This window comes from Trichosurus vulpecula, chromosome 7, assembly GCF_011100635.1.
Source record: "Trichosurus vulpecula isolate mTriVul1 chromosome 7, mTriVul1.pri, whole genome shotgun sequence".
Taxonomy (NCBI): Eukaryota; Metazoa; Chordata; class Mammalia; order Diprotodontia; family Phalangeridae; genus Trichosurus; species Trichosurus vulpecula.
In genome coordinates this window covers 44,127,696-44,199,784 of record NC_050579.1, presented here as the reverse complement: position 1 = coordinate 44,199,784, position 72,089 = coordinate 44,127,696, and the positions used below count along the sequence as shown (strand labels likewise).

Sequence of the window (72,089 nt, the reverse complement as noted above, 5' to 3'; positions counted from 1 at the left end):
TTCTTCTTCCTCTCGGAGCTGCTCTTCCTCCCGGGACTGTCTGTCTCTCTGCTCCCGGCGCCTCCTCTTCTCTAACTCCTCACGTCTCTTTTCTACCTCCTGTTCCAGGCGCTGGAGCTCTTCTTCCTCCCGGAGCTGCTCTTCCTCCCGGTACTGTCCGTCTCGCTGCTCCCGGCGCCTCCTCTTTTCTAACGCCTCACGTCTCTTTTCTACCTCCTGTTCCAGGCGCTGAAGCTCGTCTTCTTCCTCCCGGAGCTGCTCTTCCTCTCGGTACTTTCTGTCCCGCTGCTCCTGGCGCCTCCTCTTCTCTAACGCCTCACGTCTCTTTTCTACCTCCTGTTCCAGACGTTGGAGCTGTTCTTCCTCCTCCCGGAGCTGCTCTTCCTCCCGGTACTGTCCGTCTCGCTGCTCCCGGCGCCTCCTCTTCTCTAACTCCGCACGTTTCTTTTCCACCTCCCTCTCCAGGCGTTGCAGCTGCTCTTCCTCCTCCCGGAGCTGTTCTTCTCTCAGCTGCCTCTCTCTTTGCTCGCGACGTTCCCGCTCGCGTTCCTGCTCAGAGGGTTTGGAGTAGAGTCGGTTACGGCGTCTCTGGGCTTCTTCTTCTGGCAGCCACTGGACTTTGAGGTCGCGGCGTCGCTCCTCTTCTTGGAGCTGCCGGTCGCGTATCTGTCGCCGGCGAGCCTGCTCCTCTTCACGTCGCTGTCTTTCCTGCTCCTCCTGGAAGCGGTCGTCGACGTCCCTATCCCGCAGCTGACCGAACCTGTCCTGACGCTGCAACGCCTCTTCGTCGCGCAGCTGCCTCTCTCGCTCCTCAAGGCGCCTTCCATCCTCTCTCTCCTGGCGCCGTCGGAGCTGCTCTTCTTCCTGTTGAAGCTGCTCTTCCTCGCGATACAGCTGCTCCCTCTGCTCCTGGAGCCTCCTCCTCTCTTGCTGCTGAAGCTCGCGCTCCTCTTCCTCTCTCAGCTGCCTCTCTCGTTGGGCCCGACGTTCTTGTTCAGAGGGCCTGGAGTAGAGTCGGTTTCGGCGTCTCTCGGCTTCTTCTTCCGGCAGCCACTGGACTTTGAGGTCGCGGCGCCGCTCCTCCTCTTGGCGCTGCTGGTCGCGTATCTGTCGCCGGCGAGCCTGCTCCTCTTCACGTCGCTGTCTTTCCTGCTCCTCCTGGAAGCGGTAGTCAACGTCCCTATCCCGCAGCTGACCGAACCTGTCCTGACGCTGCAACGCCTCTTCCTCGAGCAACTGCCTCTCTCGCTCCTGGCGCCGCTGTCTCTCCTCTCTCTGTTGTCGGCGTCTCAGCTCTTCCTCCAGGAATTGGCCATCCTCCTGCCTGCGGGGCTTAGAGTAGAGTTTGTTCTGCCGACCTTGAACTTCTCTTTCCAGCTGCCACTGCAGTCGGAGGCCGCGGCTCTCACCTTGCTCGCGGGCCTGTCTTTCTTCTTGACGTCGTAGCTGCTGCGCTTCCTCCAAGCCCTGCTCTGCACGTTCCTGCAGCCTTTCTTCCTGGCGCTCTCTCTGTCGCTCCCTTTGCTGCCTCTCCTGCTCTTGCCTTCTGTACCCTTCTGCGCTCTCCTGTCTCTGTTCGCGGCGGCGACGCTCTTGCTCTCGCTCCAGTGTCAGTTTCTCCTCTTCTTCCCGGATCTGCCTCTCTCTCTGTCTTTCCCTCCCGGGTCTTTGCAGCTGCTCTTCCTCCAAGCGCTGCCTCTCGCGCTCCTGCAGCCGCCTCTCGCGCTCCTGGAGTCGCCTTTCTTGCTCTTGGCGCTGCAGCTGCTCTTCCTTAGAGGCGCTCGACCTCTCCAGCTTCTGGCGCCCTTCATTTCGCTGCAGTTCGCGTTCCTGTTCGGCTCTTTGCAGCTCTTCTTCCTCTTGGAGTTGCCTCTCCCGGGCGCCGCGCCTCCTCTGGTTTTCCTCTTGTGACCTTTCGCTCTTTTCCTCTAGTTTAACTCGTCTCTTCTCTTCGTTCCCGGTGGCCCGGCTAAGCGCATAATAACAAGCCTGAGCTATTTTGAACACTAGTAAGAGATACTCTTTGCAATCGACATGCCCGTTACGATCTCGATCGAGAAGTTGCAGGACCAGTTCCACGGTCTGGGGGTCGTGTGGTCTCTAGTAAAATAGAAGAAAAAGAAAATTTTGACCATCTAATGCAGATTGGATCCCAAGAATAGCATGGCAGCTTTTAGTGACTCCTGTATGTTTTGTGAGGCCTTACTGCCTAAGAGATTCTTTTTCAAGCAATATGAACATCACCTAGAAGACCTCAGTTCAAATCCCACCTCTGACGCTTACAACTCGTATGACCGTGGGCAAGTCATTTAGTCTCCTCCGTAAGATAAAGGAGTCGGACCAGATGGTTTTTGAGGTCATTTATAGATCATGACCTATGATCCTTTGCACTCCCCACTTCTGCTGTTTATTAACTATATGACCTTGGACAAGTCACTTAAATTTTGAGCCTAAGTTTCCTCAACTCTAAAATGATGCGGTTGGCCAGATGGTCTCTGAGATCCCTTCCAGCTCTCGTTCGAAAATTCAATTGTGTAAGCCTTGTTGCCCCTTTGTAAGGCAGGCATTTTATTTTAAAGGTCATAGACACTGGGAATTGTCATGTCTTCTACTTGTTCAGTCTTTTCAGACTCTTCATGTCCCCCTTTGGGGTTTTTTTTTTTGGCAAAGATACTGGCATGGCCCACTATTTCCTTCTCCAGCTCATTTCACAGAAGAGATAAACAAGATTAAGTGGCTTGCCCAAGCTCACACAGCTCGTAAGTGTCTGAAGCCAGATTTGAACTCAGGAAAATGAATCCTCCCAATACCGAAGCCCAGTGCTCTATCCACTGTGCCATCTAGCTGCCCTCAATTGTCATATCTAGCATCCATCCACCCATCCATCCACCCATCTATCTGTCTGTCTGTCTACCTATCTTTTATCTATCTGCCTACCTATTTTTGCAAATTCACTTCAGATTGATCTCAGACCCAAGAAAGTCCACTAATCACTGCTGTTGAGAATAAATTTGCATTCATCTTCATGGACAGATTGGGGACTGTTTGTGAAAACCAGAATTTGTGAAATAGTTGGCTGGTGCCACATATACCTGTTATGCTAAGATCCATCGTCTTACATGGACCAGGAAAAGATTGTTTTTCATAATTAAAATAAAATCACGTTCTGGTAGAACAAAACACTTGTTATGGCAGAATTATATTAGAGAACAAACACAAATTAGCTAAAATGTTAGGAAGTACATTTGAAAATCCCTTCCATAATCAACATTATTTTGGTATCTTTGGTAGTGATATTCTCAACTTCTTATAAAAGATATATTTGAATCATAGTCAAGAGAGGTAGTATAAGGTAATGGATATGAAACCTGCCACCAAGTTAGGAAGAACAAAGTTTAAGTCCTATCGCTGATACATATTGGCTATGTCGACCTGGATAAATCACTTAATTCTCAGTTTTCTAAGAAACTTGCAGTTGCAGAGACAGTGAAAATCTGCATTAGTGGAGAGAGTTAATTCATCTGGGAGTTCCTAATGTTAAGGGAATCACAGGTGCACTTTCTCAGTTTTCATACCTTTAAATACTGTCTTTTGAGAATCTTGACAACATTGCTGATCTGTACAGCTAAGAGTTAAGCCCAGAAAGAGATGCCTGAGCTAGTCTAGACCTATGCCAAAGTGAAGTTACTAGATATTCCCAAACTATCTCCTTGAACTATCCCAGAAGAAATCACATTTCTCAGAATCAAGGAAGAGTCCCTTCTTGCTTTCCTCTGTCAGTTCTTACCCGGAGGATATCTCCAAACTCCCTCTGCAGGAGATTCTTCAGGGCTTTTTTGCTCAGTGATGTTCCATCAGAATCAGTTTGTGCATATTCGTTGTAAACTTCGATGATATCAATGATGCTTTTCAGTAGCTGAGGCATTTTTCCCTGCAAATTTAAGTAAACCTGCAAGAATAAAATAGGGCAATCATGGAATCATTGGACTTGAGTTAAAGTCTGTTTCTCTACTCTTAATCAGGTTTCAACTCCACGGTTCTAGGCAGATAGTGTCCATTGTAGCAGTAATTATTTTCCTCTGAATAATTATATTTATATATACACCAGAACTAGTTTTCTACTATGGTCTTGCAAAAGCATTTCATATATGAATATTGTCTTCAGAAAAGAAAGCAGAAATATTGATAAAAACTATTATAAGAGGGAGTATGGCATAGTGGATAAAGTAGTGGACTTGAAGGCAAGAAGATTAGGTTCAAATCCTGCCTTAGATGCTTACTAGTTCTGTCTTGGTTTCTTCAACCTTTCCAGGTCTAAATCTATTACCCCTTTTTATTTACATAGCACTTTAAAAACTTATGAAGCACTATATATACATCCAGTGGGATAGAAAAGGAGTGACCAAAGAGCAGGGTGGTAGGAAAAACACTGGGTTTGGAGTCACAAGATGTGGGATTAAATCCTGTCTTTGCCACTAACTTTCTACTTGGCCTTGGACAAATCACTTCATCTCTCTGGGACTCAGTTTCCTTATCTGACAAATAAGAGGGTTGGACTACATAATCACTGAGATACCTTCAAGCTCTAAATCCTATGAACCTGTGAATCTGCTTCAAGTTAATCTGTAGTCAACTCTTGGTTGTCCACCTTTTGATAAATTTGCATAATATATCCTTCATTGGTACCATTTAAAAGAACAGACAAAGAAATAAGACTTAGCTTCTTTGGTTCTCAATTTTCTCATCTGTAAAATGAGGAGGTTGGATTCAATAAATCCTAAAATTCTTTTCACCTCCCAATCTGTGATTCTGTGAGAGGCATGTTAAATCAGCCTCTCTTGTTGCTCATAACCAGTTCTCTCTAAAAGTGAGCAAAGGAGGAAGGCAAAAGTGATGGGTGAAGAGGTTAGAAACTTTCACATAGTCACACTTTTAAGGAAACTGTATGCACACATATATACATAACATATGCACATGTGTTATATATATGACATATACATATGTATGCATATTAGCAATTAGAATGATGAAATGGGCATCTGACTTCCCCCAAGTTATACAAACAATCCATAGAGAAGCCAGAAGTCAAACCTGCAAATCACCAATTCCAGTCCCATTATACCACCATTAAATATTGTTGCTTCTGAATGCTAAAGTCAACACCTAATGACACAACTGCCAAGTAGACATTAAGCTCAAGATATCACATTTTCAAATGAAGAATGTTATAAAAGTTAACTCAGCTCCCCTGTGAAAAGCATCTGAGAGACCATCCCTGGGAGGGCAACATTATGAGGACAGACAAGATACTTTGAACAGAACTCACTTTTTCATTAACTTTTTTATTACAAGAGACGTAAGTCACTTAAATCTCACCAATGTAGCAGAATCACCCTCTCCCCCAAATGAATCTGTCAAGGCTCAGGCAGAAGCAGAGCTCTGTTAAAGCAATCCATCAAGCAACTCTATTGGCTATATATTTTGCCTTGGCTTACCTATTCTTTTTGTCATAAACAACCTCTGAAACCCATAACTTGATAGTCACTACAGTCATACTGAAGAAAACAAGGAAACACATAGAGGACAAAACAGCACAAGATGCAACTGTTATACAGTGTCCTAAAAATCTTAGAGCAGCTTTTAAGGTTAAAATTGCCCCAAGACTTTTGGGACAAAAGTCTTGAAATTGCCTTGAAGAAGACAGAGTTGAAACAGAGTGCTCTCTAGGACCTAGATCATAAATAACTTAACTTCCAAAGACAAAGATTAGGAGCCTCTGAAAAGGGTTCAATTTCCCAGACTCCCACAAAACCTTTCCCAATGCATAGGTCCCTACAAACATCTCCCCCAGCTCAAAGCAAAGCATCACTAGGAAGAACAAGATCCCACAGAATGGGACTTACCCACTTCACCAGAGGAAGAAGTCAAGTGTTCGTTGACAAGGCTGGCAAGGGTACTGAGCATATGAGAGCAGGGCCTTTTATAGGGGTTTTAATTGTGCCCTAGAGAGCCACTTAGGAAGGAGACACCCACTCTGTGGGATGGCCTGATTCATTCCCAACCAAGCCCAGCTCCACCTCTATTTCCATGCATGGTGTGTTTATCTCATCATATGCGCACGTAGCTGTTTAGCATGGGGCGCATAGCCCCTACTTGGCACTCTTGGTGCTGGCTCCACCTAACCTTAAGCGTGTGTGTGTGTGTGTGTGGGGGGGGGTTGGGTAGAGTGGGGGGCTTTGGAAGACACTTGGAAGGAATTCTGATTTTTTTTAGTTGTGAATGGTTTCTGTATCTCAGTTCAGTTGAAGGAGGAGATGCTTTACAAAGCAGTAAACTACAAACCATTGAACTTCATGTTAGCCAGATTGTTAGAAGAAATGATGAAAGTTAATCTTATACTTTGACATAATGCAGAATAACACAATTTAGTTTCTCCACCTAAGGATTCTCAAAGTTAGTGGGAATCTGCAGATGATTACTGCACTTCAAGCACCAGAGATGAGGAGTGGCTTTATTTGTACATATATAATATATACAGGCACACATCATACACGTAAATGCATATACATATGTACACACACACTCACATAAAACATACACAAATACGCTTTCCCAAAAGATGCTCATGGAAGAACCTTTACACTTTATATTTCTAAGTCATCTTTCTGAGAATCCTTTACCAAACCTCAAAGCACAGCTCAGGTGTGATCTCCTATAGGAATCCTTTCCTGAGTCCCCTAGTTATTAGCCTTCTCCCTCTTGAAATTACTTTGAATGTTGTTGGCATTTATTTACTTGTGTGCCTGTTCTATTCCTCCTAGGAGAATGTAGGTCCTTGAAAGCCAGGGACTCTTTATCTTTGTATCTTTAGCATCTAGCATCCTAGTGCCTTGTACTTAGTAGGTGCTTAAGAAATGCTTATTGAACTCAATCAAAATAGGATTTTATATAAGTGACTGGCTTCTTATAGCAGTAGCAAGCTATTTTGGAGGTGATATTATTTTTTTCTAAAACATTCATAAATAGAACTCAAAATTGGGGAATTCCAGTTTTGGAAAAACCACATAAAAAGAAGTTTAGTTTTTCTTTTCTCATTAGCATATGAATGCCTCTGGGGGAACAAACTTGGTGTAATGCATTACTGCAGAGATAGTCATCATACTGGACCCAAGTGGCTAATGGTTATGACACCTAAGCACTTTAGTCTGCTGCTCTCCTAAGAGACTCATTAAGGTAATAGGTCATTCTTTCCCATTACATCCATCAGGACTTTCTCAACATGGGCTGGGAATTGCAATTTGAAATACTGTTTTATTGTAAAGAAATGGATTTTATTTTTCTTCATCAGTCCTTCCTCCCCATTCATTTCAGAGCCTCTGAAGCACTGGGGCATGAGAACTTTATGAAGACCATTAAATGATTAAGCTGTGGTGTGACAGATCAGTTCCTCCTTTTGCCCTGTAGAAGACACTGACTTTATAAAGGTTTGATGATTTCAGTGGCACCTTGGAATGAGTGAGCTTTGGAGATGCAATATCTCAGGACTTGAAATGTAGTTTTTTTGTGTGTGTGTGAAAGTTGGTCAGAATGATACAGAATTTCATTTTGTTTGATGGCTTATTCAACATCAGTCCAATTAAATAATAAAGCCCCAAGTCGAATGGAAAATGAGAGGAGGCAGTAGGATTCTAGTGGGGTGGCTGGATAACGAACAAGGGCAGCAGTTGCTTCCTTCTGCCCTGAGCTCTGTGACCTTAGGGATTTCTTGGAGGATCTGGGATGACCAGCTATAGGTTCACCTTTGGAATACAGTGCATATTTAGTCTTGGGAACAGCAGCTATGCCGTCTGCTTTGGCACCCCTTGGCATCAACCCTGTAACAAGCAATGAATCCAATAGACATGGGGACTGTTCTTCAGGTTTTCTTAGAACATCAGCTTGAATCCTGACTTTTCTCAGGTAGGAGTAGTCTTCTGAGATTCATGTACTTCATTAAGACCTGTTTCATGTGCTGGTATTGGGTCTGCTTTTAGTTCTATCCATTTGTATTTGTTCCTGACCTGCTGGGGATGCCCAACTGAAGGCTTGGATACTTGGGTTTTGTTTCTGGTTCTATGACCAGAATGCTGTGAACTGGCTAGGTCTCTGTGTGATCCTGTGGTTAGTATACCCTCCAAAGACTTGGATAGTATATGGCTTCTCTGAATGGAATGATATCATTTGCTATATTTAAATAATTGTTGATAAAGCTAAACAAATATGGGGGCAAGTAAAAGCACAATCATGCTTTTGAACAACATATAGGAGAGTGCCTGAAGTAACATTGGTTTTACTATGGAGACCTCATGTTTGTTTTTTCAAAATAACCACAGATCTTATGCCTCATTGATGGGCATTTTTATGGTTATTTAAACTTAAGGAATCAAGTTCACTATGGGTCCAGCACCAAGGTTTCTACTGAAAACCTACATGAACAGCAAAATATTACCCTCCTCCCCTTTCTCCTGTGCTGCTTCAGTGGTGGTTTCAAATGCTTTGGAGTTTTATTTTCTAAGACAAGGTCAGATATTCTCCAACAAAGCAACCCTTACAGTTTCATAAATTAAATACTTACTTAACATGTAATTATTAAGGAAAGAGACATCCTTTTAAAAGGAAGACCTGTGGTGAGATTTGAAAATGCAGATAATTTTGGTTGTTTTCCAGCTCCCTGGGAGGTCTGCAGATTATGGAAAATTGTCAAGCAAGGACAAATTGGTTCAGTATATTCTTATGTAAGGGTGATTGGCAATCCTTAAAATCACTTAGTTTAGACTCATCTTGGTTTGTCAACAAAGAATGGAGATTTTTATCAACATATCTTCACATTGTTTATTAGCAAACACATCTCATTTGTCCTTGTTTTTATACAGTGGGAGATGAAGACATCAAGAGGTCAGAGAGTATACTGGATTTGGGACAAGGAATGAATCCCAAGCATCTTAGCCTCCAGGTGTACATGAGTTGCCTCTCAAACCAAGGGCCCAGAGGCTAGCATGTCCATAGCACAAAGGGATTGGGTTTTTATTATTGCAGAGATGTTAAGAAAAAGAAATGAATCTTGCATCACCTAAACTTCCCCCCCCATATTTCCTAGCCACCCAAGAATTTAATGTTTATAGAATCTTTAGATAAAGACAGTGGAAAAAGCACTGGGTTTTGTAATCAAAATCTTGGGGTTGACCTTGCCCTTACTGCCTGTATTACCTTAGGCAAGTTATAAACTTTATGGGACTCAGATTTCTTTTTATCTGTAAAATGAGGGGTTTGGGATGGATGACCTCTAAAGGTCCCTTCTAGTTCTATATCTGTGATTCTTGAGAGGGTAAGCAGGGATATGTTGGCTTTCTGTTTTTGCATTAAAATCAAATCACGAGCTAAATTGAATTCCTCTAATCTTTATTCCATTCCTCCATTTTCCCCTTCATATAGCCAACAAAAGAAGGCACCAGATCCAAGATTCTGTTGGATCCCATTAGATGTAGGTGCTAAATTTGCATTCCAAACTGAGAAACTAAATGGAGGCAAAGGGCACACTCCATTTAGTTTCTTTTGCGCACTGAACTTCTTTGGCTCCCAGGTTTGAAGATGAACTGTGAAGGGACCTTGCTCTTTGAAATACTGAAGGAAACATCAATCAGTGCAAAGTCAGGTGACTTAAAGGAAGTCATCATGGGAACACATTCTTTTTTTCTGAGCCACTCTAAGGCCTTGAGAGAAAAACAAAGGTAGCTATTTCTTTGAGCTCCTACACACTAAACTTTAGTTTTAGGTTTTCTTATTTCCTTCCTTATGTAGATAGCTCATTCTGACTTCCATACTTTTACTTGTGCTGTTTCTACCTTCCTGTTTCTCTTCCCCAACAATCCCAAACTTATATTCTCTGAGGACCAAGACCTAGCTCCCTTTACAGGGAACTTTCCCCTATCAGTTCATTATTGATAAGACACAGTTGAAGATTTGACCATGTGAGGTTTTGCATTCTCTGGTTGTTTCAATGTGTTTTTCTTGTATTCCACAAATAAATTGTAAGTTCATTAAAATCCAGGATTCTTCTGTCTTTTACTGCTTCTTCATCCCCTTCCATGACCTAGAATAGCTCTGGGCTCACAGAAGTTGTTTGATAAATAGTCATTGACTAGAAATAATTTTATTATCTTATAACAATTTAAATAGTCAGCAACTTTGAGCCAGGTGAACATTTTGTTCAGGAATGAAGTTGTTGTTTCATAGATGGCATTGTATGTGGGGGAATGAGTCAAAATGAGGAGCTGAGATTTCTGGGTTCTCTTTCCTAGTTGGCATCTGCCCAGAGAAGTGACTTTGGGGACCTGAGCATCAGGTTACCCCTATGTCAGATGAGCACTTGGAAAACAAGAATCCCTCCCTCAGAGGGGAGTTGGGATAATTATGACTTATAAAGCATTTTGTGATTCTTAGATATGAAAGAGCTAATTATTGTGATCATTAATAATTCTTAATTTTTATCTTCTGTTGAGGTAAATTATCTTCATGTTAATTGTACCCCCACCCTGGTGGTAATTACACCTCTGAGAGTCAGCAGATGCTTTAATCCTACGTCATGGAAGAAGAGAAGAAGCTTGTCATAAGGAGAAGTAGAGTTCCTGCTGACCAGATGCCCAGGCCTCCAGAGGGACCATTGTCAAGGTTCCTCTCCTGTGTTTCACCCAGGGTCCAGACTGGCTGAGGCTCCTACTTCCTTTTCACTCTTACCCTGGTCAAATGTTTTAAAAGATTTTCCCTGTCCTATAACACAAGTTTCTCCAAATCTAGCATCTTTTCAGGGTCACAGAATATTATTTCAAGGTGCACGTAATTGGATAAATGAATTCAATTGCTAGAGGATGACTAATACCCTAGTAAGGGAAAATCAAAGCAAAGGTCTCTGAAGTTCTCCTGGGTTGCCAAGATTTCCCAGAGGATTCTTCTTCTTAAAGATTGCCTTATGAAGGGAGTCATCTCTCTGAAGTACAACACATTTTTTTTCTTTGCATTTCTTGGCTCTTAGAAAGACAAAGCAGCATTCTCTTTGGGACAGAGAGGGTAGGCATCAGATCATTGGAAGCATTATCCCAATTGTATGCCTTAAAACCTACTCTGTACTGAAAGGATCTGGGAAGTTGACCGTTAATAAGTATTCAGGATTGGGGAAGGAAAGCTGCCACACATCTACTCTTAGGAAAGAACCCCATCAGCAGGCTATGTTGACATGGATCTGATTTAGGAACTTTTGATCCCAGATATTCTGGAGTCACCTTGGAGCTCAATAGTTTGTTGAATTCCACATCTCTTTAAATGCCAATGTCATTTTGGCTTTTTGAAATAAGCTCAGTGTTTGAAGTGGGACCAGGGGAGCTATATGGCAATCTTTGCTAGTCATAGGATTTTAGGATTTAGAGCTGGAAGCGAACTTAGCAATTAGCCAGGTCAAATCTCTAACTTTACAGATGAGGATAGCTTTTATTTTTCCCTACTTCTGAGGTAGTGAAATGATCCTGGATCATCATTTCCATATCTTCTCTTTTACCCTTCTGCTTGGATATGTGAGATGAGTCAGAGGGAGAAGTCCAGGATAATGCCAAAGTTATGAATTTTGGAGACTGGAAAAATGGCCACCTATTAAATATCATTTGGCTTTTGAACAAAATATGGAAATTTGAAAGAGGGAAAGGTTTGTGAAGAAAAATAATGAGCTCTATTTTAGACATGTTGAGTTTAAGATGCTTGGGGGACATCCAGTTTGAAATGTATAATAGGCAATGGTGATGTGGGTTTGAAGCTAAGAGGAAAGAATGAGATTTGAGTCATCTGCTTAGAGATGGTGATAAAACCTATGAGAGATGATGAGGTAAGAGAGAGAGAGAGAGAAAGAGAGAGAGAGAGAGAGAGAGAGAGAGAGAGAGAGAGAGAGAGAGAGAGAGAGAAGAGAAGAGAAGAATTGGGGGCCCAAGATAGAATTCTAGGGGAACATCTTTAGTTAGGGACTGTGATATTGATAATGAACCAGCAGAGCAGATTAAGCAGGAGCACTTAGACAGGTAGGAAGAGAACCTAGAGGGAGTAGTGTCTTGAAAACCCAGAGAGGAGAGAACATACAAGAAGAGAGATGATCAGCAGTGTCAAATGCAGCAGAAAGGTCAAGAAGGACAGGGACTGAAAAAAAGACTATCCAATTTGGCAATTAAGAGCAGAATGGTAATTTTAGAGAGAACAGTTTCAGTCTAGTGATGAGGTTGGTAGCCAGATTACAAAGAGATGCATGAATTGAGGAACAGAGGAATGTGGAAGTGAAGGGAGAACTATAGTTGACTTTTTCTAGTATTTGGTCTGAGAAAGGAGGAAAGATATAGAATGTTAGCTTGAGGTGATGGCAAGGTCTAGTTAAGGGTTTTTTTCAAGTATGGGTGGGACTTTAGAATATTTTAAGAAAGTAGGGGAGGGCATAAATAGATAGGAGAACAAGAATGAAGAGAGAGAAAATGAGAAAAAGAGACAGACACAGACACAGAGAGAGACAGAGAGATAGAGAGAGGTGATGATTGAGGTTGCAATATTCTGGAAAAGATAGGAGGGGTTGGGGTCAAGTGTATATGTAAAGGGGTTGGCCTTGGCAAAGAGAAGGGCAGCCTCATTGTCAGAGACTGGGAGAAAGGAGTAGAGAGTAGGGGATGAAGGTGACTTAGATGAAGAAAATAGGAGAAGAGGAAGTTCAGACCAATAGCCTCAATTTTCTCAGTTCAGTAAGTGGTGAGGACCTCAGCTGAGAGACGGGTAAGAGGAGAGAAGAGAAGATTTGGAAAAGCTATTATGGAGAATAATTTAGGTAATCAAATAAGGAAGAATAATAGGATTACCTTGTGCAATCCTATTATTGGCTGGTTAATCAATGGTTAACTAACCATTGAACCAGTTCATAAAACTTAAGAATTTATAATGTGCTCAGTCAGCAAAGTTATATGATTTTCTCCACTTCTGTTGGCAGCATGTAAGTTCGTGTGGAGGAGGTGGATAATAGGAGTAATTCAGGGATAAGTCTGGCAAAAGATGAGTGGTGATAGGACAAGGGGCAAGGGCTTTAAGAGTAGCATAGTGTAGAGTTGAATTGGTTAGTTAAAGAACATCTTTGGAAAGGGAGGAAAATAAAGTCAGAGCAGTGGTAATAGACTGAGAAATACTGAGGGGAAGAGGGATTGGAGGTCTCGTTGAGGGTTAAGGAATGATTTTAATGAGGAATGAGACATAAGGAAATATATAATGATAGATTACAGTCTTCTAAAATAATACCAGAGTTTTTAATTGAGGAATGGGAACACTTGTGGGTAATGGTGAGATCCAGTGGGTGACCATTTCTATGTGTTGTGGGTGATATGAAGTGAAGGAGTAGCACGCTGCATTTAGAGTGAGGAGACCTGGGTTTTAAATACCAGCTCTGCCATTCACAACCTTCCCTTGCCTCAGTTTCCTCCCCTGTAAAATGAAGAGTTTGGATTAGATGACCTCTGAGGTCTTTTTCAGCTCTCAATCTTATGATTGTCTAAGTCTTATAATACTATTAGTGAGGTACAACCATTACAATGTAAACTCCTTGAGAGTAAGGGCTGCTTAACATTTGTCTGGCTCCATATCCCTAGTATCTCACTTTGTACCAGATACCTGGAACAAAGCTGGTATTAAATTAATCGTTATTGATTAATTACTTGAAGAAACATTTGTGACCAAATTTAGGACCCCTGCCACCATCTGGAACAATGTTTCTATGGGAAGATACACTCATAGATTTAAATCTGGGAGAGCTCTCAGAGAGGCCTTATTTTACAGACAAGGAAACTGAGGCCCAAAGAGGTTAAGTGATCTGTCCAAGGTCACAGGTATATATTAGGGACAGAGCTGGAATCTGAACCCAGGTCTTTTGACTCTGAATCAGGTCTTTCTCCTGTACTAGCCTTTGTTCCAAATTCCCCTCAAAATGACTCACAAATTTCCTCTACTCAAAGGATTTAGAGATGGAAGGGACCTTAGAAGTCACCTAACTCCCTCATTTCACAGAGGAGGAAACTTGGGTCTAGAAAGAGTAAGTGCAAAAACAAAAAAAGTTTGTGCATGCAACTAAAAAATAAGATATACAGGCAATGGGGCGTAGAAATTTATCTTGCCCTACAAGAAAGGAAGGGAAAGGGGGATGAGAGGGGAGTGGGGTGATAGAGGGGAGGGCTGACTGGGGAACAGGGCAACCAGAATATAAGCCATCTTGGAGTGGGGGGGAGGGTAGAAATGGGGAGAAAATTTGTAATTCAAACTGTTGTGAAAATCAATGCTGAAAACCAAATATGTTAAATAAATAAATTTAAATTAAAAAAAAAAGAAAGAGTAAGTGACTTGTCCAAGGTAGGAGAGCTAATGAGAACCACTATAGGCTCTGGAGTCATCAGGGAGTTTCCTGATCCATCCAGGGAAGGAAGGATTATATGGTATATAAGGAAGGATATATGCTAGAGAAAGAGAACCTGAGAAAAGTTATCATGACTAGTAGAACCAGTGGGGAGGCACTACTGTCAATCAATCAGCAAACATTTATTGAGGAGTGTAGCCATGTTAAATCCTAAGGGGGGGGGGAGGTGGAGAGGTGGAGAGAGAGAGGAGAGAGGAGAGAGAAGAGAGAGAGATACAGAGAAAGAGACACACACACACACAGAGAAGGAGAGAGAGAGAGAGAGAGAGAGAGAGAGAGAGAGAGAGAGAGAGAGAGAGAGAGAGAGAGAGAGAGATCTGAGCAATCTGTCTTCTAGATTGAAGCAAGAGTTGAAGCAAAAAACTCCACCTGTCATGGGGTTGATTTCCTATCTGTCCTTGGTCTGCAGTTTCAAAAGCATCATCACCTGAGTTTAGCCTGAACTGTTGTTATTAGTCAAATGAGGTCTTGGATAAGCAGAATTTGACATAGTAAGGAAAGCTGCTCATTGCCATAGGCAAAACAAAGCTGGGGTGACTGCTTTTGCCCATGTTAGGGCAATAGGTGAACAGGGAAGGACCTTTTGATCACTATCCTATACATCTCTCATTTCATTGGCTGTCCCTGATGCCTGGAATGCTCTTCCTCCTCATCTCTGCCTTCTACCTTTGCTGGCTTCCTTCAAGCCCCAGCTAAAATCTCACCTTCCCCCATCCCTCTTAATTCTAGTGCATTCTGTCTGCTGATTATTTTTAATTTATCATTTACTTATCTTGTCTGTAGGTAGATGTTTGCACATTGTCTCTCCTATTAGAATGTGAGCTGTTTGAGAGCAGGTATTCTCTTTTGCCTTTCTTTGTATTTCAGTGCTTAGCATAGTGCCTAACACAGGGTAAGTGCTTGATAAATGTTTATTGACTGATTGAATCCAGAATTCCGGGGAACAGAGGAGCAGCATTTGGTAGAAACCCATGCTTTGTTGATAAATGCACCTTGGGATCTTTTCTTTGTCTTTAGAAGACCACAGAATCATTGGATTTTAGAATTGAAAGGAACCTTAGAAATCATCCAGCCCATCCCTTTTATTTTATAGGTGAGGAAACTGAGTCCCAGAGAGGTTAAATTACTTTTCCAAGGTCATCCAGCAAGTAAGTGATGCAGGGGGCATTAATCGCCAGGTCTTCTGGCCAGATTCAGTGCTCTTTCCCTTCTACTACTGATTTCCCTAGTGATGAAACTTTTCATTTGGAAGATGTCATCTAAGAGAGCTTTCCCTCCCAATTCTGCCATGTTGGCTTTACCTGGAAGGTAGGATCAGACGCATCCTTTCTAATACAGTAGATAGCTGCACTTGGAGTCAGGAAGATCTAGGTTCAAATCTTGTCTCAGACACTGTGAATCTAGGCACATAGCTTAACCTCCCTGGATCTCAGTTTTCTCATCTGTAAGTGGAGATAGTGATAGTACTCACCTCACAGAACTGTTGTAAAGATCAAATGATGTCTGTGAAATGATTTACAAATCTTAAATAAATGAGTGAAGGATATAGTGGAACTGGTATATAAAGGTTCTCATGAGCTGATTGTTATATTGTCAGCGTGAGCATTTACACCTTGGAAATCAGCAAATGCTACAAATCCGGGCTCTATTTATTCTTTTTTGGTGATTGTTCAGTCTTAAGAAAGTGCTGGAGAAAATATTAATATTGCAGATTAAACTTTCAAATGTGTCACACATACCTTTTTTTGGAATCAGTTCTTAAATACTTACCAGCACATTCCTCGAAATATAAACATGAGATCATCATTTATGATGGCTCATCTATAGTAGGATGGCAATGATAGCAAAGAATGTCTGTAGATCAATTTTACGAAGTTTCTGAGCAAAAACTCCGAATTCCTCACCCATGGAGATTCCGTGACTTGTGATTGTAGTCATGTGTCAGAGCAAGACAATCTGAAGTTGGTCATTTCCCCCACCTTTTGAACTTTGTGTAAATAAGTCAGCATTGGGCTGGACCAGTTTGTGAAGGTGATTGTGAGTGGTGGTGGCAAGGAAGATAACTTCTTGGTGTTTTGTGGCTGTTATCAGATTCCAGCCCAATAACTGCCGAGTGCTGAATATGGAATGTGGAGACTTCTATCCCCGGCTTGATTATAATGATTAAGTTTTTATATAACACTGAGTCTATTGCAGAGGGTTTAACAATCCTCTTTTTATTAGTTATTCCTCATCCAGCCACCCTGTGACGGAAGGATCTGCCGCCTCCATTTTCCAAGATGTTGAAACAGGGCCATTGAGAGGTCAAGCTGCTTGTCACAGGTCAGCCAGCGGTTGAAATAAGATTCAGATTTACTGAGCCTGTCTGTTGTCTGGCCTACTGAGTCAGTCTGTTGATTCAGGGTTCTTGATGCTTTAAAGCTGCTGAAATTCATAAATGAATATAGCCTTTGCTGGTCAAGTATTTGGACACCACAAGGAGACTAGGAAGAGATGTGCCCTATATCCCCCTTCACTTCATTGTCTGGGTTTCAAAAATCGTATGTGTCATGCCCACCTTTCTTCACCTCTTCGTACATTTACTCCTTGTCCCCTTCTACCAACCCTCCACATCCATACGTACACATTTCTGCCTTTAGTAAGAGGAGGAGCAGGTCTGTCTTGGATGAGTCACTCAAAGTCTCAGGCATCTTGAAAAGAGTTCACTAGTGGGTGGTAATTTTGCTGATCACTGACCACATGAGAACCATAAGACTGGTGCTTTTATCTTGCTTAGAGATGTCATTAGAGAGACTTTGTCTCTTTTCTAATTTTTTCCTCTTACCTCTTGAGTTATCTCTCTAATGAGCTGTGTGCTAGGCTTTTTGCAAACCTTAAAGCATTATATAAACATGGGCTGTTATTTTTATCTATATTCCCACTGAGTGGCAGCTTTCCAACAAGAGAAGTCCGGGCCTTTTCTTTTTCACTGGCTTACTAATGGGCTTTCTGGAGCCCTGAAGGAGAAAGAATTCCCCTTAGTATCCCCTCTGCAGGAAAGGTGGATGAATCCTTCTCCTTGTTCTCTAAACCTTCAGAGGATTTCTCTTGGCAGCTTTACTGAAGACTGACCCTCCCCCCACTCCTTCCTGTAAGGTATTTAGATTGGCCGTCCTTTTGATTTGGTTATTTTTGTCAGGTCACTTTAAGCTGTTTATAAAGCACTAATGGATAGCCCAGCAAATAGGTCCTAAGAACCTATTGTGCATAAGGCACTGTGCTAGGTGCTAGTGATCTCAACCCTCAGGGAGTTTACAGTCTAGTATGGAGAGATGGCATTTATAGAAATGGCTTATAGAAAAATAACACATGGTAAACTTATAATAGAAGTACAACAGATTATGGGAAATCAGAGATTGGAGACAAGTTATTACTGCTGGCAGGATCAGGTAAGAATTCTGAGAGGAAACAATTCTCCATTAGAATATAAGCCTTCTTGAGGGCAAGTACTATTTTACTTTATCTTATCTCCATTGTTTTGTTCACTGTCTGACTCATACCAGGCACTTAATAAATGCTTATTGATTGATTAATAAATCATCTCTCTCTCTCTCTCTCTCTCTCTCTCTCTCTCTCTTTTCCCCTCTTCTCTCCCATCCTCTCTCTCCTTCCCCCTCTCTTTCCCTTCCCCCATTTCTCTTTCTCCCTCCCCTCTTTTCCCTCTTCCCTTTTTCTCTCTCCCCCTCCCCTCTACTTCCCTCCCCCCTCTCTTTCCTTCTCTCTCCCTTCCTTTTTCTGTCTCTTCCCCTACCTTTCTCTCTAACTCTCTGATTCCTAACACCTATTCACAGACTCTGTCTTCCATGCTCATTACTCACCCCCCCCCCCCATTTAGGAACTCACTCAAAGCTCCTTCCACATTCTGAGAGGTTAGTTTTTCCCACCACCCATTTAACAACAGCATTGAGAATATATCTCAAGTCTTCTTAGAACACCATCCCCACCCCAGTTACAAGCAGCTATGTCTTTGGGACTACTTCCAGGACACAGTTGGATAGTCTTTCAAGACTGAGCAACCCTAGACTCAAATACTTGGCATATTATTGGAAGTTTATACGTGTACAACATAATACATGCAAACTCAAATGATCCCTTCCAGTTTACTTATGACTGGTCTGTGGGTGCATGTCTTTTGTGGGAAGAGGTAGACTTTAAGTGTGACTATTGGGACAAATATCCACCATAAAGATTCTTTAAAAGAATCTTGCAGGCAAAGCCCTGAATTTGGAGATAGAAGGGCTGCACGACAGTTCCATCTTGGATCGTAAAGCTCTGGGTGACCTTGGGTGAGTCACTTCATCACTTGGGGCCCCAGCTCCATAACTGTAAAATGGGCATAATGATTGCTATCCCCTCCCTTCCTCCCTTCCTCCTAAGGGTGTTGTTTGGAGAACAAATGAGATCATGTATGTAAGGTGCCTTGAGCAGTTTGGATACAAGGTGGGGAAGATGTGTAAGGCACCTTCATCCCCATTATGTTTTCCTTCCTTGGCAATTAAGGTAAGATGCAGGAAGAAGAGTGCTAGAAGGAAAGAAATGACGTCAGAAAATATTAGAATGAAGTGGAATTGTCTTGACGTCATTTCATGGGGCAGGCTTTAAACTAGGGTGATAGAGACCGGCTGTAAGAATTCTTCCTTACAGTCATCATATAAAAATTTAATTTAGTTTTCTTATCTCTCCTTAGTTTAGCAAATGTTTATTAGCTTCTGTTATTATGGAGTACTCACTGAGTGTAATTGTTTCATATTTATGAGAGATCTTTTTCCTACTATGTGTCAGGGTTTTGGGTGAAGACTCACATGGAACCCTGTAAAACACCTACCTGATGAAACTCAGTTTAGTTAAAACAAGTCAAAACCCCTTCTATTCATTGGTCATTTCTTGTCAAATGTCTAAGAAATCTAAGACTGCAGAATAATTGTCTATGTCCTAACAGTGGGGATTAGTATCTCCATGGTCTTCCCAGTCAGGACACCATGATGAATCCTTTCTTTTGTGGTTAGGTAAGAAGGATGTCCATTTTCTGTGTGGTGAAACTGAGACAGGTGTAAAGGTCTTGCCCCAGGCTTTAGGCTGTGACTCATGGGCACAGGGAAGGGAACTTGGGAGTACAAGATTATTTCCCCCTGATCTAACTACTAAACCATATGTCTTCCAACCAGCCACTGTGGATAGACTTGTCCAGCACTCAGGCCAGTTCTGTTGTTTTTCTTCTCCCATTCATTGTTGGTTTTTGATAAAGTTCATGTCAATTAGGTCATTATGATGCCAAGTATTTTAGTTGGCTGCCAAGTTTCCTGCCCATTGTGTTACTCTATAACGGCCTTAACTGTCCCTGCCTCTAGCTTTTTAAGAAGAGTAAATATCAGAGAAATATTTAAAAGAGAGAGAAACAGAAACAGAGAAAGAGACAGAAATTGAGAGGCAAAGAGAGAGATAGAGAAAGAGAGAAAGAGAGGGACAGAGACACAGAGAGAGACAGAGATAGGGACAGAGAGAAATGGAGACAGAGATAGAGAAAGATGCAGTGACAGAGATAGACAGAGAGAGATAGAGACAGAGAGAGATGTCTACCTGAAAAATTCATGACCCTATGGCCAATCTGACTGGTTCTAGGATCACATGCATACAGTTCATCACTCGACCTGCATTGTCAGAATAATCTCAAATATTATTTCCCACCCTGGAGAATGCTCTTCCCTGACCTCCATCAAGAACCTTCTCTGGTTAATACTGCCTCATCCTGATCACTCCTTTACTAAACTTTAGTGTAAATAGTAAAACATCATTTTACATGTGTCAACATATAACTCTGCAGTCGCTCCATGTGAATGTCTTTTGCTTTTCCAACTTCATTGTTGCTTCTCTGGGGGGAACTGGTTCACCGTAGCCTCCCTGATCTTTCCTAAGGAAGGTCTTACCTGGAGCTCAGGGGACATCCCCAACTTATAAGAGACCTGCAATAAGCCACTATATGAAGAATTCATTTACCTTTCCCTTTGTCTCCTTTTTAAGGAATCTGAACCTGCATTTCCTGAATTTCTGAGCCTGCAGGAAGTTCCTGCATTTGATTGGAAAAGAAAACCAAAGAATTGAGTCTACTTCTGAAGTTTAACTTCTTGTACCCTTTCTCCCACCTTCTTGGAGATGACCCTTCCAATCATTCTCATCCTCTCCCTCTTCACTCTCTCCTTATCAACTAGCTCCTCGCTGTTGTCTTCAAACATGCCTAGACCTTCTCCCTCTTGAAAAAAGCCTTTCAATTAATGTTGATGTGCCCTCAAACTATTTATCTCTAGTTATTCTCCTTTTTATGGTCAAACTCCTGGAAAGTTCGGTCACCTACATTCATTGTTTCTATTTCATCGCTTGTTAAACTCTGTCATTCTGCTGAAACTACTCTCTCCAAGTTCTCCTGGGATGTCTAATCTGCTAAATCTGGTTGCCTGGATGTTCTCTCCTTGTTTTCTGACATTGTTTCCTCTTGGTCCTCTTTTCAGTCTCTTTTACTGGACCATCAGCCATTTCTGGTCACTAGACCCATGTGTTGTCCCAGCTCTGTTTTAGGCCTTCTTCCCTTTATTCTTTATACTCTGTATATTGCTGATTCCATCTGCTCCATCTAGGCAGATGACTCCCAGCCCTAATCTCTCTTCTGACCTCTAATTCTGCACCAACAGTTGTGGGCTGCACATCTCCACATTAGAATCTCAAATACAATATATCAAAAGTGGAACTCTATCTCCCTTCTTAAACATGTCCCTCCTTCAGACTTTCCTATTTCCGTCGAGGCTACCACCATTTTCCCAGTCAGTCGACTTTGAAACTTCAGAGTCATACCTAACCCTCCTCTTCTTCACCTTCCCACACCCATATTAAATCATTTGCCAAGTCCTGGTGATTCTACCTCCATGATATCTCTCACACCTTCTTCCTTCTCTACACTCATACAGCCATCACTCTAATGCAGGTCCTCATCTCCTCCTGTAGAGAATATTGCAAAAACCTCCTAATTGCATTCCCTATTTCCAGTTACTCCACTCTCCAATTCATCCACCGCTGCCAAATTTATATTACTTGAACACAAGTTGGATCATGTTAGTCCCCTGCTTACCACCTTTCCAGGGCTTTCTACTGCTTCTAGGATAAAATATAAACTCTTTGGCCCTTAAGAATCTGGCTCCAGCCTACCTTTCCCCTTCTCCCCTTCACATACTTCTCAGTCCATCCAAAGTGACCTCTTTTTTGTTCCTCATACATTGAATTCTATTTCCTCTCTTGGTGTTTCTGTTCAGCCTGTCCGCCATGCTTGGAATGCACCTCCTCCTCTCTTCTGCCCCTTAGAATCCTGAGTTTCCTTTAAGGTTGAGCTCAGATGCGATTTGCTGTGGAAGGCCTGAGATCACTCCAGTTATTGACGTCTTCTCCCTGTTCCAATTATCTTGTACATACACGTTACCCCCAGTAGTCTTTGAAGACAAAGACTACTTTGTTTTTTAAAAAAAATCTTTTAAACTCCAGTGCCTGGTACATAGTAGGCACTTAATAAAGGTTTGTCAAATGTTTAGTGACCTATTCTTATTAGAATAGCAAAAATTGGAACTAATTTATAGAATTTTGAAATGTCGGAAATTTCGTATGAGACCCCTTCCCCTCCCTTCTCTTGATAGAAGGCCAGATTCTTTAACTAATGAATCTGGAGTTACCTGATAGGCAACCCTTGTGGTAAGTGCTATCTATGAAATCCTCCACCTCTTCTGTCTAATTAGGAGGCTGCGGTTTGGGAATGACCTTGTCTGGGAACTTCCCCTTTCAGGCCACATGAGGGAGCATGTCTTCCACTGCCATATGCCTTTGTTGCAAGGCAGTTAATGGTTCTTGGGAGCCAAATATGCCATTAAGTTTTTTAGCTTTCTATCATACTGAGGTTATAGTCTGCCTAAGCCTCCAGATTGTTTTCAAATGAATCATTGTCTTGCCACATTTCTCTCATCCTTTTTATACTTCACAGAATCATAGAACTTTAGATTTAGAATTGCAAGAGATAGTCTATTCCACACTTTTCACTTTCGAGATGAATAAACTGAAGCTCAAAGAGACTAAATGACTTGCTCGAGGTGACACAGATAAGTGGCAGAGCCGAGGTTCAAATCCCAGTTCAAATACCAACCATCGATTTTTTAAAGCCAAACGTAAGACTTTGCACTTGTTAATAGTGAATTTCATCACAGATACAACCCTAATGTTTTTAGATCCTATGTCATCCAACATATGATTTATTATAAGACTTTGCATTTGTTAATAGTGAATTTCATCACAGATACAACCCTAATGTTTTTAGATCCTATGTCATCCAACATATGATTTATTATTCTTAGCTTTATATCATTGGCAAATTTGGTGAGCCTTATTGAGTCCACTTCCTTCATGTGTGATGGGTGGGACAGAACAATTCTAACTATCTATATTGTAAGAAAGAATAAATGTGGTCAAATAGATGTGTAAATTCAAGACTTTTATTGTCTTAATGTGCTTCTAGCAGAAGCTAGGATATCATTTGTTAGGGATATTGTGGAAAGGATTCCCACATTATATAAGGGGTCCCACAAGTCTCAGTGTGGTTTTAAGCTTTAATAACATAAAAGAGTTTTAATAGCACTAAGACTTTTGGGCCAACCTGTACAGAAAGTGGGATTAGATTACTTCATTTATGTGTGTTGGTGTGAGGGTTCTGGACCTTTTCATTGAAATAGAGTATTCTCAGGATGGAAAGTCCCTCCACTGGTGTAGACTGTCAGATCTTCTGTGACTTGGGGTCTTAGAAAGTTGGCTGGGGGGCACTGGTAGGTTGTGACTTGCTCATGGTCACATAGATAATACATGTCTTGAGCAGGACTTGAACCCAGATATTCCTGACTACAAGACTGGTCCTTTGGGGTGTAGTATGCCCTATTGCATTTCAAAAGACTTTGTAGAATCACAGAATTTGAGAGTAAGAAGGTAGCCTTGGCTTCATGCAGTTCATCCTGTTATCCAATGAAGGATAACATTCTTGGCATATAGTGATTTATTTAGCCTCTTCTTGAATACTTCAAGTGGTTACCACCCTACTACCTAACAAGAGGGAGTCCATTTTGGGACAGCTTTCATTAGAGAGTTCTTTCTATTGAACCTCCTTATAATTTCTACCCACTGGTGGAATCATGGTCTAATGGAGAGAGTGCTTAAACTGGAGCTAGAAAGTTCTAGTCCTATCCTTTGATAAATGTGTGACCTTGGGCCAAACACAGACTCTCTTGGCTTCCATATCTTTGTCTTTAAAACAGAGATAATGATAGTTGTTTTAAGTATTTGAAGAGTTATCACCTGCAAGAGGGATTAGACTTATAATGTTTGTCCCTAGAGGACAGATGTAGGAGAAATGTATGGAAGATGCAAAGAGACACTTTTATACTCCATATAAGGAAAAACCTTCTTTCCAAATAGAGTCTTCCGAAAGTGCACAGAGCTGTCTCAGGAGGTAGTGAGCTTCCCATATTTGGAGGGTCTTCAAGTAGAGACTAGAAGATCACTTGCAGTTATGTTGTAGAAGAGACTCTTTTCAGGCATGTGTTGGGCTAGAGGTCCCTTTCTATCTCTGGGCCTCTGTGATATTAACGCCTGCCTATTTCATTGGGTTGTTGTGAAGTTCAAGTAATTGTATTATATGCAAGTACTTCATAAACTATAAATAAATGAATGAGAAAGGATTTAGGAAGCAATAATTATGTATTGAACACTACACTAATTTCTGGAGATAAGTAAAAATGGTGATATAGTTCTTATCCACATGAAGCTTACATTCCAATAGGGAGAGATGGCCCATCTAGGGGATGGTGGACACGGAGGGATGTTTGAATACAAGAAGTCATAGTGATGGTGAGTGAAAACCCAGGGGAATTGATTGACACACTCTTTATTATAGGAATGGCAGTATTAATTTGATGACATTTCCAGAGCTGGAAAGTAGAGGCCAAGGTTGATGGGAAGGAGGGGGTGAGTAGGCTAAGCATGTGGTAGCAGTGAAGAGGACAAGAACACGGGGCAGAATATGAAGCATAACTGGGACTGACTCGATATGCAAAGAATGTCTTATTATTGTTATTTATTACTATTTCTGACTCCTCTCCTTTGGAGCAATACAGAATAAATTCTTTTCCTCTTACGCATAGAAGCTTTCAGCTGTTTTAAGACATCATCACCAATTCAATTCACAAACATCTATTAAGCACCTACTATGTGCTGTCCCAGGGACACAAAGACAAAAGGAAAAAAAGCCCCCACTCTGAATAAGCTTACATCCTACTTATGTGTGAAAGTGAGTACAACATTTAATAGATAAACCTTTCGGGTTGTTCTTCACTGCATGTGTCCTAGTTTCTAAATATCCTTCTTAAAATATAGTGCCAAGAGGGGGACACAATACTACAGTCGTGGTCTGATCAGCACCCTACACTAGGAGTTATGGTTTCATTCATAAGAGGAAAAAAAATATGCTGTGTTGCTCCAAAAGATAGCAATGCTGCAGCTGTTGCTAACAACAACCACCACAACAACCACCACCACCACCAACCACCACCACCACCACCAATAACAACAACAATGTGTCTAAGTTTTCTGATGCCAGATCAGTCATTAGAACACTAGCTTGGTTTTGGAAGGGAACTAGAACAACTATAACAAAACTCATGGATGTTTTCCTAAACTCTTTGTTCAACATGGTCAGACTCTGGAATTTACTCTCTTTAACATCTGCTCCTTGTTCCTGGTTTTTCCCCCATTTGAACTAAACTTATTCTAGTAAGGATGAATCCAATTGCTTGGTCTCAGAACTATCTTTCAAAATTTGAGGATAGCTATCACATCTCCACTGAGTTTTTGCTTCTCTGGTTTCTTTCCTTTGGATCTCCTCCAGCTTCTAACATCCCTCTTAAAATGTGGCACCACAAATTATTACTGCTGATATGGCTTGGCCAATGCAGCCTCCAGTGAGACTGTTACTTCCTTTGTCTTGACATTATACTTCAATTAAATAGCCTCGGATTGCATTAACTTCCTTGCATGCAACTTCATACTGTTGACTCACACTGAACTCGTAATAACCTGAATGTCTTTTTTCATATGAATGACCATCAATTCATGTGTCCCTCACTCTGTAATTATGTAGTTGAGTTTTGAACCTAAGTTCAGCACTTTACATTTGTACTCATTCAATTTCATTTAGTAAAACTTGTCCTATCCTTTTAACCAATCAAGATCTTTTGGATTCAGATTCTGTCATTTAAAATATAAATGACCAACCTTGGTCCTGGAGGATAATGAAGAAACACATTTCCCTTCTTTTTGTACAGAATTGAGTGACTTTGGGTTTGAAATGTTGTATCAAATGCAACTGCTATGCCGGGCAGTTTTGTTCTATTTTTGTTGTTATAATAGTTCTCCTCTGGAGTGTACATAGAAAAATTATTGTGTTGTAAAAAAGCCAAAAACAAAAAAAAAGTTTTTGCATGCAACTAGAAAATAAGATACACAGGCAATGGGGCGTAGAAATTTATCTTGCCCTACAAGAAAGGAAGGGAAAAGGGGATGGGAGGGGAGTGGGGTGATACAGGGGAGGGCTGACTGGGGAACGGGGAAACCAGAATATATGCCATCTTGGAGTGGGGGGGAGGGTAGAAATGGGGAGAAAATTTGTAATTCAAACTCTTGTGAAAATCAATGCTGAAAACTAAATATGTTAAATAAATTTAAATTAAAAGAAAAAAAAGAAAAAAAAGCCTCAAAGGCATCAAAAAAAACCTCTCAACAAGACCACAGAGTATTAGATATCTCAACTAGCTTTGTGACAACCATATAAGCATGTCTTCCATGAGAAACATGGTTACACTCTGGCACTACTCAGGGCCGTGGTTCTAAGGTAACCCTAGGGAGTTGGAGCAGTCTCTTTCTCTACCATCAGCTTGAGCATCTGTTGGTTGTGTTCCTCTCATTTGTTGGGGGACAATGACCAACACCCCAGTTCTACTTAACCACTTAACATTGGATTGGCTTTGACAAAGGGATATTTACTTCAAAGTTATAGCAAGGACAAATATATAAACATTTCTCCCAGTATCTCTGGAATGCACTCTCCCCTAAACCACTTCAGTCTCTTGGGGGAGTAGTCTCAACTCTGAGCTAAATTCTACATAGCATTGATCCTACTGAATTCATTTCCAGATGAAGGGTGACTGCCAGGTGAATTCTTTTTGCTGAGCTGGAGTCCCATTATTCCTGAAAATTGATCCTTGCTCCCTAGGGCGTCAGTGATTCTCTGAATGAGAAACCTTGCCTGGGCTTTGACTTCCAGTTTCCTACGGATTGCTCTTTTAATGTTCAGAAACTCTCAAGATTGGAGTTTAAACTCCCTTCACCAGATACCATGAGTGAACAAGTCACTGAGATCCCAGAGACATGAATGAAGCAAAACAACAGTAGTTGAAATTAACAAACTTATTTGAATTCCTCTGAAACCAATCACAGTCTCTTCTTTAACACATGGTGAGCTGACCTCAAGAACCAGTTACAGAATGTTCATACCTACTCTGGTCTCTTGTATGTCATTAATATTTTCTTAGAAACAGCCTCCCTAATTTCTTCCATATGGAGAGATGCCATTTAAGATGGTCTTGGCTTCTGTTGGACCTTCTATCCTACATGTCTTCATCTAACTCATTGATAAGGCAGGTGAACAGGACAGAGTTAGGCACTGAGGCCTGTAGTACCACTAGTAATCCCCCTATAATTTGACATTAATTTAATAATCAAAAATCTTCAAAGACATCAACCCTATTAGACTGTGAGTCTGTGACATCATGGTACTAGGGTATTTAATAGTAATAATAATAGCATTTATATAGTACTTTAAGGTTTGTGAAGCACTGTATAAATATTGCCCCACTTATCTTCATAACAGCCCTGGAAAGTAGATACACTTATGATTCCCATTTTATATTTATAACAGTTCTTTTTGTGGTGGTTAAGAATTGGAAATTGAAGAGCTGCCCATCAATTGGGGAATGCCTAGACAAGCTGTGGAATATGATTGTAATGGAATATTATTGTGTTGTAAGAAATGACAAGCAGGATGGTTTTAGAAAAACTTGGAAAGACTTACATAAACTGATACAAAGTGAAGTGAGCAGAACCAGGAGAACATTGCACACAGTAACAGCAATGTTATATGATGGAGAACTGTGAAAGACTTAGCTATTCTCAGCAATATAATGATCCTAGACCATCCCTCCAGAGAAAGAACTTATATTGTCTGAATACAGACCAGAGCACACTATTTTTCACTTTTATTCTTTTCTTATTTGAGTCTTCTTCTACAAAATGACTAATTTGGAAATGTTTTACATGATTGTATATGTATAGCCTACATCTGATTGCTTACTATCTCAGAGAGGGAGGAAGGGAGGGGTAGAATTTGGAGCTTAAAACTTTTAAAAATGTTAAAAATTGTTTTAACATGCAGTTGGGGAAAATAAAATATTATATATTAAAAAGATTCCCATTTTACAGATGAGGAAACTAAAGCTTAGCAAAATTAAGTGATTTGCCCAGGGTAACACAGGTAGTAAGTGTCTGGGGTAGGATTTGAACTCAGTCTTCCTGACCCTAGGTTCAGTACTCTATCTACTGTGCCACCTAGCTGCCTCTCTACAGACATTCTAGAACTGAAATAAAATTTGCCCATTCATCCATCCATTTATTCAGCAAGCATCTATTAAGAGCCCACAATGTGTCAATCGTGTTACATCCTAAAGTCCCAAAAGCAAAAATAAAAATCTTTGTTTTCAAGGAGTTTTTATTCTGTTGGGTTTGTGTGTGTATGTATATATGAACACATGCACATGTGTATGTATATATGAACACATGCACATATGAATAAATACAAACTATCTACAGACTAAATCCAGAGAAATTTGAGGGGGCGGTGAGAGCACCAGCAACTGCCAGATCGGGTTATTAGGGAGTGTATGTGGTCAAGGAACTTACCTTGTCATGCGTATGCAGGAAGAATTCATGTCACTCTCAGACATGAACAAGCATGACAAGAGACATTAATACTTATGGAGACTGAAGAGGATAAAATAAAACGGTCTCTGAAATGGTGATCTTTTCAATTTCTTTGTTTTAATGCTTCTGCAGCTAAGCCCAGAGACGTTAGGTTTCTCATCGAGTGGGCTGCATTTTCCAGCAAGAGAACAATGAAGGTGAGTCATTGCCACTATCAGTTTCCTCCTTCCTGGCTGAGACCCGGTGAATGACAAACCCAGTGATCAGGAAACGTTTCTGAGCTTGGTATGGTCTGATCCATTTCCCGTGGACACCTTCAATTGTCATCTTACTTAGCTGGCCCCCAAAGAATCACTAACCACAGACACCACAAGGTGGCACTAGAATCACAAATCCCAAATCCCAAATCCTAGGTTCTTCTAGAAGCTGGACTTACGCTTTGGCATAAGCCTCTGGGAGAGTTAGTTGTCACTCCCATTTTTCTGTTGGTTTGTTTACTTAATCATAGACATTTAGAGCTGAATGAACTCTTGAGAAACAGTGTGGTGGAAAGCGCTGGACTTGTGGAGTCAGTAAGATCTGGCCGCAAACCCTGACTCAGATCCTTACTGGTTGTGTGACCTTGGCAAATTACTTCATTGTTCTGAGCCTCAGTTTCCTCATTTGTACAATAACAAGGTTTGATGCTTGACCTTAAAATTTCCTTCAAGCTCTAAATTTATGATCTTTTTTAATAGGAAGAACATTAGATCCAAGTAAGAAGATCTGGCTTCAGATCTCCAAGGTCTTTACCAACTCTAAGCCCTATGAGTAGAGGTAAATGATTATCCCATCAAAGCTGCTTGTTCTGTAGGCGAGGAAATGGGGCAGGGTGAAATTGGGGAGAAGTGAAGTGAGTTATTTAGAGTCATACAGGTACTTAGTGGCAGAATCAAGGCTGGAATTCAGATCAGTGCATTGCTACTGGTACCTCAGATTCTGATAGAAACATATTAAAACAATATCTTAGATTTTTCCATCTAATTGACCATATATACCCACTTCATTTCAACAACGAAAGGAAATAAGAATTTATTAAGCACTTCTATGTGCCAGGCCCCATGCTAAACACTTTATAAAAGTGTTATCTCACAACAACTCTGAGAGGTAAATGCTATTATTATCCCCATTTTACAGATGGGGGAACTGAGGCAGATAGAGGTTAAAGGACTCCCAGGATGACAGAACAAGTACGAGGCAAGATTTCAATTTGGCTCGTCCTGATTTTATATCTAGGACTCTATTCACTGTGCCACACCTAGCTGCTTCTGTCAAAGACAGATTATTATACCTCACCCATCACAGATGAAAAATTTTCAGGCTCATTCTTCACATTTCTGATCCTTTCCTGTGTCTCTGACTCAGAGGATTATAGGATTGAGAAAATTTGAGGAAGATTTAAAAATGACCAGTCAGACTTATGAACCATTCAAACCAGGGTTCCATCTATAATATTGGCAGCAAGGGATTTATTCTGAGAGAAGCTCGTTATTCCCTTTCGTACCATGCTTGATTCATTTATTAGATATTTATGGTGTTTCTTCATTCCCCTAGCCTCTAGAACATTTTAATAATTATCTTCCATAGTCTGGTATCTAACAACATTGATTACAGACCTACTTTGTATATACAGAGTAATAGATATACAAAGTATATACAAAGTATATTCTTGTCCTCAGAGAGCTTACTCCTTAAATGAATGGATATACTAGAAACAATGGAAGAATGATTTAACAGAGGGACATAGATAAGTTAGAACCTTAATTTACTTAACTGTGAAATGGGGATTAAAATACTTAGACTACCTACAGTTGCTATAGGAGTTCTTGCAAGGAAAACACTTTATAAACCTTTAAGTGCTATATAAATGTGAACTATGATTATTACTGGGTGTGTGACCTTGGGCAAATACGATAACCTTTCTGAGTCCCAGTTTCCCTAACTATAAAATAAGGATAATAATACTTGCATTACTTACTCAACAGGATTACTGTGAAGATCAAACAAGATAATGTATTTAGAAGGCTTTGTCATTGGAAAACACTATATAAATATAAGCTATTAATATATTTCATGAGCATGATCTACACACAAACTGAGGCTATGCTTACTGGAAAGGTGAGAAGGAAACAAACTTCGGCAGATGATTCTGTACAGCAGATTATATATTTATGGCCACACAATTGCCTGGAAGGTGAAGAAGAAACATGATCTTGCTATGTTTATTGTTTTTTGATTATTAAAAAACTGTTGGTTCAGTGTAGCAAGATGCTACCTTAAAGCTACACTCCCAAAACAATGTAGTCAATACCTGTACATTCCAAAAAAAAATCACCTTGTAAGCAGTGGTATTTTTTAGCAGTGTGCTGGATGCACCTCTTCTCTCTTGAGCCAAAGGCTCTGCATTTGTGGGTTTGGGCACTCATCTAGTTTTGTATATGGGGAAGCTGAGGTGAGATTATTGGTTTAAGGTCATGCAGTCAATCAATGGCAAAGCTTGAACTAAAAGCCAGAGCCCCTAATTAAATAATGAGGGGCAAAACTGGTGTGGCATGGGCATGGGCCAATTTCCTAAGGCAACAATGGGCAGATTCACTTCAGTTTTGCAAATGTTATTTAGACTCTACTATGAACAAATCTCTTAAAATTTGGAATTTGGAGTAATGGTAGAACATTTAATGATTTCTGAAGTCCAGATTGTGAGACCTTAAAAAAATTTATGCTCCAACAAGAAGTCTTTGATGTTTAGATCATGTAGAATTCTTTGGTAAATGCAGATACAGAGATACCTCCATTCAATGATTATTAATGGAAAATAAAGCCCTGGACATAAAGCATGGGTCAAGTGTGCCACTATAATGCTTGCCAAAGATGTTTCACCACTGCTGTGGAAGAGGTCTTGCTCAACGCCCGAATTGAAAAGTGATTCCTTATAGAAGGTAATACCCTCCAGGTTTTCTTATTTGTGGGTGTTGTTATGTTTATTGCATCATACCTCAGAATGTTACCGGGTTTCTTCAATGACATCAACAATTATGCAAAAGTGATTATCCTGACAATCCATATAGGAATAACTAAATGGATGAAAAAGTGCTCGTTGTTGAGATTGTGACATCATTTGGTTGGCAAGTATCTTGAATTAGTATATCAACACATGTATTTGGGGCAGACATTAGAGATGGAGAGTGAGTTGGGCTAAGCATTGGATAGTTAGAAGAGAGTAGATGGGATTTCATCTGGGAAATTGCACAAGATCTGAGTGTTGAGATCCATCTTTTCAAAATAATCTCTTGGAAATGCCAAGTGACATTGTATGGTTGTGAATCTGGAAGTACCAAAATCTCTAAGGTATCAAAGTTTCAGGTAATCTGGAGAGGAATGGAGAGATTTATGGTGGGCCCAAATAGGTTGTAGGGATATTTCTGAAGATGGACCATGCTCAAAAAGTGTGGGATAAGGAATCTTAACCAAGAAAAGACATGATTGGAAAAGGAAGGGGCTTAAATGAGGGATAACAGCTTGATAGTCTGAGTGTTTTATTGGTCCCCATGTAATGTAAAAAGATTCCAGTCAAGGTCTCCAGAACATTAGATGGATTCTCTGTGGAAATTCTATGGGAAAAAAAAACAAGAATTAAGCAGAACGAGTGGACATGAATAGATTGTTGGGTTTTTTGCAACAATAGATATCAAAGAGGTCATAGATCCATCAGAAAACTGAAATAGTATTATGGATTATTATTACTAAAAATGACAGAAAGAGTCTAAAGGGAAGGAAGTGCCTATGGATCAAGGGACTCTAGCTTTAAATGCTGGAGCCAGGAAAAACAGGATAGTTGAAGTCATTGATTCCCCAGATCACAGGAAATTTTTGTGGTACCTTTCCTTGGTCAATACCTTTTCATTTGTTATCAGTTTCATTCTGCTTCTCTTTGTGCTTGATGGCATGAGCTTTGGGGAACTACACAGAGTGTTGAGGAAGGTTGAGCATTCTATCTTGTAAAAAAGGGATCAGCTAGGATTTGCTCATTTTTGCTTTTAAAAAATTACATCTGGGAGGATGAAGACTGCAATGAGAAAGGAATCAGAGAGATTTAGCTTTGTATTTAATTAGATATAGAAGTGAGGCAAGATTTGAAACAAACAATCACCTTTTGTAGGAAGGCTAAGGATGGGGGCAAAGAGATGTAGTGAAAAGGGTGCAGGAATTGGTATCATCCAGGCTGTCAACCTAGGTGTTATCCTGGATTCTCCATTCTCTTTCTCACTGTGCTTCTATATCCAATGTGTTGTCCAATCAAGTCTTGGCATTTCTGCCTTCACATCTCTCATACCCCCTTCTCTCCTCTGATACTGTCACCATCCTGCTCCAGTGCCTTATCACTGCATACCTGGACTATGGCCATAGACCTTTGTTTGGTCTCCCTGATCAAGTCTCTCCCCACTCCAGTGCATCCTCCACTCAGCTGTCAAATTGATTACCCTAAACACAGATCTGACCATGTCAAACCCTCCCTTCTCCCATCCAATAAATTCCACTGGCTCCAGGATCAAATAGGAAATCTATACTCTGTGATCCAGTGATGCTGGCCTCTTTGCTGTTCTCACATATGACACACGACACTAATGACTCTAAGCATTTTCACTGACTCTCTCCCAAGCCTGGGGCTCTTTCCCTCTTCATCTCCACCTTTTGGCTTCCCTGGTTTCTTTCAAATTTCAGCTGTAATCCCACCTTTTGCAAGAAGCCTTTCCCAGCCTCCTGTAATACTAATACCTTCCCCCTGAGATTACTCCCAATTTATCCTGTCTTGTTTGTACAGTTGTTTGCATGTTGTTTTCCACATTAGCCTGTGAATTCCTTGAGAGCAGGGATTGTCTTTTGCCATTCTATGTATTCCTAGTGCTTGGCATAGTAACTGGCACATAGTAGGTTGTTACAGGCCGAGTTAGAGCTGAGCCCTGCCCTCTTTGGACCTCCACGCCCAGGGGCCTGCTGAGATAAACTTAGGCCTCTGAGATACGGGTGGAGCCAGGAGGAGGGGTCTTGCTTTTGTTGCCTCCCTAGCAATTCCAGGTCTTTGCCAGGACCTGCTTGAGCACATGGAACTTCCGGTTCTTTGCCTGGACTGCCTGCCCCCAGGGAGCTTCGGGTTAGCGCGGGAAGAGAAGGGGAGGAGAGTAGGCGGAGTCGGGGCGGTTCTAGTACCCATGTGTCTTGATTTTTACCTGTCCTTCACCCATGTAACCAAAGAATGTACCTACGTCACTAAAGATATAAAAATGCTGCTTGCTGAAATAAAATTTGGAGTCATTCACCATCTTTTGGCTCCCGCCCCATTCATTGTCCGCAAGACAAAGGCCTGGGGCTTGGGGGGAACACTGAGTATAGTTGCAAGGCTTGGGGGCCCGCAACAGTAGGTGCTTAATAAATGTTAATTTTCTTGGTGCCCTGTCTTTAACTATTTGGGACACTCCATTTTCTGTCTTTGGCTTTTTTTAACTTGGTTGGTCCTTTAGATGGCTTTCCCACTGGTATGTTGTAATACCTCCATCACCATAAAGATCTGATGCACTCAAGTATTCTTTGGTCCCTTTGCCTTGGTCATAATGATGGCCATCAGGTGTCGTGTTATGAGATATGTAGAGCATAACTGATAAGACAGCTAGGTGGCACAAGAGGGCACAGTATACCTGGCCTGAAGTCAGAAAGACCTATCTTGAATTCGAATCTGACTTTAGACACTTACTAGCTGTGTGACCCTAGACAAATCATGTAACTCTGTTTGCCTCAGTTCCTTATCTGTAAAAATATCTGGAGAAGGAAATGGCAGACCACTCTGATATCTTTGCTAAGAAAAACCCAAATGGGGTCACAAAGGGCTGGACCTGAGTGAAAAATGATTGAACACCAACAACAGGCATAACTGATGCCTCTGATGAAGGAACTACACAGCTCAACTTCACTCTGCTGCATTCCAATGGGCTGCTTCCCTTACTTTTCATATTTGCCCTCCCCTCCACTCCATCCTGTAGCTATCCATACGTGCCTCTCCTCTCCCAACTCAATCCCAATGGAAGAAACAATTCCACATTTAGTCTAACAGAGTTTTAGGGGAGTCATGTGACCCCTCAGCTTCCTCATCTGCAAATTAAGGGGAATGATCTCAAAGGCCTCTTCTAGGATCAATCTCAAAGGGCTCTTCTAATTCTCTAAACAGATCTTGAAGAAAAGAGCTAATAAACTACTTTTGGCCATTCCTTGTTGTTTGGTCCACTTTGTTCTAGGGGGTTGAGGAACCCAGAGGGCTTCTAAAAACCGAGAAGGAGCAACTGTTTATTGGAAAGCATCCCTTGGGGAAGGGATTTGGATTCAGTTAAAAGGCCGTGCTTAAGGATCTAGAAGGTCACAGATTCCCCACCCCTGGTCTAGCAGGTATGAAGATGAGGTAAGGAAGAGAGACACCGAAGTCATTGCTCACCAATCATTTATTGTTAATTTTCATGCACTGTAATTGTTGGAACACAAATGCTTTTGAGGTAGGTGTGGTCTATAGGCTTGGACAGTTGTAGATTTGTTTTTGAGGCCTTCTGAAACCTGGATATATAGGACATAATATGCTTTCCTCCCACTAAACTAGTGTTGATCTTTTACAAATCCACAACTGGTGACAGATTCATAAAGCCCCCAATTTTTTTTGGAAGGGGTAAAGGGAGGAAAGAAGGAAGGAATGTGACATTCCTCTCCCACCAAACAAACAAATCTACCAGAGGTGAAATTGACATTCCCCTAGAATGGGAGAAAGCAAAAGAAATATGTTGCTAGTATTTGAAATGTCCTCTTCTATAATTTTTCCTAATTGACCAACTTGCTGTTCTGGAATTCCTGATGAATTGAGACCATAGGTGTCTCTGTCTTGAAAGCCGTTGTCCATCCAGATTTTCACTGCTCTTGAATTGCAGTAAGTAAATCAATTCAAACACAGATGTGAGAATATGCTTTTATGTCTCTGAGATTCTGGGCCAAAAGTATCTACCTCTTTATGGAAAATTAACAAGTCTGAGAAACCAGATTTTAAAATTACCCCCAAATTTTCAGTGTTCAAATAAAAAAAAATTAGCCCCTCACAACTGATTCAAACTGGGATCTGATTATTTCACCCAATTTTAAACCCAGATTTAACACAACCAGGAATCTGCCATTTTTCATACATCTCCTGGATATGCCCCGCCACCCCCTCTCTCAGCCAAAGCACCTTAAAAGTAAGTACTCATTCTAAAAAGGAGAATGGTATATAGACTGAGTACAGAATAAGTGAGAGCAATAAAGTTAGGATTTTTTTAAAAGGAGAAATCATTTGACCTTGGTCTTGACCTTGATTGGTATCCTTTTAGTTGTGATGCCCCTGGGTTTTTTGCTCTTGTACATACTTATAGAGGGGGCTAGGAGCAACAGTTGAGTTAGTGGAATGGCTCCCATTACTTGTTCTTCCTCTAAGATTCCCATAGGCCTGGGTTGGATGGGAACTTTGGTCACCAGGCCTTCTCTGAGAATCTTGTCTCTGATGACGTAGGTGGTCGTGCTCACGAGTGTAGGATCCCCCTGTCTGTGGGTATCTCTGCTGATCTCTTTGCTGATTCTGGGCCTCTTGTTGTCTCTGCCCTTCGCGGGCTTGTCTGTTCTGGGTGTGACATGAACTCTCTTCTTCCTCATGGGTTTGCCTGTCCCTCAGATGACGACTTTGTTCATTATCACTGGCCTGCCGATCTTGTCTGTCCCAGGTCTGATGATACCTCTTGTTGTCTTGGGTTTGCCGGTTCTGTGTTTGCCTGTCCTGTATCTGATGACTTTGCTCATTACCGCAGGTCTGTCTCTCATGCCTCTGAGAAGAGGTTCCCTGTTCCTTGTGACCCTGTCTATCTCTGGTCTGATGACTCTCTTCCTCTTCATATGTTTGCTGGTGGTATCTCTGATAGCTTGGCTTTTCTACATGGGTCTGTCTCTCACGCCTCTGAGAAGAGGTTCCCTGCTCCTCGTGACCCTGTCTATCTCTGGTTTGATGACTCTCTTCCTCTTCATATGTTTGCTGGTGGTATCTTTGATGGTTTGGCTTTTCTTCATTCCTTTGTCTGTCTTGTGACTGTCCTCCAGTCTGTTGACCACCACTCTGTTGCCAGTCTCTCCCTTTGTGGCAGAGAGACCTTTCTTGCTGGAACTGGGAATACAACTTATGTTGACGGCGTTCAGACTCCCTTTCTGGTTGCCACAGCCCTTCTTGAAAGTGGCCCTGCCTGTCTTCCCCAGAGAGATACCCCTGGCTTCTATTCAGCCCCTGCCTTTCCTGTCCTGCTCTTCTGCTATCTTGGAAGTGACGATTTTGCCCCTGTATCTCAGAATATCCATAACCAGAGTCCAAACCTCGCCTGCCTGTTTGACCATAGCTCGATTCTTGTCCAAACTCCTCATGCTGGCCATAGTGAGAATCCAGTCCTCGCCTTCCTGACTGGTCATATTGAGTATCCAGTCCTCGCCTTCCTGATTGGCCATAGTGTGTGTCTAGACCTTGTCTATCTGTCTGACCACAACCTGATTCTTGTCCAAATCTCTCATACTGGCCATAGTGGGAGTCCAGTCCTTGCCTTTCTGACTGACCACGTTGAGTGTCCAGTCCTTGCCTTCCTGACTGGCCATAATGAGTGTCTAGACTTTGTCTATGTGTCTGACCGCAACCTGATTCTTGTCCAGACTCCTCTGATTGGCCATAGTGGGAGTCCAGTCCTTGCCTTCCTGACTGGCCATGTTGAATATCCAGTCCTCGCCTTCCTGACTGGCCATAGTGTGTGTCTAGACCTTGTCTATCTGTCTGACCACGACCTGATTCTTGTCCAAACTCATCTGACTGGCCATAGTGAGAGTCTAGTCCTTGCCTTTCTGACTGACCACACTGAGTATCTAGTCCTCGCCTTCCTGACTGGCCATAGTGAGAGTCCAGTCCTTGCCCCCCTAAATGGCCATAGTGAGAGTCTAGTCTTTGTCTGCCTGTCTGACCACAGCTAGATTCCTGTTCTGATCTCTCAGACTGACCATAGCTAGAGTCCAGGCCTTGTCTCTCTGACTGACCATAGTAATACTTTTGTCCTTGTCTATCTGAATGGCAATTACCAGTGTATAGTCTTTGTCTGCCTGACTGACCACAGCTTGAGTCTTGTCCCAGCCTTTGAGACTGACCATAATGAGAACCACTGTCTTGTTCCCCAGGTTCACCACAGTCAAAGGCCTGACTTTGTCTTTTATTTTGACTTAAGTAAGAGACATGCTTTTGTTTCTCAGACTGGCCACAACTTGATTCCGGTCTTATCCTTCCAGACTGACCAGAGCGAGTATCCTGTCCTTGTCTCTTTGAATTAGTGTCATGTGAATCCTGTCCTAATCTTTCAGACTGATCATAGCGAGAGGTCTTATCTTGTTTCTCAGACTGACCCTGGCGAGAATGCTGGTCTTGTTTCTCAGACCGACCTTGGCGAGAATGCTGGTCTTGTCTCCCAGATTGGCCACAATGAGAACGCTGGTCTTGTCTCTCATACTGACCATAGTGGGAATCCTCATCTTGTCCTTCATACTGACCATAGCAGGAATCTTCATCTTTTCCCTCATACTGACCATAGTGAGAGTCATTATCTTGTCCCTCATCCTGACCATACCGGGAATGCTGCCTTTGTTCCTTCTGCCTCTGTTTTTGTTGCTTGTCTGTGCCCTCCTCTGGAAGATGATGGTCCTGGGTTCTCTCTCTTCCTCGTTCTTGGTGGGCCCCATCTTTGTCTCTACATAAGTTTTTACTCTGAATTTGATAACAGGATTGACACAACTTGAACACCAGCAAAAGAAATTCATTAAAGTCTACATATCCATCACGGTCCCGATCTAAGAGCTGCAAGATGGTATCAACGGTATCAGGGTCGTGTGGTCTCTGTGAGGAAATAAAACAAAAAACAAATTTTAATCATTTGCTCTTTACTTCCTCAGCCTGGAAATTCTGTGGTTTGCTTCAAGTCTTTTAGGGCAGAGAAGGGAATAAGTCTTTATAGAGCATCTACTGTATGCTAGGCACTAGGTGACGTGCTTTTTACAAATATTATCTCATGACCTTGTGAAGTAGATTCTCTTATTACCCCCATTTTCCGGTTTATGAAACTGAGGCAAACAGACATTAAATACCTTGCCCAAGGTCACAAGACCGATAAGTATCTGAAGCTGGATTTGAACTGAGGTCTGCAAGAGCCCAGGCCCAGTGCTCTGTGCACTCTGGCGCCACCCAGCTGCTTCTTCTAAAGACCCTATCCCTTGCTAGTCTTGCACAGATGGTGAATAGACACATTTAAAAGCACCCCCATTTCATAATTAATAATTATAATTATAATAATAATTAATTTAAATAAAATGGATTTGAATAATAGATCTGGAGGTGGAAGGGGCCCCAGTAGTCAACTAGTCCATTTGACACCTGAAAAAGCTGAGACCCAGAGAAGTTAAACAAATTTCATACAGATAGTAAGCTGATATTTGAAGCCACGTCTGCTGACTTTACAGTTGGTTTTCTTTCCGCTGTACCATGCTGTTTCCTTGAGAAAGTAATCTCATGACACCAATAAAAGACAAAGAGCAAGAAGAGGCCTCCTGGCATAGTATGGAAAGAATGCTGGATTTGGAGTCTGAGGACCTGAGTTCCAATCCTGCTTCTATTACTTACGTAGATGACAACATGTAATCTACTCAGTTTCTTAATCTGTAAAATCAGACTGTTGGACCAGATGACCTCCAAGGCCCCTTTCAGGTCTAAATCTGTGATTCTGTGGGATTCTGTTGAGCCAATCTCGCTTTGTAAGAAGAAAGGCCTTCTTACTTGGAGGTCTGATTCTCTTGCAGGTCGCTGCGCATTGCAGGGGCATGGCCTTACTGGAAGAGACCCGGGCAAATGCTTTGGGATCAGGCCACACCTGACTGAAAAGATTCTTTCCATTTTGTCTTCTCCCAGGGCCCAGGGCCTCCCGGGAGCACTATCTTACCCGAAGGATCTCCTTGAACTCCTCCAGGAGAAGCTGCTTCAATTCTTTCTTGCACAGGGATGTGCAGTCATCATTCTTATCGGCATACTCGTGGAATACTTTAATCACGGTGAAGATGCTGTTCAGGAGCTGGGACATTTTTGCCAGTTCAGAGGAACCTGGAAGCAGACGTGAGAAGAGGTGGGTGATTCAGACGGACACCAGAAGAGGTTTCTAGCATAAAACTATTTCCTGCTAGAGAGAGGAAAAGCCAGGGAGTTGAGAGTGGTTATTGGGAGACTTTCATAGGGAGGCACCGGAGAGCTTATTAAGTGGGAAACATAAGCAGCTTTCTGAATGCAAACCTTTGGAAATGGAAGTTAATATTCTTGTTTCTGTTGCTGCTGCTGCTGCCATTCTGGCATCAAACTGAAACTCCTTTGGTATTTTAAATCCCTTCACAACCTGGTTTTAAATTACTTTCTTTTTTAAATAATTTTTTTAATTTTAAACTTAAATACAAAATGAGAAAAGAAAAAAAATTGCCATGTAAACAACCGTAAGAGAAAATTCATTATAAAACAATAAATTTCCATTTCAAGAAAACCTATATAATAAATACTATGCATTGTTTTTAAAGCTGCCCAGCTCTTCTTTGCTTCCATGTTGGTTTTCTTTTGTTCTCTGCTGTGTACTTTTTACTTTATATTATCTCCCCTCCCTCCCCTCTAAAGAAAGCTACAATTAATTGTGGATCGAACTTACTTTCTCAGTTTTGTTATATATTTCTCCCCTTCATATGCTCTGAGATCCAGCCAAACTGGCCTTCTTCCTGTTCCTTACACCCAAGAATCCATGTCCAGCCTCCATGCCTTTACACAGGCTGTTCCTCAAGCCTGGGATGCTCTCTCTCCTTACCCCTACCTCTTAAAATCCCTAGCTTCATTCAAAGCTCAGCTTTGTTACTTTCTACAAGGGGCCTTTTTTGGTTCCCTCCAACTGCTTGTGCCTTCCTCTAAAATTACCTTATTACTTTGGACTTACCTTGGGAATTTGTAGCTTTATAATTTACTTTATAAATTATTTTGCAAATTACTTTGTAATTTATCACAAATATAGTTTGTGTGACCCTGGGCAAGTCACTTAACCACTGTCTGCTTCAGGTTTATCAACTGTAAAATGTGTGTAGTTTGTATATATTGTATATATTGTTCTCAATTGTCAACTCTTTGAACATCTCTGGTGGCAAACACAGTGCCTGGCACGTTTGTTTGTCAGTCATGTCTGACTTTTCTTGACCCCATTTGGGATTTTGTTGGCAAAGATACTAGAGTGATTTGCCATTTCCTTCTCCAGTTCAATTTACAGATGAGGAAACTGAGGCACTGGGTTAAGTGACTTGCCCAGGGTCACACAGTTAGTAAGTGTCTGAGGCCAAATTTGAACCCAGGAAGATGAGTTTTCCTGACTTCAGGTGCAGCACTCTACCCACTGTGCCACCTAGCTGTTCCATTTGGCACATAGTAGGCACTTAATAAACATTTGCTAATTGATTATAATTATCAACAACAATGATAGCAATAAATTCCATTGCTAAGGAAAAATACCAAAGTGGAAACACAGACAAATTCAACTGTATTAAAAAAGAAGGCACATTCAAATACATAGAAGTAAAGTTAGGCTGTTGGAACTTCTTGGAATCCGGACTCAAATTAAATTTTCTCCTAACCAGGAGCTGAATAGCCTGTGTGACTTTCATAGCACCATAGTTACTACTGAAGAATAAACTGGATTTCCAAATAGCTTCAATAGTCATTTACTAAGAGCAGCAGCAAAGCGCTAGAGTCCTGGAGTGAATTGAAGTGCTTTCTCTATATTTACAACGAGGATCAACATTTCCTGGAGATCCACAATCCAAGCAAGGCTTTGGCCCTGGTGAATGCCCTCAGTATGTGTGTATCCACTTCTAATCTCTGCACAGCAAAACTGTTCTTTGATTCTGGGATCCTGCTCATCTACCATTAGGACCAAGTTTTCCAGAATTCCTCAAACCAATCACTTACACAAAGACAAGATTACTCCGTAATCTCTGCAGAACCTGGCGACATCAGCTACAATCTCTGAGAAAAGAAAGCAACCACGGCCACAATGAAAAGGAAGTCACAGGTTATTTAAGACTGCTAAGCTACATAGACATTCAGCATGAAGGATCATGGGAAGCAATTTGGAGCATGGCAGGTGGCATCTTTTGCCTTGCTTACCTGTTAACTGGGAACAAGTAGAAGGTGTATAAGCTGGCGGAGGACACCAGAGAACTGGGATTCTGGCCTTTTTATAGGGGTTTTAATTGTCCTACTAGAGCATCCTGAAGAGGAGACACCCACCTGTTGATGGAGCCTGATTCATTCCCAACCCTGCCCAGCTCCACGTCACTTGGCAAAAAATGGGATTTGTTTGCCTTCTCACTTGCTCATTAACCTGTTTGTCATTAGAATGGGTGACAATCCTAAAGTCCCAGCCCCATCTAATTAGGAGAATTATGTGGTGGTTCATGAAAAAGTCCAGGTACCTCTGAATGCAATGATTTACCTTTAAGGTCATACTTGGCACATCATAGTTGTGGTTCAGTCATTTCAGTCGTGTCTGACTCTTCATGACCCCATTTAGGGTTTTCTTGGCAGAGATACTGGAGTGGTTTGCCATTTCCTTCTCCAGCTCATTTTACAGATGAAGAAATGGAGGCAAACAGGGTTAAGTGACTTGCCCAGGGTCACACAGCTAGGAAGTGCCTGAGGAAGTGAGGTCTTCCTGACTCCAGGTATGGTGCTCTGTCTACTGCACCATCTAGCTGCCCAGCACATCCCATTGGCAGGGGCCTTGGACAAAATGGGCAAAAACTGATACGGGTACATTTTAAAATTTTAATGGAATGGGATCCAACGACAGTATCCATTGAGTCAGAAGAAGATCGCCTCGGGCAAATGGTTCAGCTGTGCTAGTGGCTGATGGTGGTCAACAGTGAAAATGGCAGCCGACAGAGTGCTAGGCCTAAAGTCAAGAAGACTCGAGCTCAAATCTTGCGTCAGATACTTACTAGCTATGTGACCCTGAGTAAGTTACTTGACCTTTATTTGCTTCAATTTCCTCAGCCTTAAGATGGGGATTATGACAGCCCCTATTCTGCTGGGTTATTGTAAGGATAAAGTGAGATAATATTTGTAAAGCACTCAGCACAGTGTCTAGAAAGTAGCAGGTATTATATAAAAACTAGCTATTAATATTATTATTATTAATAATAATATGACAAATCTGGTCTTTCTTGAATTATTCTTTTATTACAGCACTTTTAGGTTTTCATTTGCTTCTCACACAATCCTGGTAGGTAAGTACTCTTGTTACTATCATGTAGTCATTTAAGTCATATCTGACTTTTTGTGACCCCATTTGGGATTTTCTTGGCAAAGATACTGGAGCATTTTGTCATTTCCTTCTCCAGTTCAATTTACAGATGAGGAAACTGAGGCAAACAGGGTGATGTGACTTGCCCAGGGTCACACAGCTAGTAAGTGTCTGAGGCTGGATTTGAACTCAGGAAGATGAGTCTTCCTGACTTCTGGCCTGGTGCTCTGTGCACTATGGCTGCCACCTAGGTAAGTACTACAGGTGTTATGATCCTCATTTTCCAGATGAGGGAAATGAAGCTCCATGAGGTTAAATAAAGGAAAAAGGAAGGAAACAAACATTTATTGAAAGCTTACTATGTGCCAGGCATTGTGTTAGGTGTTAGGAAAAAGGAGACAGTTCCTGACCTCCAGGAACTTCCATTCTGATGGCTGAAGTCAGCACACCAAAGGAAAGAGTAAGAGCACAGGAGTTGGAGGGTGGGGAGGGAAGGAGCCCTTGGAGGCCAGGGAAGTAGAGCACAGGGTCAGGAGGGGAGCAAAGGCAGGCTCATCTGGGGCCTTCTGCCAAATGACTTGGTCCTGGTTAACGGTTAGTGTTAAAGGGGAGGTTTAATTCAGTGGTATGACTAAAGTAATACTATGAATAGAGTGAAACCAGGGCATGGGTCAATGTTGAAGGGAAATTTATGGATGACATTTAAGCTGCCCCCCACTGATATTCCTGAGAAATTGAGTTTCAACATGAAAGTCAGAAATGGGGGACACTAACACTATTTCTGTTGATTATGAGCTGTGGAAACTACCAGAAAGAAGCCCAGGGCTCCTGTCTTCCCAAAGCCCTACCCAGACGCCAGTGAATGCAGTACTTATCAAAACCCTGCACACAGAAGGACCCCAAGAATACCTGCTTATAAAAGTCTGCTTCTGTCTAAGTCTGAAGTGGTTAGTCCTTTCCTCCACCAAAAGACAACTTTGTGACCTTCTCTGCGTATGCGGAGAGAGACATGACTCCTGATTGGCTGGGAGAATGTGGAGTGCAAAGTGGCATACCTGCCAGAGAGGATGGAGAGAAGGAGGGTGGGAGGGAGAGAGAGACAGAGACAGAGAGAAAAACACTGAGAGGGAGAGACAGAGAGAGAGAGAATGAGAGAGAGAGACAGAGAGAATGAGAGAGAGAGACAGAGAGAGATAGAGACAGAGAGAGAGATTGAGACAGAGAGAGAGGGAGAGAGTGATTGAGAGAGAAAGAGAGAGAGCAAGAGAGAGAGAGAGAGAGAGAGAGAGAGAGAGAGAGAGCAAGGGGGGGAAGGAGAGAGAGGGGGGAGGGAGGGAGAGGGAGATGGAGATGGAGAGACAGAGACAGAGGTTGAGAGACAAGATGTGGACTTTAGAATGTAGGACTGGAGTTCTGGAAGTATAGACATTTAGGGAAGCTGGTCCTCAACACATTCCTTGCCTTTAAGTGCCTACATCTCTAGAGAGTGTTGAAAGCAGACTCCTCACTTCAGTGGAATTTTTCTCTCTTGGTTTGAGCTGAGATATCCTCTCGTTCCTGTCTAGAGAGTTCATTTATTCTAATGTATTCTCTTGCAAAATCTAATCTATACAAATTCTCTGTTTTCTAGTTTCTACTTTCTTTGATAAAGAAGTTGGTCTTTTGGATAACTAGTGTTTAGTGGTAAGGGACCATGCTAAAGACTACTTTTGAAAGTAATTAGGGAAGCAACTTTCATTCTGAGCCCAGACTCACACGCTTGGACTAGAGATACTGACGGATGGACATAATTCTAGCCTGATTCCCCTTTTGGGGACTGGAGGAGAGATTGCTCAACCTTGACAGTATTGGACCCTACTTGACCTCACATCCTGCTAGGTTTTACGGTTCCTTCTACTCTTTGTAGGTGGGCCACTTGTGAGGCACACACACACATTTAGTCATGCACATGTTACACTTGTTTGTTGAATGAATGAAACAGATAACTGCTGTGTGGTATTTGAGAATATTTTACCTTGTTCAAAATTTCAAAGATTCATGTCTGGTGCCTGAAATACATGAAGCTGCAGTGATATGTTACCACCTTTAGTTCAATTCAATTAAAAATGTTTAATAAAAATGATGTAGCCAGGCATGGTGGCACGCAATAATGCAGATGCCCAGGAAGGCTGAGGCTGGTGGATTGCTTGAGCTTGGGAATTCTGAGCTTCAATGGGTTAAGTTGATCGGTTGTCCACACTAAGTTTGGCACCCACACGGTAAACCTTGAGGAGCAGGGAGCTGGAGGAAGAGTGCCTTCAAATGTGGGGACCAGACTGGCTAAGAAGAGGTGATTCCATCCAGGTCAGAATAAAGCAAGTCAAAGCTTCTATGTCCATCACCAGTGGGATTGCATCCATGAGTGGCCACTGCATTTTTAGCCTGGATGAGATGGAGAGACATAGTCTCAAAAACAAATTAAATGCCTAAGATTTAGGCACTAACTAGATGTTGGGGATATAAAGACATAAGTGAGAAAAATGCCAATCTTCAAGAAACTTACACTTAAACTTTGGTAGGAGGAAAGGGAAGGGGAGGAATATTAATACTTTGGAATAATTTAATTTTTAATCAACGAACATCTGAAAAATTAGAGGGTTGGACTGGAAGGCCTTTATGGACCCTTCTAACTCTGCACCTGTGATCCTTTGATTATTGGGAGTCTACCGTATGACACCACGTGAAGTGCTGCGGGCAATACAGAGATGACTGCCACCACGTAGAGCCCGTGGTTGCTATGGAAGATAATCATTGGCATGGGAACACTCCAGCGACAAGGAATTGAGGGAAAGCTGGAGGGTGGGGCCTAGCCATATACCCAGTCTCGCTGAAAAAACTAGAACAACTGTAGCAAATTGGAATATTCTCAGTCTCAATAAACATATTCCAACTCTGATATTCTGTCCCTTGATTCCTAAACCGTAGACTTGACCTATTACCAGCTACCTCTGGCCTTGATGTGTTCCTTGTCTTGATTTAGGCTCTTCTTGGGCCATCAGTTATCCATTCAATCCCTCAATCAACCATCCTAACGGCCAATCTCTGTTTTCTCTCTGGATGTTTCAAGACCTCTGGTCATAAAGACTTCTGCTTGGTTGCGAGATTCCCTCTCCACTCTCAGACTGCGGCCTGTAGAAGAATGTTTGACACTCCTCTCCCATTCTCCCAATGTGTTAAGCTGCCAGTGTCATGGAGCTCACAGACGGGGTCTGGGTTGTGCCCCTTCACCTTGCAATCTAATTGAGAAAGCAGTCTGTGTACAACAAATACTCTGGCACACTATGCTAAGTGCCAAATAAAGGTGGAGAGAACTTAGCTCTTTTGGTTACTGCTGTAAAGTAGGTCAAAAGTCACTAGATCGATGGGGACCTTTTCAATTTTGTTCTCCAGTTGATTTGTATAACATCCAGGGGCATTTCAGTTGTGTGTTTGTATGGAAAGCAGGAAGATAATGAAAAGAATTTTCTTTCTCTGTGTAGCACAGTTTGGACTCTGGCACCACTCTCTTAGGGCTGACCTCCCTCAGGGTTCTCCTGAAAAAGTTGGGGCTTCCTTTGAGCTCCCCCAATTGTATCTCTCCCATTCCTAGGGGCCCATTGACAGTCATCAAAGTTCCATTTAATTACTTAGCACTGGAGTGACTTTTACAAATGGATATTTATTTCAAAGATATAGTAAGAACAAATGTATAACTATTTTCCCTTGGGGCAAAATCTCCCTATACCCCCTCAGTGGGAGAGGTGTGTGTGTGGGGGAATCAAGTTCACAGTTTAGCTCAATTTCAAAGCCCTGTTGGGTTGGTTTTCACGGAACCTTGATTCTCAGAACGTCCCTGCTGGGATAGTTGACATACCTGGTCTGAATTGCTGGCCTGCTAGATCCCTTTGTCTTGACCTTCCAGTCTAGGTTAGAGACTCAATTCCCTGCACCTAGAATGGAAAAGAATGAAAAAAGAGCCAAAGACTCAGGCCTGTTTCTTGCAGGGATAAGGGGATAAGGGAAGGAGGCCTCAGGCCTTATTCCATTGTGTGAGTGAAACATCATCCTCAGATATAAATGCTGCTAAAAGGCCTCAGGCTTTGTTTGGTCAGGCTATTTTATACAGTTCTGAGGCAGCTAGATGGTACAGAGCATAGAGCACTGGGCTTGCAATCAGGAAGACTCATCTTCATGAGTTCAAATCTGGCCTCAGATCCTTCCTAGCTACGTGACCCTGGGCAAGTCACTTAACCATGTTTGCCTCAGTTTCCTCATCTGTAAAATGATCTGGAGAAGGAAATTACTTCTTCCCAAGTCCATATCTAGCACTCTAACCACTATTCCATAATGCTTCAAAAGAATTGTGTGGTTTCAAAATTTTGAACTGGGGTGACTGGGAGAATGATGATAGAAATTGATAGAAAGAGGCTGATACTAACTACTTTGGAGAAAAAGGTTTATTTCTCTATAGTCACAGCTCCCGTGTTTTCAGCCTTTTGGAATCTTAGCCCTGTAGAATCTCATTGACCTCATGCAACATGCATTCTCTTTCCAAGTTATGATTTTTCCTTTCTTTTTGAAAAATATTTTATTTCCCCCAATTACATGTTAAAATAATTTTTAAACATTTGTTCTTTTTTAAAGCTCTGAGTTCCAAATTCTTTCCCTCTCTCCTCCCTAACCTCTCCCCTCCCTGAGATAGTAAGCAATCAGATATAGGTTATATATGTGCAATCATGTAAAACACTTCTATATTAGTCATTTTGTACAAGAAGATGCCAATAAAAGAAAGAATGAATGGAAGAAAGAAAGTGAAAAACAGCATGCTTCAGTCTGTATTCAAACAGCATTAGTTCTTTCTCTGGAGGCAGATAGTATGCTTCATCATTAGTCCTTTGGGATTTCCTTGGGTCATTGTATTGCTGAGAATAGCTAAGTCGATCACAGTTCTTCATCAAACAATATTGCTGTTACCATGTACAACGTTCTCCTGGTTCTGTTCACTTCACTTTGCATCAGTTCATATGAGTCTTTCCAGGTTTTTCTGAAATCATCCTGCTTATCATTTCTTACAGTACAGTAGTCGTCCATCACAATCATAACAGCTTGTTCAGCCATTCCCCAATTGATGGGCATCCCTTTGATTTCCAGTTCTTAGCCACCACAGAGAGAGCTGCTATAAATGGTTTTGTACAAATAGGTCTTTTTCTCACCCCCTCCCCTTCAGCATCTTTGGTATATAGACCTAGTAATGGTATTGCTGCCATGCACAGTTTTATAGCCCTTTAGGCATAGTTCCAAATTGCTCTCCAGAATGGTTGGATCAGTTCACAATCCCAACAACAGTGCATTAGTGTTAGGATTTTTCTTTTCCACAGTCTTACAACTAGTCCTGAGACTCTGTTCACATTAAGTTTCTCCTGCCTATCTATCCCAGGATTTCTAAAAGTGACTTTTTGGGAGCTGTTCAATTATGTCATCGAATCTTTTAGACTGTTCTTGATTAAGAGCAAACAAAGGCACCAGTGAAAGCTGGCTCTCTGCCCTACTGTCTGAATAGGCAGCTACCAGCTTAACAGGTGCTATCAAAAACATTGCCATCTCCCCTACACTGACATCTTTCTGGACTCCCCCTACAATTCTCTGGTTTGGTTAAATGGGACAGATGTGAAAAAGGCTCCCAATTCCCCATTTTTAGCATAGATTTTAGTCTGAAGTCCAACAATCCTTTTACCTTGATACAAATATGTGTTCACAAATATAGGCACAATACATAAATGTACACATACATGCCCATAAGTAAATGTTTGCATATATGTATATACACGCATATTATATAGATATATAATGTGCATGTGTATATATATATATGCATACATGTATACAAATATACTTTAATATATTATTTCTATATGTATATATGCTTGTGTATATACATATGTGTATATAAATGCATATATGTGTATACACATATGAGTCAAGTCAGAAGAATTGTTGGGATTCATTTTAGAAATTATGCTCTACAGCAATATATGTATATATGTGTGTATTCATATATATATATATATATATAAAATGAACATCCTCCCTTGCTTATATTTTATATATGTATGCATATCCATCCATATGTATATATACAATACATACATGTATATGCACACACGTGTATGTATACACACATGTACATATGTTGTGCAGTTGTTTTAGTCATGTCTGATTTTTTGTGACACCATTTGAATTTTCTTGGTAAAGATAATGGAATGATTTGCCTTTTTCTTCTCTAGTTCACTTTGTACATGAGGGACCGAGGTAAACAGGGTGAAGTGACTTGCCCAGGGTCACACAAGTGTCTGAGACCAGATTTGAACTCAAGAATATGATTCTTCCTGACTTTAGGCCCAGCACTCTATTCACTGTGCTACCTAGCTGCCAATAAATGTGTGTCTATGCATATGAACACACATATACATGTACACACACTACACACATATATACATGCACACACATTATCTGTAATTTCTCACCTGAGTTCCAGTCTCAAGTCTGCTGCGTTGGCCATCTCCAACTTCATGTGTGGTAGATATCTCAAATTCAACATAGCCATAATGGAAGTCATTAGCACCCCCCTCGCCCAAATTTTTTTTTGTTGTTTAGTTGTTTCAATTGTATCTGAGCCTTCATGACCCAATTTGGGGTTTTCTTGGCAAAGGTACTGGAGTGGTTTGCCATTTCTTTCTCCACTGGATCCATTTTGTCAAGTAATCTGAGGTTAAGTGACTGGCCCGGGGTCACACAGCTAGTAGGTGTCTGAGGCTGGATTAGAACTCAGACCTTCTTGACTCCAAGCCTAGTGCTCTATCCACTGAGCCACCAGCTGCTTCCCAAATTTACCCCTCCTCTAAACTTCTCTCTTTCTGTTGAGGGGATCCCTACTTTTGTAGTCATCCAGGTTTGTAACCTCACAGTCTCTTCCTTTCCCCTTGGTCCCCATACCCAATTAACTGCTTAAGCTGGTTCATTTTACCCCTGTCCCCTTCTATCTACTCACAACCCCCATACCCCTCCCCTGCCACCAGTTCAGGGCTGAATCACTTTTCTCCTGGACTACTGCAGTGGCCTCCTGATTTGACTCTGACTCCCAGTCTTTCCTTTATCTCAATCATTTTGCTCATGCCTGCCAAAATAGTCTTCCTAAAGCATATCTAGTCATGTCATTCCCATGCTGAAAAACTTTCAGTGGCCCCCTATTGCCTCTGGTATACAACACCAACACTGTGTCTTGGCATTTAAAATCTTGGCTCAGACTTATTTCATTTTACTCTGCTTCATACACTTTTTATTTATTGTTCCTAAAACTCACCATTACATCTTCTGTCTTCATACCTTTGAATAAGTTGTCTCCCAGCTTAGAGGCAGCTAGATGGCACAGCAGATAAGAGCTCTGGGCCTGGAGTCAGAAAGACCTGATTTAAAATCTAGCTTTAGACACTTCCTAGCTGTGTGACCCTGGGGAAGTCACTTAACCATTGTCTGCCTCAGTTTCCTCAACTGTAAAATAAGTAAATAAGTGTGTGCATAAGTGTGCCTACACACATACATATGTGTATATGTATATATACATGTGGGTGTAGGCACGTACATACATATACATATTTGTGTGTATATACACATACATGTATACTTACTTCCTTTCCATATCTGGAACATTCTTCTTCCTTATCCTCCTTCTGGGCTCAGTTCATGGGCCATCTCCTATGGAGAAAGTCCTTTTGAATTCTCTTTGTTGTTAGTACTTGCTTCCCTCCCCACTCTTGCTCAAATTTTCCCGTGTATACTGATCCTTTTTCCATGTTATATATCCCTAGTAGAATGTAATCTTCTTGAGGGTAGGAATCATTTTCCATTTTGACTTTCTACTGCCAGAGGCGTAGACAGTGCCTTACACATAGTAGGCGCTTAACAAATGCTTATTTTCTTGCCTTGCCCTTCCAGATGGTTTTGGAAAAAGCTTCCGTTTTCGATGGAGTTGAGAGAAGGAATGCGCTCTTTCAAGCATATATGGGAGGCATCGCAATGGAGCAGAAAAAGCCTTTTGACTGGAGTCAAGAGACCCGGGTTTGAGTCCCAGCTCTGTCATTTCCTGGAAGTGTTTGGACACAACACTTGGCCTATCTGGGTCTCAGTTTCCTCATCTACAAATGGAAGCCATTGGACTAGATGATCTCTTAGGCCCTTTCTAGGTCTGACATTTTTTTTTGAGGGGAGAAGGCAGGGCAATTGGGGTTAAGTAACTTGGCCAAGGACACACAGCTAGTAAGTGTGTCAAGTGTCTGAGGCTGGATTTGAACTCAGGTCCTCCCAACTCCAGGGCCAGTGCTCTACTCACTGCCTCACCTAGCTGCCCCTCTAGGTCTGACATTTTGTGACATCTTGTGATTTTTTTTTGAAATGAAGTGTTTACTGAGTGATAGTTCTCTCCTGGCCCTGGACTGCGCCATCCAGGGGGAGATACATAGAAGTCAGCGACGCAACCCTTGCCCTCAAGCTCATAATCTAGATGGGCAATGAGACAAATGTACGTAAAAAGAAAATGATACAAGGGAGTAGCTGATAAATGCCAAGTGTGTGGTACAATCCATGGTAACACAGAGGAGGGAGGGGCACTTCGTCACCCAAAAGGCTTTGGATAAAGCTGTTGTTGGCCATTTTCCTCCTCAGTTTTCCCCTCCAGGAAATAGGGAACGCATTTTAGCAGTTCCTCAAGGTGTGACTCTTGGCAAGTCTAATGAGAATAATAAGAGTCACTACCTCACAGGTTTGTTTTGTCAAATGAGATAATAGATACATAACACCTTGCAAATCATAAACTGTTAGTGAATGTGTACTATTAGGCAGAATTTATAAAGTGCTTTGCAGACATCCAAACCAAAAGACTTAGCTTGCTATTTTCTTGATCAGCATATAGTACTGCGATGAAGAAATTCTCCAAGAGATAGGATTTTACGAGGCTTTGTATTTGCAGGAGCTCAGCTAACACCCAAGCCTTTCAAAGTTTCTTTGTTGCTTTTTTTATATCCAGCATGAAGTTATTTTTTTTAGGAGAGAGTTACTATTTTATTTTAAAAAGGTGTAAATACTTTGTTCATACAATGCATATAAATTATTGCCATCAAGACTAGGAGAATAATCAATCAACCAGAATTCTATCCTGTGAAATTGTTTTCCTTACTCTTCCCTCATTTTATGTATAGAAGAATGCTATGTCTTTTTTTTTGGAAATTTTTTTATTTAATATATTTAGTTTTCAGCATTGATTTTCACAAGAGTTTGAATTACAAATTTTCTCCCCATTTCTACCCTCCCCCTCACTCCAAGATGGTGTATATTCTGGTTGCCCTGTTCCCCAGTCAGTCCTCCCTTCTGTCACCCCACTCCCCTCCCATTCCCTTTTCCCTTCCTTTCTTGTAGGGCAAGATTAATTTCTGCACCCCTTCCCTGTGTATCTTATTTTCTAGTTGCATGCAAAAACTTTTTTTGTTGTTTTTGAACGTCTGTTTTTAAAACTTTTAGTTCCAAATTCTCTCCCCTCTTCCCTTCCCACCCACCCTCCCTAAGAAGTCAAGCAATTCAACATAGGCCACATGTGTATCATTATGTATAACCCTTCCACAATACTCATGTTGTGAAAGACTAACTATATTTTGCTCCTTCCTAACCTATCCCCCTTTATTGAATTTGCTCCCTTGACCCTGTCGCTTTTTGAAAGTGTTTGTTTTTGATTACCTCCTCCCCCATCTGCCCCTCTTCTATCATCCCCCTTTTTTATCTTCTTCCTCCTTCTTTCCTGTGGGTTAAGATACCCAATTAAGTATGTATGGTATTCCCTCCTCAGGTCAAATCTGATGAGAGCAAGATTCACTCATTCCCCCTCACCTGCCTTCTCTTCTCTCCTAGAGAATTGCTTTTTCTTGCCACTTTTATGTGAGATAATTTACCACACACACATATACATATATACATATTCTATATATACATATACATATATACATATTCTATATACATATATATACATATATATATGTAAAGAAAACAATTCAACTTTAGTAAGACCCTCTCAATTTCTTTTTCTTGTTCTTTTTCTTGATTACCTTTTCATGCTTCTCTTGATTCTTGGGTTTGGAAAGTCGAATTTTCTATTCAGCTCTGGTCTTGTCACTAAGAAAGCTTGAAAGTCCTCTATTTTATTGAAAGTCCATATTTTGCCTTGCAGCATGATACTCAGTTTCCAGCATGAAGTTATTGAAGAGAGACAGCTACAGTTGTTCTTCAAAAAATGATATCTACCTGGTCTGGGTTAGAGCTGAAGCTGGACATGGAATCCCTTGTTTCAGCATAGTTTCTTTCCTTCCTTCCTTCCTTCCTTCCTTCCTTCCTTCCTTCCTTCCTTCCTTCCTTCCTCTCTCCCTTTCTTCCTCCCTCCCTTCGTTCCTTCATTCCTTTGTTCATTTGTTCATTCCTCCCTTCCTACCTTGCTTCCTTCCAACTAGAAGGACCCCTTGATAAAAAGAGAGTGCAATATCTCAATCTCCTGGGCCCAGCAGTGGATTCTTATATTTATAAAAGTTTATTATTTTTCTTTTTGTTTGCTTGTTTATTTGTCTTTTATTCTGAATTTAATGAACACGAAAAAACCTATATTTCCATATACAAAGTAGAACAGAAAAAAGAGGATTACATATGAAACTACAACTCTTTGCCACATACAGATTGCTTTTGAAAAAAAAAGTATACAGTAAATTCAACATATTCATTTTAATGCTGTTTTGCTGTAGGGATATAGGACATAATCTTTGCAGGAAACTTCTCTGATAAAAGTCGTACTTTTAAGATATATAGGAGAGTAATTTAAATTTATAGAAAGAACTATTGCCCAAGTGACAAATGGTCAAAGCGTATGAATAGGTAGTTTTCAGAGGAAGAAATCCAGGCCATATAAAAAATGCTCAAAATCCAAAATCACGAATAATTAGAGAAATGCAACTTAAAACAATCTCAAGGTTTCACTTCATGCCCATCAGATTGGCAAAGATGACAGGAAAGAAAAATGACAAATGCTGGAGGGGATCTGGGGGAATAGGTACATTAATGCATAGTTGACAGAACTGTAAACTGGGTCAGCCATTCTGGAAAGTAATTTGGAGTGATGCCAAAAAAACTATTAAATGGTGCATGCCCCTTGATTCAGCAATACTGTTACTAGGTTTATACTCCCAAGAGATGAAAGAAAGATGAAGAAGACCCATACGTACCAAAATATTTATGGCAGCTCTTTTTATTTTTGGTGGCAAAAATTGGAATCTGGGGGGATGTCCATCACTTGGGGAAGGTCTGAACAAGTTATGGTATATGAATGTGATACAATACTATAGTGCAGTAAGAAATAATAGAGGGGATGATTTTAGAGAAACCTAAAGAGACTTTAATGAACTGATGCAGAGAAAATAATAATAATATTTCACAGACAAACTTTGAAAGGCTTGGAAACTCTAATCAACACAATGGTCAACCACAATTCCAGAGGACTAATAATAGAATATGCTATCTACCCTTAGACAGAGAGATGATGGACATACATTATAGATTGAGGCATATTTTTTGGTATGGTCAATGTTGGAATTTGTTTTCATTGACTATCTATGTTGCAAAGAGGGGTTTTATCTTTTTTTTCTTTCTCCACTGGGTAGGGAAGGTTGGAGGGAGGGAATACAAATATGAAAATGAAATCAAATAAGATGGCTCTTACCCTCAAGGAGCTTATATTTTATTTGTGGGAGATAAGGTGCCTCTATATAAAGACATAAAAACAAGTCAATGTGCTAATATTTCAATATTTCCTTAGATCTATGATCTTTACAATGTGGACATTCCCTCCACCAAAACAGATTATAATGTATCCATGTCTTATTCTATGAAGTTCTTATCTATATTTTTCTATAAATCCTTCATAGGGATTTATAGAATGCACTGGAGGCTTTCTTCTGGGTCTTTTAATATTTCCTGAGTGGTGTGCTGGGTTATTCTCCCTACCCCCACCCAAATCACACTGACTGGTTGGATCCCCTTAGGAACAACTACCCTGAGGTTAATGGACTCTAAGGGTCTATACTCCTAAATCTATAGCTCACACTTCTCGCTGGTATATCTACCTTTAGTCATGAGGCTTTTCCTTTTTTTGTACTTCTTGGTGCATTTCTATACACTAGCATTCTAGAGATGCAACACTCATACTGCTCAAATGGCTTCAATACTTACAACTGCCACCATTATACATCAGTACCCACCCAGCACTGGTGCCTGCATACAAAGCCTCTAATGGTATTCTTCTGTGTGGAGACGGTGAGGACTTTGTGTTCAGGAGAGCCATGATTAGGCATAATGGAAATGCCTTTGAAAGAGTTTGGATAGATATTCTGTAACTGGTTCTGGTCAGCTAACCCCATGGGGAATAGGAAGCCCTTTGGCTATGGAGGCATTCAAAGGGGACCAGTGAACAGAGCCTTAGCCATTTGTGCTCTTTGGCTGTGCTCTGGTGGTTTGATACCTTCACTGACAACATAAAGAAAGAGATAATATTAAGGGGAGAGGTCTTGGGCCTTCTCCTCTGTGAGACGGACATATGGCTCTGTGAAAATGCCTCTTTTTCTGTTCTTTTATATTTTATGTGAAGGAATTAGGGAGTCTTATCTTGTTAGTTTTGCAAGGTCAAGAGAACAGCATCCCAATGTCTGGATTTTGCAGTCACCGTAGCATCTTGAGAAGTAAAGTGTGACCTTAGGGAGTGAAAAGGGAACTCTGATATAATTGGAAAAAAAATAAAATACTATTAAGTGCAAAAAACGAAAAGGGAGTTCTGCCCAGGAGTAGCTGAGATGAGGACTTGTCTGGCAGTCATGCTGCATCTAGACATGACCTAAGAGGACCAATGAAATGAGCTACATTTAAGTCCACTCTCCCACATAGGAAAACATGTACCAAAATGCTTGTACTTTTGTTCTTGCTATATCTCCAAGGTAAATGTTCCTTTTTAAAAGTTGAGTGATGTGAAGTGATTAAATGGAACTGGAGTGTAGTCACTCATTGGAACCTAGCAGTGGGGGGACACCACTGGTAGGGGCTCAAGCTGATGTCAGTAGGGAAGAGACATCCTCAAATCCTTCGGGGAGCATCTGAAATCCTGAGAGGGGTGATGTAGCAGCCTGGCCTCAGAATAGTGAGACTAGCGCTTGCTCCCTACACAATCATTCAAGAATTATCTCAAAGCAACTGTATGACTTGGAAGAGAAACACAATGGAAAACTTACTGTCTATTCAGTCTGAAAACAAAAAATGCTATTTCCCTCCAATGGATACTTGCAATGTGAGGTCATTTAAAGAGGATGTTAGATGACAATCTTCCCTTTAAGTCCTTCAAATTCATGGGGCAATCCAGATATAGGTAAGGATAAAATTTCTCTAGGGATTCCCGAAACGCATAGAAATACAGACTGAACCTATGATTTCATTGATGTAGGGTACTTCTGAATGAGGAAACTCCTTCTACCAATGCAAGCTAATTCCACCTTTGCAACTTTTAGACTGAGAGAGTTGCCTAGAGCACTGAAGAGTTAAATGAACAATCAAGGGTCACACAGCCAGTATGTGTTAGAAAGAGGCAGAGCTTGGACTCATGATTTCTTGAATTTGAGGCCAGCTCTCTATTCACTGTACTACATAGGGTACTCCATTTTTTCTAATGCATCCCTGAAAAAATAAGGAGATTTTCCAAATGAAGGTCTGAACTTCCCTGATGATATATAAAATGAGCAAAAACACAAAACAAATTTAGATGAACTCTGAATATGTATAGGTCTTCTAGAAAGGAATTCATCACTTGGGGTTGATTAAAATCAGCTCGTAAAATTTGGGATGAGCCCCCAAATGTCACTTAAAGCACAAGAACATTCATTCCCTCAAAAAACGTTATGACTCTGGACTTAAATGTACCTGAATTCATTCTTGGTGAGGAGCCCCAAAGAGAGAGGATCAAATTTTTTCCCAAACTTTCTGGCTCATACTTTCACCTCGATGTTCCTAGGAAAATCCCTAAAATAAAGCTTTGATGTGGCTCATATTTAGGATCTCCCCAAAAGAGATTATCAAAGTCCCTTCTAGAAAGGCATGCACTGTACAAGTAGCAGATATCAGGTATTGGACAGCTATTTATTTCTTCCACCACAAAAAGAATGATTAAAACAAAAAGGCCTCATAAGCATGCCTTAAAAATGCTTAAAACATGAAACAACAAGCCATCATCTCTATTATACTCTTGCAGAAGGTAAAGACTCCAAAGAAACTTGTCAGACTGTTGAACAGATATTTCACATTATCATTGGGTTTATACTGTCTGAGCAACTTCTGAAATCCCAATATTTTGTCATCAAGGAATAGTTTGAGCTTTCTAAGTCCTTTCAGCTATAGTATCCTCCTAGTGGTGGTCACTTTCTCTCCTGAGAAGAGTGAAGTTAAAAGTGGGCAATTGCCCAGTGGGCAATCAGTCTTGACCTAGGAACTCAAGGCCTCTTCCACTCATGAAGCAGGTGCTAAAGCTGGAAACTTCTGTTTCTCAAAATCACCATTCAGTGGTTGATGCTCAGGGGAAAAAAACCACAAAGCTGAAGATACAGCCAAGAGGCTCCATCTCTCAGGATTACTCAAGGATGTTGATTGCCATTGCTAAGCAGATCGAGAGAGAGAGAGAGAGAGAGAGAGAGAGAGAGAGAGAGAGAGAGAGAGAGAGAGAGAGAGAGGAGGCTTGATATCTTACAGAAGAGCACTGGCCAACCAAAAGACACAGGTAGAGATTTTCCCACAGTTTTTATATCTTGGATCAGTCGCTAATCATTATCAATATAGTCCTCAGTCATGGGGATCCATGAAGACCGACATTCACATCCTTTATGAAGGAGCCAGAAAACGGGGCCAACCTCATGCATGCTTCATGAAATAATCCTTTTTTACATAGAAAGCAATATAACATTCGGGTTGTTGGCCTTCATTTTTGCTACATAACTGACATATCTCCTTTTCTGGCCCTACAGTTCTTCGATGATATCTTTTATATCACTTATGTGCAAGTTGTTATTGGTAATAAACGTAATTATACACCCCCTAAATCTTTTCCTTGCCTTTTGCTTGGTATCCACTAAATATAGGTCATTTGGGGATTGATCTGGTGTTTGGGTGGTAGGGAAGACTTTCCAAGGGTTACCCATTCCCTATTGACTTTGACTCCTGCTTCAGCCCATCATTAACCTCTTCCCCCAGTGCCCAAGGATACTTCATGGGTGTAGACAGATACTCATTCTGAGTTAATGGAATTTTCAGGGAGTCTCCTTGTCATGTAAACGCATTGAGGACAATTACAGCAAATGCCCAAGACTTCCTTTTCCGTTTTGTTGAGCTGTTTGGATGCTTGTTTCTGGAGTGGAACCATACACCCAAAGAAGGTTATGAGTATGGTTAAAGGAAAGGACCTCCCCCCACCCATCATGTAACTCCAGGGCAAAGCAATTCTTTCTTGGCATTTTGTGTTATGAGCAGGGGGGTAACAATGCCGGTGGAGAGAAAATCAGCATCTTAACCTGGAGAAGAATCATGTAATTAATAGACATAAAGTCCTTTGAGATTTCCTGATACTGAAGGGTCAATTATTGTTATCTGCAAAAACAATTCCCCAATTTCTAAAATCTATCCTTGCAGATGAGTTACTCTCCTGCTAATTATAGGCCACCCGTCTATAAATGACACCTGTGAGAGGCAGCAATTTTGAAGGTGACACTGGCCTCAGAAATATTTTAATCTCATAAGAAAATGTTTAATGTTTCTGAATCATGCTGAAGTGACACTCAGGATTTCAGGGGAGTCTTAGCCAAGCAGAATGGCTCAGGACAAAGGTCTCCATGCAGAGCCTCAGACCCAAGGCAGCAGGGTAGAATAATAATACTTGTCATTTTGTGCTTGCATAGGACTTTCCAAATATTATCTCATTTAATTCTCCCAACAACCCCAGGAGACAGGTGATCATTATCCCCATTTTACAGGTGAGGAAACTGAGGCATATAGAGGTTAAATGACTTGACTGGGTTCATACAACTAGTACGTGTCTGAGGCCAGATTTGAACTCATGTCTTCCTCACTCTGGTCCCAGTTCTCTATCCTCTTTGCCACTTAGGTGCCTCACAGTGACGTAGTGGATAGAGTATTAAAGTGCCGGACCCCGGGTCAAGAAGACCTGAGTTCAAATCTCGCCTCAGAAACTTACTAGCTACATGAGACTGGGCAAGTCACTTAACCTTGGCTTGCCTCAGCTTCCTCCTCTATAAAATGCGGATAATATTAGCACCTACCTTCCAGGGTGGTGGTGAGGACCAAATAAGATGATATATGTAAAGCACTTAACACAGTGCCTGGAACATAGTAGGAGCTATCTAAATGCTTATTCCTTCCTCTTCCCCTCTAAGATTCCCCCTAGTTCTAAATCTATGATCCTCTGGACTTTTGGAAATCTTTTTAATCACAAGAAATAGCCAGGGATCATCAGACTACATTTTTGACCTAACGTAATGGGACGGCAAAGGCCGAGGATGCTCATCAAACACAAAACCATTGCTAAACCCTGCAGTAGAAGACCCACATCTATTTGGCTCCAACATGTTTTTCCAGGCTTCGGCGCTGCAGTGTTTGTTAGAAACTTGGATCCAGCTTTTATCCCTAGGAACTGTCCTTCACAGCTAGTCGTGTCTGGCCTGCAGCTAAATTCCCCTTTGAGTTGGTCTGAAGAGATTCCCCATAAGCTTAAAGACCTTGACTCGGAGACCCCAAACCATCAAACTAGCCTCGCCTCATTTTCATTTGCCCAGGGAGGGGAAACGATGCTTGATAAGATACAATGTAACAATAGCCAACATTACTGTAACATTGTAACACTTGCTGTGTGTTATTTAATTTGATCCTCACAATGACTGCATGAGGCAGGGGAGAAATCCCCATTTTACAGATGAGGAAACTGAGGAATGAAGAGATTAAGTGACTTGCTCAGGGTCACACAGCTAGTACATGTCTGAGGCAGGGTCTGAAATCAGGTCTTCCTGCCCTAGTTCTAGAGGGAGGCCTGAGTTTTTCTAGCTTTCTTCACTTAAGTCATCCTAGAATATTAGAACTTGAAAGGGGACTTAATGCTGATCTAGTATAACCTTCTAGTTTTACAGAGGAGGAAACTGAGGCTCAGAGAAGTTTGTCTAAGGTCTCAGGGGTTTGTCTAAGGTCACATAGAACGTAAATGATAGCAGCAGGATTTGAACTCAGGTGTTCTGGCTTATAAGTTTTTTTCTTTAAGTACTATACATATATACGTGCATATATACATATATATATATACACATACATACATACACACACATGCTATACCTGAACCATATCCTATTGTCTCCAAATGCTACCTTCTTTATCCCTCTAGTTGGCAGTGACCTTCCCAATTTCACATTTGTGTTTGCTGTATGTATATAGTGTTATATACAATAGTTGCTTGTGCATGTGTCACACTCCCTGCTCTATGGTATAGTGTCAAGAGCTCCAGATTGGGAGTCAGATGATCTGAGTTACAATCCCAGTGACTTGGAAATAATACCAATAATTGTGTGGTGCAGGCTGTAAACTCACTATTTGAACTCACACTTGTCCTCTCAGATTAGGTCCCTAGAGTATGTTCCTTGAACCCTAGAGGGTTATAAGAGTAACCCTAAGGAGCAATGCTAAGTTGAAGTTCCTAATACTATGTAACTCATGAGACCCCATCTGGTGTCTTTCTCGATACTGATCATATGGTTATCATCTCCCTAATATAAACTAATCAGTCAACTTCAATTAGCTTCTATAAAGAGATTTTAGTGAAAAAGTATAATAAGTAAATACATTTTAAAAAAATCCCTCCAAAGTGGGGCATACTTTCACCTCTATAAACCTCTCAGTCTCTGGAAGTTTAAAGTGATTGCTACAAAACATTCCTTTCTCTTACACCTCCCCAAGTCCGCTCCTTGGTGAGTCCTTGCTCATAGGACATGGCCTCTTGGCTGGACCAATTGGACCTATTCATTTTGGGGCTGATTGTTCCTCAGGACTGACTCCTTATTGGATCCACCCATTGCTGCTATGAACTCCAGTTGCTGAGGGGACCTTAGGTATCTCTTGCAAATTTTCAGAGCTTATGGGGTTATAATTTTGGTCCATTCTATCTTTGATACTTATTTACCTAAGATTAGGAAAGAATAAGCACAACTGAACCAGAGGAACCATGTGTTCATGGCCACATGGTAGCCTGGTGAGTAGATGAACTAGCTGCCACTATCCTGAGTGGGAGGTCCACAGAGTTTCTTCTCTCTTGCTCAAAAGCCACCAGAGAAGGAGAGTTCATTTATCCAAACCTTTTGTATGCACACTCTATTCTAACTCAGTGGCTATTTAGAAGGCTATTCATCGCCATACTGTAAACCTATAGGAAAGAATCAGAGAATTCCTGTGTGTATTCTGAAAAGAGATGGAAAAGGGCCCCTTTATGATGCATTTTCAGAATCGGCCTTGCGAAGCCTCCCTTTAGATCAGCAACAGGCAAAATTTATTTCTCATGTGGTAAGGACTGGTCCCTTTTTGTATAGTCCTCCTATGATGACAATGGTGGTGGTGAGGATGATGAATGACATTTACATAGTACTTTAAGGTTTGTAAAGTAATTTACTTAATTTCATTGTGCTTAACTCTTAATCTGTAGGTTCCTCATCTGAAAAATGAGGGGATCAGATTATGTCTAACATTCCTTCCAGCTCTAAATCTTATGTTTGTACCAGACAGTCAGTTTCATTCAGGCAAGACATATATCTTATTAAACTCTCTATCCCTTCTCTTACCTAGCCTAGTGCTCTTCTCTAATATGCAATTAATACATGTTTGTTGGAATGAATGGAATCAACCAATAAGTGTTTATAGAGTTTATATTATGTTTAGCATCTGGTCTAATCACTCACTCATTCATTCATTCATTGACTTAAAAATATTTATTAATTCAATTCAACTTAATTCAGCAAACATTTATTAAGCACCTACTGTGTGCAATATACTGTATTAAGGACTTGGGATACAAAGTCAAAACCAAAGTAGGCCCTGTCTTTAAGGATCTTAAATCCTACTGTATGGATGCAAATGCCAAATACACAAATAAGAATAATATAGAGAACATTTGTACCCCAGGGGTCCTGGAAAGGCTTCCTGATGGTAACACCTGTAGCCCTGAAAGAAAATGTGTTTTGCCCATTCAAAAAGTGGGAATGATTCCCTGTTGCCTCTGGTCTAAAATAAAACTTCATAAAACCCTTCCACAAGAAGGTATTATTGTACATTGATCCCCTAAGAGTTTTTCTCACCATTCCCTGACCTCAGTACTATTTCACTTGCCTGCCTTTGTGTAGGCAGTAAAAATCATCTACACCTAGATAGTGTCACGGAAGCAACGAACATGAACTTGGACAGACTTTGAGAGATTGTGGAGGATTGAAGGGCCTGATGTGCTGTGGTCTATAGAATCATGAAGAGTCCAACATGACTGAATGACTGAACAACAACCTGAACTTAAATCCCTTATGTCTTGAATAAGCTCCCTCTTCACGTCCCCCTGTTAGAATTCCTTTCTTCCTTCAAGGCCCAACCCATTTGCCATCTCCTATGGGAAGCCTTTCCCAATTTCCTTAGTTTGTCATGGCTAACTCCTTTCTTCTCAAATTATGTACTGATATGTTGTATCCACTCAGAAGAATCTAAGCTCTTTGAGGGCAGGAATAGTTTTTCATTTTGCATTTGTATCTCTGGAAGCTAGCACAATGCTTTGAATACAATAAGTGCTTAATAATTCAACATATTGAATTCTGAGAGATGGAGAAGAGGAGGGAGCCCATCTCAGGACTGGGGGCTGGCCTGTCCAAATCCATGCAGGTGGGAGATGAAATGTGGAGTATGTGAAACAGCTAGTAGACTAGTTCAGTTGGAATGTAGTTTGTACAGGGCTCCAGTATGAAATAAGTCTGGAAAAGCCAACTGGCAATGGATTGGGAAGGGCTTTGACTGTCTATGTCTAACAAGGGGGTTATATTTTATTCTAGAGAGCCATTGAAGAGGGTTTTGGGGGGGGGAGGGGTCAGGGAAAAGACATGGTAAGACCTGTGCTCTTGGATTATTTTGATGGATTGGAGAGGATAAGTAGGAAGGAAGGAAATAAATGAGGAAGTTAGTAATCCAGGCAAAAGGTGATGAGTCCCTGAGCTAGGGTGGTAGCCACAGCACCTACCGTGTGTATGACACGATGCTAGCCTTGATCCAGCTTAGCATCTTACCGCTCCTCTAGACTCCTACAGTCATTAACTGTACCATGCCATTTAGCACTTAAGGAGATATTGTCAGTGCGTTGTTCACCATTGTTTCCTACGCATCCATCTTTAGTCTCATCTTCCAAGTTAGACAATAAACCATGGCAATAGTTTCCTCTTCTTCTGGATCTCTCTCAGTACTTGGCACTTGGAAGATACTTGATAAATGTTTGTTGGTTGATGATTTATTGGCAGTGGTAGGTTTTGTTCCCCTGTATTGGCTACTCCATTCAGAGCCTTTCCCTGAGAAGAGCGATCTTAAATTGTTAGGTCGAGGAAGAAGCAAAGGCCAAGGCCCTTGACAGGAGATGGAGCGAGAAGATTAATAATAATAATAAATTAAATAAAAATAAAAGATTAATGATAACAACAACAACCACCACCACCAGCAGCATTTATATCGGACTCTAAGATTTGCAAAGCATTTCACACGTAAGCCTCATGTGTGGTGGGTGCTATTATTATCCCCGTTTTACAGATGAGAAAACCGAGGCTGAGAGAGTTTCTTATGTTCACATAGCTAGTAAGTTACCCAGTAAAATTTGGACTCAGGTCTTCTTGACTCCAAGTCCACCACTCTACCCACCATTAACATCTAAGTTGCTAATGTATTCAGTCATTATGTCAGGCTTGGGGAAAGGTAGCTGGTGTCTTAAGGGGACCATATACTGGGAGATCGGAGTGATAGCTTTAGTTTCTATAGAGATAATTGAGTCTGAGATTTGAGGGGAGCAGCAGGCTTGGGATGGGAGCCCTGGAGACAAGTATAGACTTTCTTTTCGCCAATGTGCCCCATGTGACTTTGGAGTATTTGAGGACTCTGGCCTTGCAATGGAAAAATATAATTTGAGAGGATCAAAGATGAAGCATGCTACTTAAAGCTGATGAATTCAAGATGCAAGCCAAGTCAACAAGCATTTATTAAGCACCTACTATACAGCCACTATGCTAAGTGCTGTGTGCAGAATGAAACAGATTTTGGACAGGGCCAATGAGGAAATCTGTCTAGATTACAAGTGTTTGTTAGGAGGGCTTTATTTCTGTTCAGTTGGGGGAAGAGGAGGTGGGAGGAAGAGAAAACAAATGCTTAATTGAAAAAAAAAGAAATGGATTTAAAAGATTAAATGGGGTTGGCGGTGGCAGTGGTCGAATGGATGGCCTTTGAAGTCCTTTTCTGCTTTAGATCTTGTAAGGCCAAATGGAATTTTCCCCCATTCCAAAGACTGGCCACATTGACCTTGCTAGGAATCAGTCACCAAGCTGGTGGACAAGTCTAGGACCAGAGCCAGGTTTTTCCACTGATTCTTCTTCCAAATTGGACTGGCCTGGGCATGTTCCCTGCTTCCCCTCCAGCCATCACTCCCCCCCCCCACCTGCTCCACACCCATTCACGCTATTGCACCTCACCCGTGACTTGAACCTAATTACTACAGAAAGTTATCGTTGGAGTTCCACCCACTCCTTCCCCTTAATCCCTAACCTCTTTATTCTGGTTACATGTGTTCCACGTGGCCTCAGTCACCCAAGGAAGAAGAAAACTATTAACCTCCTGTGCACCCAGGGATAGCAGCTTCTTCCTGTACCAGAAGCCAGGGGAAGGGCAGCCAAGACCCGAGGATTAGGGAGGAAAGTGGCAGAAGAGGGAGAGGCCCAGGCAGGCCCTGCCTGCTGCGTCAGGCTTTTATTTCTATACATTAAACCTGGGTTGGGCCAAAGACAACAGCAGTCAGCAAGAGACAGGCTCCCTATCTGATTGTCCCATCCACCTTCACCTGGGCTGCATTTGCTGCCCATCAAATGGAGGGGACTGACCTAAGCACACCTCTGCTGCTGTGTAACGCCAGAAAGAAAGGGATAGAACTGTGGCTTAGGCTGGGTCTGGGGAGCTCCTGCCATCAGGCCATACAAAAGGCCCTGCAGTAATGGACACCTCCTGCTGCCAGAGAGAGAAGGCTTCTAGTGCTTGGGGGTCTCCTGACTCCAAAGGGACCTACTAAGGCCCAGAGAAGGGGCATCATGTCTAGATTCATACTCCGAATCAGTAATAAGCAACAGAATCCATGTCTCTTAATTCCCATGTCTATGTGCATGGTTTGGACTTTAAAGCCCTGCTGACTTTTTCAGCTTTATTATACATGATCTTTTTTCCTGTGCTCAGTCCCTTAAAACTGGCTCTCCTGCTCTTCCTCACACCCCACCCTCTATCTCCCATCTCTGGGTCTTTGTCCAGGCTGTGCCCCTTACCTCCATGCCTAGAATGCTCTCCATCACTTCCACCTCTTGGAAGTCCTTCCTTCCTTCCTTCCTTCCTTCCTTCCTTCCTTCCTTCCTTCCTTCCTTCCTTCCTTCCTTCCTTCCTTCCTTCCTTCCTTCCTTTCCTTCCTCTCTCCTTCCTTCCTTCTTTCCTTCTTTCCTTCCTCCCTCTCTCCCTCCTTCCCTCCCTCCCTTCCTTCCTCTCCCTCCCTCCCTTCCTGACTCCAGGACCTTCTCCATGAAGACTTTCCTGATCCCCCCAGCTGCTTATTGCCCTCCTTCCCAAACTGCGTCATACTTCCTTTGCATGGGGTCAGTCTTTGAAAAGCAGCAGGGCCTGCATAGCGAGATGGCCTGGGAGCTGGGGAGCCTGAGTTCAGGCTCTTTCTCTGGCACACACCAACCCTTGTGAGTCTCCGTGCTCAATGAACCTTGCTAAGACGAAAAGTTGAAGGGAAGGTAGTGATCAGCCTCGGCAGAGGGAGTTCTCTCCCCTGGTCGTTCATTAAAGCAGCAAAATCACTCATCCGGTCCTGTTTCTGTATTCTCTATATACTTGTCTGTGGATACATTGTCTTTCCATAGCACAGAAGCACCTCGAGGGCAGGAAATGTTTTTATTTTGTCTTTGTAACCCCAGTACCTAGCACAATTCCCTACAAACAGCAGGCACTTAATAAATGCTTGTGGATTGATCTATCGATGGGCTTCCCTTGAAACTGCCCTATAATAACAATAATAATAATAGCTGGCATTTATGTAGCTAGGGTGGCTTGGGGGAGCCATAGTGCGCAGAGCGCTAGGCCTGGAGTCAGGAAGACTCATCTTCCTGAGTGCAAATGTGGCCTCAGACACTTACTAGCTGTGTGGCCCTGGGCAAGTCACTTAACCCCCTTTGCCTCAGTTTCCTCATCTGTCAAATGAGCTGGAGAAGGAACTGGCAAACCACTCCAGTATCTTTGCCAAGAAAACCCTAAATAGGGTCACACAGAGCTGGACACCACTGAAACTGAACAGCAACAATTTATACGGCACTCACTATTGTGTATTATAGAGAGTGATTTATAATACCTCATCTAATCCTCACAACAACCTTGTGAGTAGGTGCCATTGTGAATTCAATTTTACTACAGAGGAAACTGAGGCAAACAGAATTTCAGGGATTCGCTCAAGGTTATATAGCGAGTATGTGTGGCTGGATGTGGACCCAGGTGTTCCTGACTCCAGGCCCGGTGCACTATCCATTGGGCCACCCGGCTGCCTCTGCCTGCACTACACCCTGCCTCAGTCTGGTGGGTTTCTAGCCCTAGCTCATGGAGGGACATCTTGCTCTGCCTTCTCCTTTTCCCACTCCGTGCTTTCTGTCCAGACTGCCTGGCCACATCCCTTTTCCCAAACCAAAAGCTTTCTCAGGACATCAAAAATCCCATTCTCCTAGGGCACGCTGATGAGTTTATTTAACCTTAATTTATAGAATACGCCAGGAGGTCAAAGCACTTTGTGGATAGACTTTAATTATCCTCATGATTTAATATTTATTAACCACAGTGTGTGAATTGTATAGTACATGATATACTGGTTGATTTACAGAGCTCTTAGGGTAGTTTGCAAAGAGATTTCTGTACACAATCCCATTTGAGCTTGAGAATAGCCCTTTGAGGAAGGCCCAGAAACTATTATATCTGCGTTTTAAAGATAAGGAGGTGGAGTGAAGATTGCCCAGCTAGAAAGTGCCAGGGGTGGGTTTGAATTGTCTTCCTGACTCCAAGTCCAGCATTCTATCCCCAGTATTTATCAAGAAGTTACAAATTTAGGGCAGGATCATATATTAGGAAGGCAGAATTTATGATTTCAAAGAGAATCTCATATGTGCCTAAAAGGTCCGGAACCGCAGGATATAAGGAATTCTCTAGGCAGAAGGCAGGAGAACTAAAGCATGTATTTACACTCCACAGTAACAAGCCCACAAACCAGCGTCCCCATTTTGATATTTTCATCAAAAGCTTTCAGGCCCAATAAGTCCGCCTCACAAGGGTAACCAGGAGGCCACAGAGAAGCGAGATGGTATAAGGCAAAATCGTATACATGCTTCCCCTCTACGGTAAGAAGATTACCCACTAGCCTCCAGTCAGCTCTGCTACCGGCAGCTCAGCTTCGGCTGTAGGCGTCTCTGGCTCCAACCGGAAAAGGAAGAGAGGATCTTCAAGCTGTCCTCTCCCCTCTTATAGAGTTTTTGACATCATCAAGCGCTGCCTGAACGACCAGGGCCGATTGGTTCTTGACTTGGCCCCTCCCCCTAGCGTAGACCAGGTTAACACACCTCCCCTCAGCCAGCCCCATGACTCATCACACAGGAAGTTCTCTGATTCCTGGCATGGTCGCTGGGCTTCCTGCCCTGGAAGAGCAAGCCCCAGTGTCCAGGGAAGCTCAATGAGGTAAGCTGAGTCATTCAGAGAAAACAAAGTCCATTCTGGTTACAGATCATAGGATCATTGGGCAGCTGGGTGGCACAGTGGATAGAATGCTGGGCTTGGAGTCAGGAAGACCTGAGTTCAAATCTGGCCTCAGACATTTACTAGCTGTGTGACCCTGGCAAGTCACTTAATCCTGTTTGCCTCAGTTTCCTCATCTGTCAAATGAGCTAGAGAAAGAAATGGTGAACCACACCAATATCTTTGCCAAGAAACCCCCAAGAGGAGTCACAAGGAGTCCAATATGACTGAAAAACAATGAAACAACACCATAGGATCACAGAGCTGTTGGTGAAAGAGGCTCAAGGCAGTCTACTCCAATCCCTTCATTCCACAGATAAAGAAACTGAGGCCCAGAGTTTGAAGTAACTTCCCCAAGCTCCCAGAGACAGCTGTTCAACCCAGGTCATCCCACGCCAGAGCCAATACTCTTTGTATTGTATTATACTGGGGATCATTGGGACATGTTCTGTATAGTCGATAGGTTTGAAGTACAGCTTTGTCTTCCTTCTCCCATCTTCAGGCTTCCAGCTCCCTCCCGACCCTTTGTCATAAACAAAAGTCACTAATTATGAACTTCTGGAGAGAGATGAGTCTTGAAGGAGAGGAGAGGGCAGCTTGGGCAACAGGATGTTTTATAGGTTGAGGACTAAAGGACGAGAGATTGGGGTAGAGGGGAGCAGAAGATCAGAGAGGTGAGAGCAAAGATTTTCCATTTCCATACATTCTCTCAGGGCTGATTATGATCCTGTAGGATCCCTTGAGGCTAGAGAGTGGGCAGAAAAGTGGCCCAGAGTTTCAGTGCTGGCATATTCAAGGTGATAATTTAGGGAGGAATGTACATAGTATGAACTCAATAAACCGTGAATTGAGTAATAAGCTATTCTTACAGGATAAGAGGCCCTAAGCTTTGGGCTCCTGAATGAAAATGGAGGCTTATAGAGTTTAGAACTAGAAGGAGCCTTGGAAGTCATCTTGACAAAGTCTCTCATTCTAAAGGTGAAAGTTCAAAAGTAATAAGTAGGAAAGCTGGCATGTGAACCTAGGTCATCTGATTCTGGGTCTAATGCTCTTGTCACTACTCCAGACTGCCTCATGATCCAGGATTATGGCATTTAGTTCAAGATGGGACATCAGCTATCATCCCATTCAAGGCCTTCATTATACAAATGAGAACACTGAGACCCAGACAGATTACATAGTTTTCCCAAGATCACAGGGGAGTTGAGGTTAGAACTCAGGTGTGTCCCACCTCCCATTTCCGAGCTCTTTCCCTGGCACGATGGTACGGGAAGGGACTTGTAAAGAAAAGAACAAAATGTACTTTTGAATGCTACATATTCTGGTCTTGGCACTCTCAGAAAGAAAGAAGTTTTCCAGCAAAAGGCAAATCAAATAATCCAGGGAAATGGAATCTGACCATAGAAGAAGGATTTTTTTGAAAAGATTAGACCTCTTTAGTCTGGGCAGATAAGGCTTGAAAGAGGACCTAGTCAGAGTAGAAAACCACACAGAGCCTGGATAAGATGAACATAGACACGTTAACCAAATTCCAAAATACTAGGACACAAGGGGACACCCCTTGAATTGAAATAAATGTAACAAAGATTTAAGAAGTGCCCACCATGTACAAGGCAAGGAGAGGTGGAATTTTAAGGCTAATAAAAAGAAGTCCCATTAAATCATGATTCCAGGAAAGAATTTTGTTCTTGTTCAGTTGCTTTTCAATCATGTCCTACTGTTTGTGATCCCATTTGGGGTTTTCTTGGCAAAGATACTGGAGTGGTTTTGCCATTTCCTTCTCCAGCTCATTTGACAGATGAGGAAACTGAGGCAAATAGGGTAAAGTGACTTGCCCAGGGTCACACAGCTAAGTAAGTGTCTGAGACCAGATTTAAACTCAGGAAGTTGAGTCTTTCTGCCTCTAGGCCCAGCATTCTAGCCACTGTGCCACTTAGATGCTAAAAAATAGATTTTAAAAAAAAGTTTAGACAAATTAGGATTGTAGATTTAGAGCTGAAAGGGACCTTGGAAGTGATCTAACCCAGTGGTTCACAAAGGCTGTGACTAAGGTTTGCTACGTATACCAGGAAATGATTCCCCATGCCAACACTTCCACATTCCCCAGCTTTGCTTTGCTATTGTCCGGAAGGTCACTAATGGCAGTGCTGTCTCTCAGGATGCAAAGTGTGCCTCCTCCCTTTTGAGTCCTGGGAACGTGAAGAGGGTGGGCAAAGGAAAAGAATGGCAGATGATTCCCAAAGTTCAGCTAATGGGTCTCTTGGCCCAACTGCTTGGGAACCTTCCTTTGTGGCTGACTTAAATGTTTGCTCTGTTGCAATTCTTCACAGTGAAGAATACTGCTCTATATGTTTAAAAAAAAAAGAGAACCAGAACCAGTTACTCAACTGCAATGTGTTTGTTTATTAAACCCTTACTACTTGCCCAGCACTGTGCTAAATGCTGGGAATACAAATACAAGCAAAAAGTGAGAGAGTATACCTTCAAGGAGCTTACAATCTAATGGGGAAAAATAAACATGTTAAAAAGGTGGCTGAAAAGAGAAGGAATGTAGGATAGAGAAAGAGGTACCCTCAGGGGGCATGGGCACTAAACCTAGAGAATAAGGGGTGGCTGCTCTGGGCCCTTTCCCAAAATGGAGGTTCTGGGAAGAACTCATCAATGCGAGAAAGCACCTGCAAGAGGAGGGTCAGGAGGTGGATTTGGAGGTGGAAGACCATAGTCAAGCTGGTCTAGGCCTTCCCTTAAAGTGGAGGTTCCAGGAAGAATTCTGATGGTGTCTAATCTGCTTCATCTTACAGATGAGAAAATGGAGACCCAGGGAGGGTAGGTAAACTTTTTTAAGGTCATACAAGTAGAAAGTGCCAGAGTTGGGGTTTGAAGCCAAATCATATCATTACAAAGCCAATGGTCATTCACTGGTCTATATTGACTTTCACCTTGGGCAATAAACAGATAATGGATTTTCAGGAAAACCAGGCAACTTTGGGCCACCTTAATTGCTAATTTTAAAGACAGTCGCATCCTTCTACTTTCCTTAGTGACTTTATTAGAGAGAAATCACCTTTCTGAGTATGATCCCTTATAGCAGGGCTTCTTAATCTGGGGTTCTCCAAGGAAGCCACAAATAGATTGGATGGGAAAAATATACCTTTTTTAAAAAAGACTAATCTCTATTTGAAATGTAAATTTTTTCAATTACTTAGAAACATTACTCTGAGAAGAGGTCCATAGGCTTCACCAGCCTGGCAAAGGGGTACATCACATAAAAAAAGAGTTGATTGAGAACCTTGCTTTTTGGCATTTTTTATTTTATAAGTAGCAACAGGATGGAGCACATAGAGCAGAAATGTTGGAGACAGGAAAACATGAGTTCAGATCCTGCTCTTCTTACCATGTCATCAAGAAAAAGTTACAACCTCTCTGAGCCTCAACTTTCTCATCCGTAAAATGTGAATAATGACTCACTTCTATAGTACTTATCTGCCCAGGCTGTCTTGAAGACCCAGTGACATGATATACAGAAAATATTTTGCTGGTTTTAAAACACTATATGCATGTCAATTATTATACCATTCTCCTGTCTTCTGTTGCTATGACAAGATGAAATTAGGTGACATGAGCAGGGATGGTTGGGAGAAAATGGTAAAGTTAGAGGTTGGGACAGTAGCTGAACTGCAAACAGGTGG

The 72,089-nt window shown here is 41.7% G+C and overlaps 2 protein-coding genes across 2 annotated transcripts in view; both read right to left on the bottom strand.

The window, feature by feature from the left end:
* Window positions 1–3,925, bottom strand: part of TCHH (trichohyalin) — a 7,588-nt gene extending 3,663 nt beyond the window's left edge. The window contains exons 1-5 of the mRNA XM_036768170.1: window positions 3,788–3,925; window positions 663–2,100; window positions 554–617; window positions 454–505; window positions 1–303 (exon numbers count right to left, since the gene is read on the bottom strand). The exon at window positions 1–303 is cut by the window's left edge and continues 24 nt beyond it. Coding sequence (XP_036624065.1) covers window positions 1–303; window positions 454–505; window positions 554–617; window positions 663–2,100; window positions 3,788–3,925 — 1,995 coding nt within the window. The remainder of the gene's footprint in view (window positions 304–453; window positions 506–553; window positions 618–662; window positions 2,101–3,787) is intronic.
* A 32,155-nt stretch (window positions 3,926–36,080) lies between these two features.
* RPTN (repetin) lies at window positions 36,081–39,891 on the bottom strand. Its single transcript, XM_036766632.1, has 3 exons — window positions 39,754–39,891; window positions 36,700–38,657; window positions 36,081–36,570 (listed from the first exon to the last, which is right to left on the bottom strand). Exons 1-3 carry the CDS (start codon window positions 39,889–39,891, stop codon window positions 36,081–36,083), a joined length of 2,586 nt encoding a protein of 861 aa, XP_036622527.1.
* Window positions 39,892–72,089: the final 32,198 nt, after the last annotated feature.

Excerpts from the sequence above, each read along its gene's own strand:
- RPTN (XM_036766632.1), bottom strand. The coding sequence starts at position 39,891 with ATGTCCCAGCTCCTGAACAGCATCTTCACCGTGATTAAAGTATTCCAC. Across the intron at positions 38,658-39,753 it reads AGTTCAAGGAGATCCTTCGG|AGACCACACGACCCTGATAC; the intron begins GTAAGATAGTGC and ends ATTTCCTCACAG. Across the intron at positions 36,571-36,699 it reads CAGGGAACCTCTTCTCAGAG|GCATGAGAGACAGACCTGCG; the intron begins GCGTGAGAGACA and ends CTCTTCTCAGAG.